Source organism: Anguilla anguilla, chromosome 2, assembly GCF_013347855.1.
Source record: "Anguilla anguilla isolate fAngAng1 chromosome 2, fAngAng1.pri, whole genome shotgun sequence".
NCBI classification, from domain to species: domain Eukaryota; kingdom Metazoa; phylum Chordata; class Actinopteri; order Anguilliformes; family Anguillidae; genus Anguilla; species Anguilla anguilla.
Genome location: NC_049202.1, coordinates 33,358,327 through 33,430,415, shown reverse-complemented (window position 1 = coordinate 33,430,415; position 72,089 = coordinate 33,358,327). Strand labels below are relative to the sequence as shown.

Here is a 72,089-nt window from a genome sequence, read left to right as displayed (position 1 = left end):
TTCGTATGGTTGGGTATTTAAGTGTGTGTGAAACAGGGCATTGCTGTAAAAGAACATACATGCTCAGTTAACCTGCCCTGTATAAATAAAGCTTAAATAAATAAGAGAATAGTAATTAGCAGCCAGCCAAGTCAGGCAGAGGAGTGAGGCTATGTATATATTGGGGCAAACAGCCACACTTTTGGGGGGAGAGTGGTAAAGTCAAGCTATGCTAACAGATACCAGCAGATTCATGTTCAAATTAAGAAACGCTATGTGGTTTGCCACATTCAAGTTTCTAAAATGGTTTCTTGACGTCAAGAAAACTGTTCACATAACAGTTTAAAATAGATATGACAACTGAGTCAATGGAAAATTAGGGCCAACAGTCACAGACAACCAGAAAGAATGAGATATAAACACTTTTTTAAAAAATTGTGTGTATTTGTGTTTTCAATTGACTAATCTGAATTGCAATGCTCAACATTTATGACTGTGCATACTCTGGCCCAGTACCACTACAAGTCGAGAAAAATATTTACCTCTTGGCGGTAGCACCATCAACCCCCGGGTATACCACAGCCAGTTTTTTGCAACTTACATGCCCACCCCATGTCCATGCTTCCGGATGAGTGTCGCCATTTATATGAGCTGTTTATCTTAATCCATTAATTAAATTACAATTAAAATCCATAGGCCTACTTCTATTTTAAAATATCAAATAAGCCTAAATGCAAAATGGGTAAACTGCCACACGTAACTTAGTCATTCAGAGCTCCACACAAACTAACCAAGAATAACCTTGTTTAACCCCTTTACACAAACAAGCGTTTTCTAATGGTCTCTTGACATTTATATGTAATAAAAATATAATCTAACATAAAAATGGCCAACTCCAGCATTAACCTCCCTTACAATGATGCACATTGCAGTAATTGATGTGTTCTAATATTTCTCAAAATTGAAGTAATATACGGTAACACAAGAGTCTTCGGGCAAGAGTGAGCTGATAGGTACAATCTGAGAGCTGGGAGCTGGGATGAGCGAGCTATGAGGTGCGAGCTCAGATCAGGAAACTGGGAGCTGGGAGCTCGGCTCTAGGTGCAAGCTGGGAGCTACAAGCTCACAGCTCACACTTGAGGATTGAACTCTTACTAAAATAATTTGTGGATTCTATTTTGTTTTCCCAACGTTCCACTGATGTAATAAAAAATAGATTCCACAAGCTCATTTAAAAGTGACAATGATCTCTTGATTATGCTGCTCTTTAATACGCTGTGCAGGTGTTCTTACCTGTGTGCTGAGCTCCTGGGCTGTTGAGTGAGGTCTGGCCCACTGTGCTGTACACATCTTGGTCTGGACAGGCCAGGTCAGAGTATATACCCTCTGAATCTTTGGAGACTAATGCTGCCATTTCTGACTGCTGCTAGTGCTCCGTCCAGTATTTCTTTTTATATATTTTCTGTCACTGTGGTCTGTGGTACTTGAGCAGAAAGAGGAAATCGCATTGAGAGATCAGGAAGCTGATCAGGGCTTGACATTAATACCCCCCCCCCCAACCCCCCCCCCCTTTCGCAAATGTGGGTAGAATTCAGCAATGGTGTGTAAATTGTTCACTTACTAGGCGCATTACCAGGTGACCTTCCAGTAGCTTTTATCCAAAGCCCTTTACAGTTGATGCCTCATATTCACCAGAGCAATTAGGGGTTAGGTGTCTTGCTCAGGGACACTTCGACATGCCCAGGGCGGGGGATTAAAACGGCAACCCTCTGACTGCCAGACAATTGCTCTTACCTCCTGAGCTATGTCGCCCCTCGCCCTAAAAAAATTAAATTTTTTAAATTTTCTATTAAAAAATTATTGTAGTTTACAAAAGCCATCTGAAATAGTTAAATCAATTTGTGGTGATACTACATGATACTACAACTCCCATGAATGATGGGTGCACTCTGTGTGCTCATTCCATTGGCCATCTACTTCACCCCTCTCTTGCTTCCTCAGTGGGAGAAGGTGAACTCAACTAAAACCAAACAGCCAAACATGGCACTGTATATCCAAATGTGTGTAGGCGATAGCTATACTCATTGCAGCTTCAAAGTATTTGTTTAGTGACACTCCACACCAGTGGAGAGCGATTCAAGTTCTCCAGTTCTCATTGGGAAACGGAGAGCTGACAATAATTGCAGCATCAGACACAGAAAACAACAATGGTTCAGTAAAGGAACATGAACGTTATGCAAATGAAAAAAATGCAAAAGATGGAAAAAAAGAAAAAAGTTCTAAAGAGATTGTGATTACAGCTGGTCTGATTATTCGTTTTACACAGGTTTATAGTCACAATATGAGAGCACTAATTAGAAATTTCCAGTTTTTCGTATTTTAGAATACACTCATGAGACATGATGAAATCACATATCAATCTGAACAATCTTTTCTGAGATTGTTTTCCATCTTGTTGATCCTGCGATAACACAGCCTTTCTCCTGCTCCAGATGTTACACATGATATAGCATAGAAAGCTATGCTACAGATCCGGGGCCAGGATTGAGTAGCAGCTTAGCATGTACAAGAAGTCGAAGTACCAGCTTTGTGAACACCAATGAACAACAAATAAAACAGCATCATGTAAACATCTGCGCATTTCTGAGAAAACAGAGTATTTCTAAAAATAAAAAAGATGTGATCTGATAATAACGAGGACCTTCTTTCAGTTGGTTTGTGTTTGCATTTTATCATGGTTTGCACTCTTCTTGAATATCTGTCTTCCATTGTTTCACATGTTTCATGATAATTTTTTAATCACACTAATCCGATCGTTGGTTTTTTCCATCTATTTTACACTCAGCCACAAGGTAGCGGTGTTACTTTTCAGTTTATGAGTACAAAAGAAAGAATGACAGAAATGGTAAAAATGATAAACATAATGGCATTTCTTCCTTTCTAAACGTGAACACTAGATGCATAAATAATATACTTTCACATATAATATTCACAATATTTTAACTAAAATTACAGTTTTTTGCAATTGCTAACAAGCGTTTAACTATACTTAAGATACTTTTTCTAAACTCTTGACACAGCAACACATCTACATCACACAATTAGCCAAATAGTTAATTTTCTGTCATGTTCTGTGGTTTGTCTGTGTTTCCCTTTTTGGGCCGCCAGATGGCGGCACTTCAGTTTTTAGTTTTGTCCTTTTACCCCGTCTAATTGTATTATTGTTTTCAATTATTCTATTATTGTTTTTGGGTTGTCTCGCTTTCCCTTCCCTCTCTGTGGCCTGATTGTTCATTGTGCCCTCCTGTGTCTCGTCAGTGTCGTGTCTATTTAAGTTCCCTTCTTCCATGACTCAGGTGCTGGATCCTTTTGTGTGTGCGTTACGGATTGTCTTTCGGTATGTGCGCCCTCGTGAACTTGTGACTCGGTGTTTTGCCCTCAGTGTTTTCTTCCCTGCCCGTGCCTGTTTTTGCATTGTTTTTGAATTTCTGCCTGAGTTCTGTTTTTTGCCTGGTTTTGTTTTTCTGGATCTTCCTTGTTTTGCGTTTCAAGAACTCTTGCTTAGTCCAGTTTTGAGACTTGCCCTGCGTGGCTGTGTTTTTTGTCTTTTGTTCTTATTAAAAGCTAAATTCTCAGTTTGGATTTTCCCCTTTGGTTTTTGAGTATTTTTCTCTGCGTTTGGGTCCATTCCCTCGCTCCCCAACCTGACAATTTTCTGCTCAAAAGCACATTATGTTCATTAAATACCAACCATACATTTAAAAATGTAAAGTAACTTTCTCTACATACACTAACACTATCAAAACACGGCAAACCCGACTCAACATCAAATCATTCTGTCAAAACACTAGCACATTTTCTATCCAAGAGGAACATCTAGTCAATCATAGCACAACGACTTTCAAAATACTAACAGTTGATGGCATTACAAAAACTGAATTACTTTTGATGTTTCAGTTGTACCTGCATACAATAGACAATATGAAATCCATTGTTTTTTATAATTTGGTTTCCTTTTACTGTGAACCACTCTACATTTTTTGGTTGAGTGTCGAATGTGTGCATTTGGCAATATACTATCTATAAAAGTGAATGAGTCCTCTTTACTTTATAGAATGTAGTAGAAAAAAATTGTAAGAGACAGAAATGCTACAGTAAAAGCTTTATTAGCAACATGAAATTGCTGCCAGTAATCAACAAAAAATCCAACATACATGGACTTTGGTTCCAAATGTGTAAAAATAAAAAACACAATTACAGTAAATCAGCCATTTCTCAATGTTTCAATGATCTGTTCATTCAAAAATGCTTACAGCTGTTTCAATATAGCTTTTGAGCTGCTGTTGTTGCAGACGTAGAGGCTTTATACTATATTTCAGGTTTTGAACATTAGGTTTTCATTTCTGGCATGCTGTGTGCAAGCATTTGTAAATAAGACAAGAAAGGTCCATAATTTTGGTATTGGGTAAGCTTGTATGTAAAGAAACTTTAAGCATTTTAGAAATGTGTTAATTGACTGCATATTCTGTGAAAGCAACATGAATTGTGTTAATGGTATGGTCCACAACAGACGGATGTTGTGCTAATTGTGTTTAGAGTTTTGAAAATGTGACTACAGATTGGACAAAAGGATGTGAGCGATTGTAAAAAACTGTAATATTACACATAAGTGTGCACCTGACATAACTATGAGGACAAAGTTAATATGTCAGAGTGGAAAAGTAATGCTGGTTAAGTGAAACAATACAAACCATCAATGAACTCATAACTTACCAGAGCATTCAGAATTTTTATCAATGTATACTGAATAAAAATTCAGTATACATTGATAAGAGAGAGAGAGAGAGTGTGTGTATGTGTGTGAATGTGTGTGTGCGTGTGTGTGTGCGCGCGTATACACACTGTGTTTAATTTATTAAATGTGTAATTTACTGTACATTTAGTAAAACTGTAACAGCATTCAAGGGGACTCACTTCTCTCGGGTTGATTTGGACTGTTTCATAACATCAAGCAACATCATGAGTTATATCACAGTTAGCCTAGGAGCCTACATAAGCATGTTTCATGCACCCTTTATAATGTTTAGCCATTAGCCAGGTGATATTGTTGGTTGTCACATTTGGCATAATGTCGTAAAAGATGTTTTGCCACCCTTTATGAAGCACAACATTTGTGTATGCATGAAGCCATTATGTCAAGTTTATGAAAGCATTATATATACTACGTAAAGCTTTTATTTTAACTTCCTTTAAAGTGTGAAAGTCACCACTTCTATGGAAAGTTGTGCTGGTTGCCAATAAAATTAGGAAACTGTAGCTGAACTGCACCACTTCTCGGATTATCCTGTAAAATCTGCTCATGTTGAAGTGATGTGGAACAAATGATTACAAAGAAAAAAAAAGCTGAAATTGAAGCAGAATATTTCAGCAGAAAACTAACATTCAGAATAACGAAAACTTTACTTGACACAGTTTAATACATTTTTAATACGTCTTCAAACATGCATGGAATATAATTTTTAGTACTTTATCAGTTTGGTATTTATGAGTATTAATGTAGCATTTACACACACTCTTAGCTTGTGGACTTGCTTCTGTGATACAGCCAGATTGAGATTAAGGTAATACAGGAACCACATAAGCCTAAATTCAATAAACATTAGTCCTTAAATTTGACTATCAATTGCAGCAAGGATTATAAAGCAAGGATATTACTTGTTAGTCAGAGTTGAGGATAAATGTTTATTGAATTTAAGCCATAGAGTCACATACCACTTGTTTACTTGTGGGTACATGTGGCTTATGTCTTTAGGACACAGCGTCTGTTTGGAGAGCCTTTATGAGATACTGAGTAAGTAGGTACTGAGAGCTCTTCCTATTAGCTCATACTTTCACACAATGAATAATTTTCACACATTTATCAAGCGACATACGAACAAAATTTCTCGTAATTCCTTCGTACCAACATTTGCACATGAAAACTGGGATTTATCAAAGTTTTCGGGAGTCCAACTTGTTCAGACGTGTGATGGAAATTTACGAAAACCTGAGACCACACGCAGAGTGTGTGTAAACTCCGCAGTTCGTCTTTTAACTTGAATTTTACACTTTTATTGATGAAATTGGTCATTAAATGGGCTTCTTTGTCCACGTATATTCTCATGAAATATTGAAATATCATAAAGAAAGATAAATTATAAAGAAACTAACATAAATTGGTTGCGAATACTATTTTAATTAAGTAAAACAAACATGTTTGAAATGAGTAATAGCATTACAAAGAGTTGCTATGATTTCATAATTGCAGTTTTGTTTTTTAAATAATTGATGAGAAATACTATTTAAATGGCCAAAATGCTGTTAAGTCCAAGCTTGCAATGGCGGACCTTGCACTATTAGAGGATTTGGCGAGAGCACTTCGGCGAGATCGCATTTTCAGAGACCGGTATGACTTTTTTGCTGAGGATGACGAGTGGCTCATGAGTCTGTTCCGATTCCCTAGAACCCTTCTAAATTGAGGCTGTGCAACGTCTTAGAGCCAGACTTAACGAGGCAAACAAGAAGATCTTATGCCATTCCAACACATGGGTTACCCGCTGAAGCAGTGGTTGATGACCCCACTGGCCGACCCCCTGTCACCGCGTGAGGTGTGCTACAATGAGGCGACCGCGAACGCGCTTCCAATTTACGACTGATTGGGATTTATCAACATACACACAGGGATACGACTGAAACTAAGTGCCTCCGAACGTTTGATAAATGCGGCGGCAGTTGTTCGTTTGTATAATTTTACGGGGAAACGTATGTGCATATTTACGAAATTATTGATAAATGAGGCCCAATGAACACATTTGCTTTTTTAGCAGTGACTGCTGTTCTCTATTTCAATTTAAATTTACAGTATCACAACAGCAAGATGAGGACCATTTCAAATGTATTGTTTTTGATTTTTTATACTTACAATATGTCCATAGAACCAATAATGTAATAGCTTAAATCTAGTCTGCATGTACAGTCATTTCAATGCATTTAATAAAGCTTAGTCTCACAGATACATTTCTAGTAAAGACAGCAGTATGTATATTCCATATATTCCCAACAAAATGGTAACATTGTGTTCTGCTTATTGGTCCTGTGTTTGACTGTCAAACCTGGCATGGTCAACGGCCTCTCACAAGATGAGAGAACCAAAAACATACAATGATAAAAAATGGTTTAGGGGAGCAGAGCATTAGTCTCACAGATGAAATAATGGTCATAAGAACAGTGAGAAGCATTCCATGCATTCACATTAGGGGCAATCATGGCACAACCAAATTAATTTTTACCATCTGACTTTCCTTTCCCCAAGGATCTGTAAAGGAAGCAAAAACACAGATGCTCTATTTCTCTGCTGTTTGCTACGGAGATACAGTGACTCCTTCTCATTCTCTGTCTATTGCCATCTATGAGAGAGTTCAGACAGCGGAAATATATCTTGTTGGAAGACAATTCTGGATTAACTGTACTCAGTAAATCAACCTCATCGTACAAACAGAACAATATTAAAGATAACCAGAAACATACCCAGTGACATATTTCACTGCAGTAACATAAACCTTAGACTGGCTACCATCAGAGGAGCATTCATATTTCTGATCTGCCAAGATGTTGTTTAAAATTATACATGATTGTACTGAGCTACAGCATGAGCCACACCCCACTGATAAATGCGATTCACCCATAGTGGTGATATTGAACACGTTAGATTGTAAGAACCAACACAAGATGAGATATTATTACATAATTACATTTACAGTGGCTTCTTATGAATGCATGTTGTCAGTTTTATCTCCACACAATCATTCACAATTATTTTACAGAGCCTTAACTGTTCCTATTCACTCTCTATAATCACCAGGTCAGCTCCCCATTTAACGCAGTCACTGCGACTGTCTTCCCAGCTCTTCATCTCATTAGAGAAGTAGTAACACTTTGAAGAGAACTGTGCCCAGCCCTGTAGACAGCGGTTAGACACATTGCCTGTACAGAATGAACAGGCAGCAGACTCTGAGAATTATCTTTTCATATGTAACAGTGTAAAAGTAAATGCTTTCCTGCAGATGGACAACAGAGTAGCACCACTCACTGTGAACTGGAGTGACAGTGCTGCTACAAAAAGAGGAGTTCCTTAATTACTTCATTGTACTTACTCTGTAGCTGGACTTTCTATGTATTCATGCTGTTGCAATTGCTTCTGAGCTCCTCCAGATCTCTCTCCAACATTGAATAGTTATCTGATAGATTTGCATCTAATACACAAGGGGAAATGCATTCCTTAGGATAAATAAGTATCGATTAAGGAGTTTTACAGAATTTCACCTCAGTATGATACAGACTACTGTGCTAACCTGTGGAAACAGAAGCTTAAGCCCATAGGTTGACCACATCATTTGTTAAGTTTGTGAACTGTGAATGAATAAATTTAGGCAAACTAGGAAAAAAGTTTTTAAAGAATTTTAATTTGTGTTGTTAAGTCAATGTATTAATTTACGCAGTTCTAGAGAATTATGGACAATCTTTTTGTTTGTTTGGGCTTTATAAGAATATTGCAGTATACATTTAACAATGTGAATGAAAATATATATATATATAGATGGGTGACAAATTCTATAAATTATGTAAGATTTTTATGTATGTAATTTTTTTCTAGGCAAATTTCAAAGTAAAAACTACAATGTTGAAAAAAAAATAATGATCAACAATGATCAGGGCATCAACATCACATATTAGCTCTTATGTAGTAACTAATTTATTACTTAAAAACATTTATTTTTCTTAAAATAGAATCTACATCAATAGCTGGGTGAAAACAGAGGGGATTGCCCAAAAGCCCAAAAGTTAATCCCATTATATGATATTCATTTGTAAAATGACAGAACAGATCTGTTTTTTACTTTAAAATGACATTTTACCAGGATCACAGTAAAGAGACACAGATAGTTACTCACAGAGGAGACACAGGACTACTGTGGCAGCCAATACGAGAGCACACAGCAGCCCCAGACTCACAGCAACCCGTCTGTAGGGATATGTGCTTTGCCCACTGTGCCCTGTGGTCAAGAAAACAGACAAGTTAAGCAGAATGTCTCATTTCTTTGATCTTTTATATTGTTGTTCTTGTCGCTAGTCTTTTTTATTTCAAACCAAACATACTGCAGTAAACTAAAGTTTTACAACAGCAAATAAAAATCCACTACTGCAATCTCTGATATTCGCCAATGTGACTAGAAAATATTCACTAAATAAAAGTACAGAGGCCCTCTCTCCTAAATAAATATAAGAGTGTTGGCCTACTCTATTTCTATCTTAATTTATGTAATGACATTATGTCAAAAAATAATCAATTCTTCAGAAGAAAAGCAAGTGTGCAGGATTAGATCCAATTTTCCAATTTTGTTGAGAGAACGTCTTTTAAGGCGTTTGCGACAGACCTGCTGAACCACAGTGGCACACAGTGTTGGAGGCGGTAGGGTTGATGGTTTTGACCTCAGAATAGATTACGTCTTCATCCGGAGTTGCTGAGAGAGGATGGGGGGTACATTTGTAACTTCAATTAATTTGGTTCATTTTTATATGCATGCAGGCACAAATATGTGGGGAGAAAGATCAAAAAAGTGCTCAAGTTGAAAACACTCAAAATCTTTCAACATTTATGGGGTGTTTATGCTGATCTGCAGAAAGAAAGGCAGATAATAGTGTGTATGGAAGGGGAAATAATGCAGGCACAATGTCCTCTGTCCATTCGGGAGGGGGCAGACAAGCACATGCAGTCAGCTACCCCTTATTTTCATTGTAGCCCAAGAGCATTTCTATGCCATGCATTTTTTGCACTGGAAGACTATGAAGCTGGCACAAACAGATTGCAAGTTCCTAACTGACCAGGGATGTCACTATTGAGCAATGAGCAGGGGGCACCTGTCCACAGAAACCCTTCCTCAGTCTGGGGGTGGCCGATTACTCATTCCCCATGGAACACACAAGCACAGTCAGAGCATTATCCAGATTGTGGGGCCCATCACTGCACTCAAAATGCCTGAGAGATTCAAACTTGTTGATGGACAGAGTCTCTTCCTCCTTTGTGTACAGATACATGATCAGGACACGCATTTAAATAATGAAATTAAAATAATATTTCAAAGGTGGTTTGTCTTCAATAAACCCAAGAATGTTTTTTAAATTTTGACATTTTTTTATTTTGGTTTCAGTAAAGCCATTTTTCAGGGCATTTTATGATTCACCACAAATGTCACTAAGCAGTGACCTTCCTGAAGTGTACAGTGCTTGTACCTGGTATTTTCTATTGCTCTAGTTTCACCCACAAACTGTTCATAAGTGTAATATGAAATTAACTTGTGATGAATGCTTAAAAAGGACCAATCACAATGGTACATTTCTGGCTCCTGGTTGGATAATGCCTGCTGTATAGGTGGAGCCCATTATTGGACGGTTGTAGTGTAGGTATAGCTCCTGATTGGAGGGCTGTAGTGTATGTATGGCCCATAATTGGAGGGCTTTAGTGTAGGTATGGCCCCTGATTGGAGGGCTATAGTGTTTATATAATGGTCTGGGAGCTGGATTATTAACCCACATGCAGAGGATTTGAGTCCTGATTGCAGTGCTGGCGTTTGAGGAAAAGACTTCAAATTAAATTATTTTAATCAAACTAGCCAGCTGCATGAATGGAATGTATGTAAAAAAAATGCAACTTGCAAGCTGCATTGGATAAGAGTGTCTGCTAAATGCCAAAATGTACATGCAAACGCTGGGAAGCTGTCACAGTTCCTGCTGGGCCTTGACAAAGGGCGGCAGCTCCTCAGCCCCAGATTCATTTTATTTTGTGTTAATTAGTACCAATTGTTGTACCAGTGATTTTTTGGTTTGAGCATGTGTTGTTTCATTTTCACAGTTTGTTTCATCTGTTAGTGTTAGGGTTTAAGTTCCTGGATTCTTGACTCTAATCAATTGGGTCATGTCGAAATCAATGTACTTGTCTACTATTGAGTATACCAGTCATACAAATTTGGATACAGCCTCAGTCTTTGAGATTGCCTTCTTGTGTTCCAGTGTTCCCCGAGCCCTGTGTTTCTAGTCCTCGTTCTCCTGCTTATGTATTTGCTCATTTGTTATTTAATATTTTTTAATATAAAAGCCCTGTGATTTTAGCTTGAAAACCTTGAGTGTTTTCTCTGCAACTCAGTACTGTGCCCCAGCTTGATAAGATGGAAATGCATTCAACGTTTCTTTGCCAGTCCTCATTTTGTCCCCCTTTAATGCTACACCTCTCAAACATAGGTATTCTGGTCTGGTCATACTGTTTTGATATTTTCAGCGCCTAAAAGCCATTGCACACCAGTTTGATGTGAAAATGCTTTGAAATAATAGCAGCTGGATTTTAACTTACTCGGAAGCTCCAGAGTTTCTGCCTCTACTACATGACCTGGCAGGCTATATCACACATTCACTACTCTCTATGTAATAAATTCTTCCTAAAGTCTGTATGAAATGTACCTTTCACTAACGTACCCTCATAGAGGGTAATGATTTCAAACAAAAGCTTGACGGACTCCGTAGTGGGTAGCAGTAATTGCTATGCACAGGAGTGCTCCAATTGGTGATTCAGTTAGCTTGTTCTGAGCCATCCTGCGGCTATCAGAAATAGTGGACCACAAAAAAAAGTGGAGAAAAAACGGGGAAAAATACAAACGAGCTGCTGATTATGCAATGAAAAGCAGTAAGCTTTAAATGTTTGGAATTAAAATCTAATTTTCAACCTGATCTTTGCATTGTTGTTTTTATGATCCCATTTTCACCACGATTTATGCATTAGACTATGTTCGCAACCAATTTTCACATGTTTTTTAATATTCAAAATAAACACAGATAAATTCTTGGATATTTATTTTTATTTAATAAAAACCGAAAACAATGAACCTTAGCTGCAAAGAGATAAGGAACAATAATACTGCCGTCCAAAGGCTAACCGCAGTAACTACATTTTTGGTCGAAATTGAGTTATAACTAAAAATGAACTTGATATCTGTTTTATCTTGTGACAAAGTTTCAGAGTTCAATTTTGCTTTGTTTTAGAGAAAAAACTGTATAAAAATTGCAGTAACTACAAAACCCGAATCAAAACCATGGCAGACCGCAGTAAGCAAAGTTACTGCGGTCTGCTTTGGGGTCCTACCGGCCGATTTCGCGCTCTACCCATTTAAAGCCGGACACCCACCGCACGCGTAGCGACCGCGAGCGCACTACGCGGGTACTACGCGCGTAACTGAAGCGTAGTTGAAGTACTGTTATTACAACGGCAGCGGGCGACGTCCTCTACACCAGATGCGAACGCATCGCAAACCGACGGCGAAACTTGTGCGACACAAGCGAACTGAAGCATAGTTTTTCGCTTTTGTTCTATTTTTCCGCTTTTCGCGCGTCATGATGACCTGTTTATACACAGAAATATGCTCTAAAATGCTAGGTATACATGCTCTGATTTATATTTCATCCTTATATTAGGCTATTGGGGGTGTGTCCCTAGTTCCCTACCATATATTTTATAAGCAGCTAAAAAATACAAGCCTTTTCGCTTTTGTAATGTCCTTGCAAGGGGAAAAAAAAGTGGAACCTGGGAAAAATGCAAACTTAGTTTCGCTATCTTATTTTAGAAAAACGTAGCCTATTGAATGATGTATAAGTGAATGCACCGAGCAGAGGTTTGTTGGCTCGAGTGTTGGAAGGTAGTTTTTAACCAACCATTGCTCAGCCTATTTGACTTCTCCGATGTCTTCGTTCGCCGTGCTTTCAAAAGGGGCTTGTTAATAAAAATCAGAGCTTTAAAAAAATCTGATTTAGTGGTCTTGCCGATGAAAATGCACCTATTTTATAAATGAAGTTGTAAGCAAGCCTTTATTGCACTTGTACTTCAAAGCTTCGAGTGTTCATGGCGTTGTGGTGTTCTTATCCCTTCAAGTTTAAACTGTTACGCTATCTTTTTGACGATTAACTGATTTTACTAAATCTGATCATATAAATGTTTTGACGTGAATAACAAGACGACATGAGAATTCCAAATCCATGATTATGGATTATTTATTATTATTATGATCATTACATATTCTTCATGAAGTTGGCAGGCTTGTTAACCAAGCAAACAAATTAATACAGTTTGAGATTGATTATTATGTAGGCTACATTGCGATTTAAGCTTACGGTAATTCTTTAAAGCGTTTACTTTCTCACGTATTTACATGAGTTAACAAAATATTACCAAATTAAGAAACTGAAAAAGGTCTCTCACCAAGTATTCACTTGACCCATAATCAACAGTCGTGAACAAACGTGAAATACACGATGTAATCCCACTGCAGACTGCGAGAGCTACTGGGAATATAGAGCTTTAAGCAAGCCTTTGCGCGACACAGACGGAACCCGTGTAGACACACGACGCGCCGCGCCGTGCTGCTTCGCCGTGCTGCTTACGCGCCGTTTACGCTACGCGTGCGGTGGGTGCCCGGCGTAAATTACCTCACGTGACTGCTTTGGGATTCTACCACCAGCCGATTTCACCCATCTAACCTCACACAATAAAGCTGTTTAAGATGGCAACTATCCAGGGGAAAGAGGATAGTGGAACTGGTGTTGAAAATAAAATACCCAGGTAGGCTAAGTAACGATGACATTAAGCGTTGAGAAACTAGCAATAACATTATAAAACACCTGTCAGCCTCGCTATATATGCTGACTGACAGGCGATGTTTAGTTAGCTAGCGTTATCTTACCTGCTCCCTGAAAGCTGTAACATTATCATCTGTAACTTCACATCATCACCGTTGCCATGTCATGAACTTCAAGATTGTTTACAATCTAGCCTACGCATTGTGGATATTCGCCATGAATACGAGTGCGGAGAAAGAAGTGCATGTATCCGCAAATAATGTTGATTAAAAATGTGCACAATTTCGTACTGCAAATTAAAACGAATGTAGGCTATAAGGCCTAGGCTACTCGCTAAAACTGCCTATTTGGGGAGAGCTGGCTATATATGATAGTATTGAGTAGCCTATTTTGTGGATTAATTGTATTGATGCTCAAGGAAAATCAGGGAAGTTTCTGCCACTGCTTAGTGATTAAAACGGATTTTTCTAAATCGCATTTATCATTTAATCTCCCTAACACAATGCGAAGAAGCTGTGTGACACTTTCCAATTGATTAGTCAGATCGTTTGCTAATCATGCTTGCTAATCACTGAAAATTAATTAAAACAGTTTGAGATCAATGATTAGTTTAAAGGAAAGTTTTGCGCATTAAAACATGTAATATAATAAACAAATTTTACTGTGATTCAGTGTAGCCTTGTATTTATTCATTGTGTGAAATAGTAAAGACAAGGATAATCAAAATTATTAATGCGATTGTCATCAAGGCAACAACAGTGGTGGCGGAAGAAATTGAAAGATGATGATGCAAAGTTTAATTGATAGGAAAATAATTATCTAGATAGGTGAATAAGTAAAAAAGTGAAATGAAATGATATTAAGACTAAAATATGACGTCTAAAATTCTCAATTTGTCCAGACTTAATTAAACATGCACAAATCCATAAGTAGAGTTGTTAAATATTGTTAAATACAATTATAACAAAATCAGTGTCAAAATAGTTTCTGTTCACTGAAAACACAAATATAAAACCTGAGAACATTGTAGTTACTGCAATTTGCCTTTGCATTGCTCTTAGAACCATTTAAAGCAGTGTAAAGGCAGAGTGCAGTAACTACATTTTTGGGGTCAAAGGTCAAATCAGCCATCATGGTTTTTGGGCATAAAAATTACCTCATGAATACATGTACAATTAGTGCAATATCACTGATATACCTATAACCCATTTGGCTGGCCAGTTAAAATACTTTAAAGCCATTTTTCTCAGTTTTACCCTTTGCGTAGTTACTGCAGTTAGGCTTTGTAGGGCAGAATAGTTATTTCTCCATGGGAATTAATTAAATATGGGATGTTAATATTTGGCAGCATGCCTGCTCTATATGTCGAGCAGCCAGAAAAACACTAAAAGGCACTAAACATAAAGAAATACACTCTAAATAAGTCATCTTTGTGATCTTCCACAAAAACGAAGTCTGTTATATTCATCCACACTCAAACAGGGCCAAGTTATTGTGTCCCTCAAGGATCTATAATTGGACCCTTGTTATTCCTTATTTATATTAATGACTTTACTGCTGTGTCTTACATACCCATTTGATTTTATCTCACAAAAACTTTGATTCACTAATTATGAGGCCAATTGTGGCGTGGTAAAATTTTCTGAATGGTCCAGACAAATAAGTTATGTTTAAATATTTTTTAAAATCAAACTTTATTATATTAATGGGTAAGAATAAAACATACTGCAGATCAAGTGCTATGGTTTAAATTGGTGGGGATTACACAATCCAGGATTCATCCACTAAATTGCTTGCAGTTTATGGCTTATGAAAACTTAACATAATTAATATTGTTAATATTAATATTGTATCTCACATCTAATGTGCTGGAGTGCTAAGCCAAAACAAAAAAAAGAAATGTGTCACTGTCCACATAATTTATATTAAACAAAAGAGTGAGAAGGAGAATGAAGGAGAGAAAGATTGAAACGTATTGATAGAACATAAAACATTAACAATAGCATTAAATAATCCAGAATTTACATTCAGAAAACAGAGTAACTCACCTGCAATCCCCTGCCTACAGTTCTTCTTGAACTTTATAGATGAATAAAGTACCTCACTCATTGCGGCTAATGAAACACTTTAACCCTTGAGAGAGAAGAAGAAGAAGAAGAAGAGACGCAGAACTAGCAGGAGAATGCAGAAATTCAGATATTTGGTTAATATTTTGTCATTTAACATGCAGATATCTGCTCCCTCTCCCTCTCTCTGTCCGTCTGTCTCTGCCTCGGTCTCTCTCTTTTTGCTCTCTTTCTTTCTATATACAGGAAGAACAGATAACCATTTCTATAAATAGCTCATACAATAGCTCATTTTGCTACAGTAGGAAAATATTATAAAATATTACAAAGGCGGGATAAATAACCATTTCTGGATTTCATGCCAGCATCTCATAATTATTTGAATGGCTCAATTATTTGTATTTATGTTTGGTTACTGAGCTACTGGATGATGAAGACTGTTCTTGTGTCTTTTTATGTCACTATATGAAGCTTTTTTATCATGGTCTAATCCAATGGTTCCCAACCTTGGTGCTGGGGTGCCTGCTTGCATACTGGTTTTCACTCAATCGCAGTTGCAATCCCAGAATTGTAACAAGCCGTAAATGTTCTTTAATTAGATGTAGTTCATGTTTAGACTGAATATTTACCCTCAAGACATATTTTGTCAGACATAGTTCTTCCTGTCATGTAGAATAAACATCTCATGTTCACATTGTGCTTATTATAGCAATTAATTACATAAAAATACACTCTCAGAAATAAAGGTACACAAGGGTACTAATTCTGGACAAGTACAAAACTGTACCTCTAAAGGTACTAGTGACAAGTGATTTTACCTTTCTAGGTACTGAATGGTACCTTCATTCTGGTAAAGGTACAGTTCTGTACCTTCAATGGGATCCAACCAGAGTCGCCTGTGTGACGTCAGTCAGTTGGCACCTGGGCCACACCAACTATAACACTTCCTATTTACTGAATAAAAAACGGTTGTTATGAAAGTAACGTTATGTACATACTCATTCATTGTCTAACATTAGGCTAACTTAAGCTGTCTTTACACTGCTGAGCCGGGTTAAAATGCTGTAGCAGACCTGGGGTAGAATTAGTGATGATCAATTTCCACAAACATTCTTTATCTACCTTTTGCCCGTTATGAACATCTTTACACTGCAGAGAAGAATCCGTGGGATTCGCTGTGGCTTGTGCAATCATGTATCTCGTGCACTGCACAATAAACATGGTCTTTCTCGTGAATGATTGTTCGTGATATTTTTGGAACAACTGCCTTGCAAAAGGTTACCCCTGGTGTTTCTGGTTTAGCTAGCTAAACTGTTCGAGAATAAAGCTGAGCTAGGTGTTAAATTAGCAATCAGAACAAGAAGAATAAAACAAAAACAAAGGAGATTTCATCAAAAAAGGGAATCAAGGCTGGAGGAACATCATATGAGGAAGCGTAATAAAATAATAACAACGCTACTCCATACTGCCGTATTTTTTTATTCAGTTTTCTCCGGCTTGACATCTTTACACAGAAATTAGACCCGGCTGTGCTCCACCAATACCCCGGGGTTAATTCTCTGTGTACAGACGGCTTTATTCCGATCATTATAATATATTGATGAACTTGATGGCAATGTAAATAACAATAATGCTAAGGCCAGTTCAGATCAATGATTCGCAACAAGACAAAGCGGTTTTAGAATGTTGCAGCAAAAACTGCAGCGGTGTGAACTGGTTAGTTGCAGAGCATCTGAAGCCTTTGCCTGGGGTCTCAAAAGACCCACTTTGTCAAATCGCCAAGTGCAGTTTTAGAACATTTACAATCAGACGTCTTGGAATTTTGCAAGTTGCATCCAGTCTTGTTGCGAATCACTGATCTGAACTGGCCTTTAGTTAGCTAAATTGCAAGGCAACAAGGTAGTGTTGCATTCGAGAGACGCTTTGCGAGGTGGGTACCGGTCGGTAGCAGTAGCTAGCATTTTTTCTAATTGTTAGCTGACATTAGATTCTGTTAATTACATTAGCTTGCTAGTTAACGCAATGTTACCTGATGTGAGAGATGGGTATGGTGCGCAATGTTGTCTAAACTAATGTTGCTTTTCTTGATATGGTCCGGCAGCAGTTAGCTGTGCAAATAGCAATGTAATTTAGTAACGTTACATTGTCATCAAATGTAATACGAAATCTACATCAACAAATAATAGGACCTCTCATGTTACACAAAACTTTTTAGGGTTCCATAACCGCCCCCCCCCCCCCCCCCCCCACAAGTGGGTTGAAGAGCGAGCATGTTGCGTTAGCTTCGCTTACCCTCTCTGGCGGACCAACCACTGATGGGTGATGGAAAACGTGTCACTAACTGTGCGCCGCTTGTGATTTTTTCCCGGGAATTTCGCCACAGACACCCAGTTCTTTAATCATTATTTATAATAATAATATAAGTTAATATAATAATAGGCTCAATCACCATTGTGTTACCTAATACGGCGATAGATAGTGACTTAACAGACATTTATTTCAATGAAAATCTTATAATTTTTCTTTAAATTTATTAACACAATGCTGGTTTGGCTTGCTATTTGCTTTGACTTTGAATTCATAATTCAATTATTTTTAGTGGCCACCTTGTCCACACTATAATATAAGGGCCTTATTTATTCAACTCAGTCCTTATTTTGATCAGTTAAATTACTTTGTTTCCTTGTTTAAATTGTTTGCAATACAGTACAAAATGCACAAAATGTAATCATGGGACATTTATTGTACACATATGCATAGCTATTTCTGACATAATGCAGCTTAAGAGGGCTAATAATCCATCTAAACATGAAAAGCACCTAATTAATAAATCAGGCTCTCCTTGTCAGTGGGACTTTAAACCTGTGGCCTAACGGCTGTAAATTCAAAGATGTTGTACTGTAGATGAGCCTTGTCTTTATATCTATGATTCAAAGACGACTGTTTAGGTATCTAGCCGTGGTCCTACACTAATGCTTTGCTTTTTTGGTTAACAATATCTTTTATAATACCGTACATGGCTCACTGTCATGCACAATCTGAATGTTAGAGTTGGTATTGTTTTGCAGCCAACAGGAAGAAAGCAGAGTGGAGGGGAACTGGGGGGCAGCCTCCCCCAGACTACACCTCTGCAGAGGAGCTGGCCCTCTCCAACCACGAAGCTCAGCCCTTAATGGAGGGGATCCAAGAGGGGGTGTGCTCCGACCCTGGTGCTGGCAGCTCCAAACAGGGTGTGACTGAGGTGATGCTCACCACCTTGGATACTGGACTGGTACATGCTAAAGTTATTCCTCCCTCATTTACAGTCCAAGGGAATACTGTGGTGTTTAAAAGCCTAGCTCAAATACCATGACATCTGCAGAAAGAGGTACCTGTTCAAGGAGATGGTTATGTACTCTCAACACACCATTGTTTTCTGGCCATATAATGAATTTACTTAATGCAGAACACTCAAATCTGTTCTCAAGTGGAGGTTAATAACAAGTGATGCAGTGTGCCAGGGAACACCACAAACGCATGAAGTAGTTCTCTAAGGCCAAATGGCAACGCAGTCTATTTGTTTGCTGATTTTTTTTTTTGAATCACCAACAGCCTACATGTGTGAGCCATATGAGCCAGTGGCAAAGAAGCACAGAGTTTTGTGGCACTGTAAGGGTGAAGTCTCTTGGCATGGGCCACATACAGGTTGAGAAGCCTGCACAGATACATGATTCTGTTTGCAGAGAATCGGTATCATTCAATTATGAAATCATTTTCATAATTTGTGTTTGAGTACTAAGGTGAAGGAGTGGGTTGTCAAGACAAGGGGATTGGTGATATCTGCACATAAGAGGACCTAGCATAATTCCAGACACAATTGAGTAGAAAGAGCCACAAAAAAAAGAAAAAAGCTAAATTCAAGAGACGTGGCACTTCCTTGACCTATGACGGAAGGCTTCTTTTTGTGGGACATTGCCTTTCACTATGCTTATTTTGGACGAAGTGCACACAGCACTGGGCAGGGCAGCAGGGTTAACACAAGCTTAAGGAATGTAATGAAAGAGCAGACAATCACCCAATCTATGTCAAAAAGCGCTGATGACAAAACCCATCTATTGAGAGGGTCTGCTCATAGGAGATTATTAGTCATGATGAAGATTCAGCGTGAATGGCTTCAAGTAGCTCAGCGATGAAGCTGTGCTCCTGGGGCTTAGCCAGCCAAGTCAGGCAGATGAGCAATTCTATTTTTGTATTGTGGTAAACAGCCACACTTTTTTGGGGGGGGGGGAAATATTCTCATGAATTGGGCTATTCTAATGCAGATACCCGCATGTTCATTGGTCAAATGCAGAAAGCCTGGGTGTTTTAGCACAGGTTTCAGAAGGGTCATTTGATGTCACGGAAATGGCACGCCCAATCGTTTGAAACAGATGTGACAGACCAGTCAGATTGTGTTAGATTGTGAACAGATAAAAGCAGTACACTTGTTTTCCCATCTGTGTTTTATTTTAGGTGTTGCTTTGTTGCCCACAAGTTGTAAAAAACAAAGTGTGAACTCTGTTTTGTTCACACTTTCTTCTGGTCAGTTTGTATACTGAAATAATGTGGCAGACAGATGGAGCAATCACACAGTTTCTACGTGACACTTAAAGCTATACATGCAAAAGTAAAGGTGAACCCTTTCAGCACAGTCAAGCACAATATTTATTTTCACAGTGTGCGTTATGCTCACATGAAATTCCTGGCTTATTTCCTAGCATTGTTCAGTAGCTGTGTTTAATCTATTGCTCTGATAGCAATGAGTTTATAAGTCTCTCATCCCCCATTAGCATAGCTGTTCCTGAGCACACAGTCTATTTTTTACATTGCAACATTATCACTAAGCAGATGTTCTTATTAAGACCTAAAACAACTACTGATGTGTAGCAGAGCATCAGTCTCACAGATAAACCAGTGGTACGAATAGCAGTGTGTGTCCATCCATGCATTCTCACCAGGCACAGTAACTGCACGATCTGCATCTTGGTACTGTGTCCGACTGTCAAACCAGAAATGATCACCTGGCTGTCCACATCTCCAGAATCTGTAAGAGAAGCAGAGAGACTCGGATCAAATCCAGATCATGCCAGTGCCAACTGTGGCCCTTTAGCTCCAAAGGGTGACACAATGGGCAACTCTGCAAAGCCCTATGGAGCTACCAATCCGGGCGAGTTCAATCACGTAGGGGTCTGTGTTTCATTGCTTTTTAGCAGCCCACTCTGATTCACTGGATGCATGTGGACTGCATGCCCAAGCAGCATATAAAAGGTCTTCCTCCAGTTGCACTACGTGAGCTAAGTAGCACTGTGGTCTACAGTGTGAGAAGCAGGCTGGTGATGCCACATGTCTCAGAGGAGAATTGTGTGTCTACACTCTGCTTAATCAGCAGAAGGGACTGTGTATGAATATAGCTGTTAATTGGACATTCCATATTAGGAAGATTAGCCATGTTCAACATTTGGTGTCTTAACTTTGATCCCTTCGCGGAAGCCCCTTGGTGGACAAGACGCTGACGTTTTGAGATTGCTCAACTCAAAGCTGTAGGTGAACTATGTGTTTACATGAGGTCCGATGGTATAATGATTGAAGTTTGTAAAGACGGTTTGTTGTTATTTCTGTGGGAAGCCCTGAAAAGCACCTAACAGTGTAGTATACATGCGGTGTACACCCCGCCAACAATTCAACTGGCAGATAACATCATCCATCCCAGCATTATTGTTCTGATTATTATTCTCATAGTTCCAGGGGAAAAGCCAAGGTTGTCAACACCATTCAAAACATTTTTAAAATAGTTTGTTAGAGGATATAATTCATCTACAGTATTTAGACCATTGTACACCTGGTACAAATAGCGTCTTTCTATGGTAAAGCTGTGAGCGAATATTTAGCTTATAGGGATCAGTAAAAATATTCAAATAGTCACTCCCATGTGCACAATAGTTAGTGTTGTGCAGCGATTTTATTTGTATTTATTTAGCATGAATGAATGTTGAAAGTGTAATAAATCTAGATGGTATGTGCTCAGTGAGTATAATTCTCATGCTGCCACCTGGCGGCCTTTTAACACCATTATTAAAACTTAGAACTTGCATGTTAATAGAGCGTCAATCTTAATAATTAAATATAGGCTACTACAAGCAATTTAACTGTATATTTGATACTTTCATTGTACTTTGATATATGTTTTCTGTCTCCAAATTGTGATTACACTGAGTGTGCATTACAAGCTATAATAATCTAACTTTTAGCTTTTCTTGAAGTGCTCCAACACCTGGAGGTCTCATAGGAATATTTTATTTTAACAGGCACAATCAATTGATTATTTTATCTTATCATTCACATCACTAATCATTGCCGGAGTCAAATGTCACAATCTCAGTACTGTAGGATGTTCCGTTTCATACAGGTTGGTGCTTTGTTTTTGCTGTAAGTGCTATTGCTGCCCCTTCAGTCAAACGCAAATGTACATTTTCATTTCTTAATGGGAAATATAAGTTAGCAGTAACAACCTCGCTTAATTTTTAAGGAAAGAATAAAGTGATGGGATAATGTAGTTGTTTGAATAAAACATTGAGACTCATGACATGAAGTATAAGTGAACAAAGACTATGTATAGTTTTCATCTTCATATTTCAGTGTATTTCATTTACACAGAATGATTTGCCAGTGTATCATACTATAAACACACAGATATTGTATTTCATACTCACAGAGGACACACACGACTAATGTGGCAGCCAATAAAAGAGCACACAGCAGCCCCAGACACACTGCAGCCAGTCTGTAGGGAAGTGAGCTTTGTCCACTTTTCTCTTTGGCCAGAAGCATTAGCAAAACAAAACAATTAAACTGTCATTATTACTGCCTGAACAAGCCACAGCAACAGAAATGTCACACAGAAGTGTTCATTTGAAGAAGTGCAGTGTTCTTATACATGCAGCTGGCCAGCAGGTATCTGTTGTAATATCTGCCCCCTTGTGTTTTAATTTGAGCACTGGATTGCTGCTTATGAACCCTATGTTCCTCGTTGTAAAATGATACACAAGCTCCATGTATTGACAGGACCGCTCTTCTCTGCTCAGGCGCCTCGCTATTGTGGAGGGGGCCTGAGGCTTGCAGCTGAGCAGCTTCCTGTCTAGCGCAGTGGTGCACAAACATGTGCTGGGTTTCATTATAACCCCAACCCTGACACTAACCCTGTGCTGGGTTTCATTACAACCCAACCCTAACCCTGAGCTGGGATTCATTATAACCCCAACCCTGACACTAACCCTGTGCTGGGTTTCATTACAACCCAACCCTAACCCTGAGCTGGGTTTCATTACAACCCAACCCCAGCCCCAGCCTGGCCCTGTTCTGGGTCTGCAAACCAGACTGGTGACATGCTTTTTTCTCAGTTGGACTTGTGTAATGTCCATTAAGCAATGATTACTCATTTTTATATTATTTTAATGTCTTCATGACAGTTATACGTGCTATGAAGAATAAATGTCCTATATTCACATTCCAGGGCTTTTAATGAGGTAGATCATCTCGTGATTTCATTGTCATTAATGTGATGCATTGGCACAATAGATGAGTAAAATCACTGTGGCCTCAACTGTTGAAAGTGTACTGATCACTGAAACATGGCCATGTGAGGAAAATGGAGATTTCAAAAGACAAAGATAGTGGAAATCAGGCAAATCTACAATTTATTGAACAGGTTTTTTTGATTCATTTATTTGAACTAAAAGAGGAAAAAGATTAAGATATGCAGTGCTTACTACTTATAATAGCCTTACTACATACTACAGCATACAAAAATGCATATTTTTCGTAACTCATTAGGCTACTATAGCTGGACAAGACTTATCCATTTTTCCCATGATTATATGCATTATCAAATAAATGATGAGATTAGAAAGTGGCTCCACTGCTTTTAAACATATTTAACCGCAGTCCATCATACTAGTCAACCTCTATCACGGCAACTGAGAGTAACAGTGCATTTTAAGCTTCACAATAAAACATTTCCGTGTATTGATTTTTTTTTAAATGAATCATCACAAAAATGTTTATGGAAGCAGAATGCCAATCTCAAGCAGGCGTCTGGTCAAAAAAAGCTATATGTATTGGTCTATGCATTCGCAGACACAGTAATTACACAGTCTGCATATAGGTGCTATATGATTCATGCAGTGGTCACCCGGCTCTCCCCTCCACCCGAACCTGTAAGATAAGCACGGAGGCTGAATGAGACACAGAAACAGCTCTACATCTCGCTTTCTGCCTACAAGTGAGTGTTGTCTCCATTCTGTGTCCCTGTTACAGCACTGCATGACTGCAGATTGTAATTAAGGAATCAGTGCATCTAGTCAGGAATTATACTGGATTGCATGGTGTTTAGACCCCTCCCACCATACTGACTACTGGACAGTCAAAGGTTAACATGTGTAATTGATAGATGTACAGGAAAGAGGGAAAAACTAAGTGCAGAGACGGATACATGTTGTGGAGATTCATATACAATGGTGGTTGATGTGGTTTCTTGCCAAGTGTTCTGTTTGCTTCATCCTCTCCATATTCTCCTGTGAATGTGTATTTATCCACTGTAATGTGTCCATTAGATTTCCCACCCCTCTGGCGGGGAGCTACAGTACATTAACCCAAAGTCGGGTCTCCTCTGGTTCTGACTGATTCGGGGGGTTGGACGCAGGCGAAGAGTAAAAAAACACGGGAGACTCCAAAAGGAAAATTCAAACAAAGACTTTACTAAATTACAAAGAGGGAACAAACAAAAGGCCACAAGGGGCAAAAACATAAACACAAAAAGATTCTTAATACACACAAGCAGGAACGCAGGCAGAAACGCACAAGCAGGACCAACGCGGGCAGATACATACAGTCAGAAACGAACACAAGGAACCAGCACCCGAGTCAAGGGGACAAAGAGACTTAAATAGACAAGACACAGGTGAACTCATTACATAATTAAACAAGCGGGAAGGGATAACGAGAGGCAGGTGGGGACGATGATTAAATAACAAGACAAATAATGGAAAACAATAATACAATTAACATGGGAAACCAATGAGGGAATGAACAGAAATACAAAAACTGAGAAGTGCCGCCACCTGGCGGCCCAAAAAGGAAAAAATAGAAACAAAAAGACAGAACCATGACACAGTGTCTCCCTTGCTGAGAGCTCAGAGAAACACAGTCCACACTAACACACTCTGGATCATGAGCCATACCCCACTGATAAATGGGCTTCAGTCAAGTGAACAAGATCCTTCATAAGAGTCAAACGGCACGAGAAAAGCAAAACGCCCTTATCTACAACCACAGCATTTCCTGGTCAGTTACAGGTTTGCAGTTCTCAGCCTGCAGTTCTTCTCACCAGGTTGAGTTTCATTTAAAGACTACAGTAAACATGTCAACGTGTCTCACCGCAGACTCAAAAGGGTGAGCAAGGTAAAATGCATGAACTCTTGTGGAGTTACATTTTACTGCTTTTCAGAATCAATACCCAGTACGTTTAGTTGTTTTTTATTGGTATTTCTATTTTTTCAATGCAATTTAAAAATTTGCTGCTCCAGATGAGTGATGTGGAAAAGTACGTTCAGGTAAGGGCTGAGAAAGATGGAGAGGCTTTGGACAAGGTGATTATGATGTAGTCACATGCTCTTTAACCCTCCTGTTATCTTCAAATTTACTAACATCTTTTATCCTGAGGGTCAATTTGACCCCAGCAATTTAAACCTCCAGAAAATGATTATAATTAAAATTGTTACCATGAGTTTGTGTCAGGTACTTTATCATCGTCTTTGTTGACTACCTAAATAGCCCTTTAAATAAAACATAACCCCCCCACCCCCCCTTATACATCCAGAATACCTATTACGCGACTATGAAAAAATATGCAAATCACCATAAAATCTCACTGATTGACCTAAAATTGGAAAGAAAGATCTTTTTGTTGTTTAAATGTTTTTTCTCACTGTCCCCAATTATGTTTACCCAGTTGTCCCCATTAAATTAGGAAAAGTCATTAAACATGAAGCAAAAAAATGATGTCAATCATTTATTTAGAGATGTTAAACATTGAATGGGGTCAAATTGGCCCCAAAGATAATAGGAGGGTTAAGACAACCAGTATCAAAATAGATGTGTTACAGAACATTATGAAATGAACCAAACAAGGTGAGAGCCAATGTTGAGAAGGCCCAGGAGAGACATAAGGAGGCCTACCAAAGGAGGACTAAGAAGGAGACCAAGTGCTTCAAGATCTCTCCAGGCATCGAGGTCCTGACGAAGGATGGTAGGAAGTGTGGAGGGCCTGCGCGCACAATGGATCCTGATTGGCCAACCAAATATAGGTGAATATTTACTGTTAGACAAAATTGAAGGAAAATGAACCGTACATAGCTGCAACACGTTTAATGATGATGTAATTGTTTTAGCCTGGAATTTTCTCTTAGACACATTAGAATATCCTTGTCATAATTTTACCCACAAAATCTCTTTGCTGTTATGTGTTTTCATAGGGTTACTGAGGTTGAGGACAACAACCTGGTGCAGCTGGAGACCATGGATGGAAAGCCACTGAAAACAAAAACATCCTATGCTTCAGTGAAACCCCTGCATATGAGTATGACAACTGCATGTTGTTTAATATGTCAACAAAAGTTTTTATTTGTTTTTTTTTTTTTTAAACACAGTGTCCAGGTTTATTAAATCATTTTGAATTGTCCATTTAGGATCACAAGCAGGCCAACCCACCGAGGAGGCTGTACCCCCTCCAGCCGAGTCAGTGCATTCAGATGACCTGTAATTGCACAGCTTTGAGTTGGAGGAGGACCCGCTTCAGGTACAATGTCAAATTGCCCACCTAATTGTCTCTTCTTTTTCATCTCTCCTTTTTATCTACACATTCACCTATTTTCATCAATCCCAGGTGAATGGAAAAGACAATCATCATATATTTTGTCATGGTCCTGTGTTCCTGTCTGCATTTTCCCTGTTGGGCCGCCAGATGGCGGCACTTCTGTTTTGTGTCCTGCTCCCCCTGTGTAATTGTATAATTGTATTCAATTGTCCTATTATTGGTTCTTGGTTGTCTCGTTTTCCCTTCCCTCTCTGTGGCCTGATTGTTCATGGTGCCCTCCTGTGTCTCGTCAGTGTCTGTTCTATTTAAGTTTCCCTCTTCCTTGATTCAGGTGCTGGATCCTTGGTTATGTTTGGTTGTGTTTGTGCGTAAGCCTCTACCCATGTACCTGCTCCATGTGTTCCTGCCCATGTTCTGGTTTCCTTGTGTTTTTGGATTTTCTGGATTTTCTTTGTTCCTGTGTTTTGAAGTTTTCCTTCGTTTGTTGAACGTTGCCCTGCGAGGCTTTTTGTTCCCTTTTGTTTCCTTGTTTCAGTAAAGTCTTGTTCTTATCATTTGGAGTTTTGTGTTTTTCCCCCTCTGCATTTGGGTCCAAACCCCCCACGCATCCTGACAATATTTCCCCTTATTACTTGTATATGCTTGTGATTTGCGTTGATGTTACAATTGATTGATTTATTATTGATCAATCTATTGAATGCATATCTATCGATCCATCCACCAGATGACATGCACTGTACTCCAGGAAATTGTGCATCCTTTCCAGCTGAGGCAGGACATTCAGATGACCCCAAAATACTGTGCTCTGGTTTGGAGGAGGGTGCACTGGAGGTAACTTCAACAACTGAAAATTCATAATCACTAACACAGTCTCAGCTTTATGAGGTTAATATATTCTATCTCAATAAATAACTTTCAGGACAGTGACGTTGTCATCACTGGTGTCCAATGAGGGAAGGCCTGTGCGGCTTTGCTGAACAGACGGGTGGAGGACTTTGGGGCCGTATTTCTCAGCCAGCACACATGGTTGGATGACAAGGTCATCGACCACGCCCAGGCTCTTACGAAGATGCTGCATCCATATATAGGAGGGTTCCATGCAACCACCCTCCCTGCCGTCCACTGTACCTACACCAGGTCAGGGGTTTGTGAAGATTCTTAATATCTCTGCAAATCACTGGATTATGGTAAGTAACGTCAGCTGCAAGGTAGGTACAGTTAATGTTTTTGATTCTCTAGGGCAGCAGAAGACAGAGGATTTCATTGCACAGGTTACATGCCTTCTTGCCTTTCCAGGGAAGAGTGTCCGGCTGCAGTGGCTTGATGTCCAACAGCAGGCGGGTGGCTCAGACTGTGGACTGTTTGCTATTGCAACAGTCTCACTCTGCAGAGTGCTCCAGTACCATCAGCCAGCTATGCAGACTCACATCTTTGCTTTTCCGGCTGGAATTCTGATATCCTTCCCCAGTACTGCAAGGTGCCCCACAGCCAAGGCAGTCCACACTATTGAGGTGAACATACACTGCCTCTGCAGACGGACCAACCAAATTGGAAAAGGATCCTCTGGTCTTCTGCAGGAGATATGCCTTTTCCTGCCTCAGCTTAAAAAACCCAGATGTGTATATATATACCCGTCATGCACTGTTATCTTCCAAGCATGTTAATTTTCATAGTGTTGAGTACTGTTTTCATTTCAAATTAAAGTTGTATTAAATGCAAATGGTAAGTATTATGACATCTTTATAATGTTTACATGTAAATGTAGTTTATAATAAAAATGTCTAAATTTTATATAGTATAGTATCAGTAATAGAAGTGTAATGTGTGTGACATTTCAGTATTGCTTGTGTGATTTTATCATTTTATTATTTATTAAGAAAATGTTTCAATTTTATGACATGTGTAAACACTTTGTGTAGTTTTCAATTGGAATTTATTGGAATTAATTGGAAATAGGCCCATTTGGTTCCTTACTGGCCCTTTTGTTCCTTCCTCTTAGCGTTCACCAACAAACTAAATGCCCAAATCCAAAGTAAATTTATTAGAATTTATAACTGTTATATGCATAGTGGTAAGTATGAAGTGCTTTTGAATTTGGCATTGTTTCCTTATTAATGTTGCGGTTCAAGTTGTTGTTGGTACAAGCAAGCCAAAAGTTACAGCATCATATTTGCAAAATTGTCAGCTTGATCTCCATGAATGAACTTTGGCAGTACCTGTGTTTGACTGCCCTGATTGTACCTCTTTGATGCTCCTGAAAGTAGCTGTCTCGGATTCCCCTTGTAGACTCTGGAAGGAATTGTGTGCCTGCTTGATTGATTTAAGTTGCGAGAGAGAGAGTGTGTGTATGTGTGTGAACGTGCGTGTGTTTCTGCGCGTGTGTTTCTGCGCGTGTGTGTGTGTGCGCGCGCGCGCGCGCGTATACACAGTTTAATTTATTAAATGTGTAATTTACTGTACATTTAGTAAAATTGTAACAGCAGTCAAGGGGACTCACTTCTCTCGGGTTGATTTGGACTGTTTCATGACATCAAGTGACATCATGAGTTATATCACAGTTAGCCTAGGATCCTACATAAGCATGTTTTATGCACCCTTTATAATGTTTAGCCATTAGCCAGGTGATATTGTTGGTTATGTCACATTTGGCATAATGTCGTAAAAGAAGATGTTTTGCCACCCTTTATGAAGCACAACATTTGCGTATGCATGAAGCCATTGTCAAGTTTATGAAAGCATTATATATACTACGTAAAGCTTTTTTTAACTTCCTTTAAAATGTGAAAGTCACCACTTCTACGGAAAGTTGTGCTGGTTGCCAATAAAATTAGGAAACTGTAGCTGAACTGCACCACTTCTCAGATTATCCTGTAAAATCTGGTCATGTTGAAGTGATGAGGAAATGATTGAAACAAATGATTACAAAGAAGAAAAAGATGAAATTGAAGCAGAATATTTCAGCAGCAAACTAACATTCAGAATAACAAAAACTTTAATGACACAGTTTAATACACTTTGAAAAGTCTTCAAAAATGCATGGAATATAATTTTTAGTGCTTTATCAGTTTGGTATTTATGAGTATTAATGTAACATTTACACACACTCTTAGCTTGTGGACTTGCTTCTGTGATACAGCCAGATTGAGATTAATGTAACACAGGAACCACATACGCCTAAATTCAATAAACATTAGTCCTTAAATTTGACTATCAATTGCAGCAAGGATTATAAAGCAAGGATATTACTTGTAAGTCAGAGTTGAGGATAAATGTTTTTTGAATTTAAGCCATAGAGTCACATGCCACTTGTTTACTTGTGGGTACATGTGGCTTATGTCTTTAGGACACAGCGTCTGTTTGGAGAGCCTTTATGAGATAGTGAGTAAGTAGGTACTAAGAGCTCTTCCTATTAGCTCATACTTTCACACAATGGGCCTCATTTATCAAGCAACATACAAACAAAATTTCTCGTAATTCCTTTGTACCAACATTTACACATGAAAACTGGGATTAATGAAAGTTTTAGGGAGTCCAACTTGTTCAGACGTGTGAAGGAAATTTATGAAAACCTGAGACCACACGCAGAGTGTGTGTAAACTCCGCAGTTCGTCTTTTAACTTGAATTTTACACTTTTATTGATGAAATTGGTCATTAAATGGGCTTCTTTGTCCATGTATTTTCTCATGAAATATTGAAATATCATAAAGAAAGATAAATTATAAAGAAACTAACATAAATTGGTTGCGAATACTATTTTAATTAAGTAAAACAAAAATATTTGAAATGAGTAATAGCATTACAAAGAGTTGCTATGATTTCATAATTGCAGTTTTGTTTTTTAAATAATTGATGAGAAATACTATTTAAATGGCCAAAATGCTGTTAAGTCCAAGCTTGCAATGGCGGACCTTGCACTATTAGAGGATTTGGCGAGAGCACTTCGGCGAGATCGCATTTTCAGGGACCGGTATGACTTTTTTGCCGAGGACGACGAGTGGCTCATGAGTCGGTTCCGATTCCCTAGAACCCTTCTAAATTGAGACTGTGCAGCATCGTAGAGCCAGACTTAACGAGGCAAACAAGAAGATCTTATGCCATTCCAACACATGGGTTACCTGCTGAAGCAGGGGTTGATGACCCCACTGGCCGACCCCCTGTCACCGCGTGAGGTGCGCTACAATGAGGCGACCGCGAACGCGCTTCCAATTTACGACTGATTTGGATTTATCAACATACACACAGGGATAAGATTGAAACTAAGTGCCTCCAAACATTTGATAAATGCGGCGGCAGTTGTTCGTTTGTATAATTTTACGGGGAAACTTATGTGCATATTTACGAAATTATTGATAAATGAGGCCCAATGAACAAATTTGCTTTTTAAGCAGTGACTGCTGTTCTCTATTTCAATTTAAATTTACAGTATCACAACAGCAAGATGAGGACCATTTCAAATGTATTGTTTTTGATTTTTTATACTTACAATATGTCCATAGAACCAATAATGTAATAGCTTAAATCTACTCTGCATGTACAGTAATTTCAATGCATTTAATAAAGCTTAGTCTCACAGATACATTTCTAGTAAAGACAGCAGTATGTATATTCCATATATTCCCAACAAAAACGGTAACATTGTGGTCTGCTTATTGGTCCTGTGTTTGACTGTCAAACCTGGCATGGTCAACGGCCTCTCACAAGATGAGAGAACCAAAAACATACAATGATAAAAAATGGTTTAGGGAAGCAGAGCATTAGTCTCACAGATGAAATAATGGTCATAAGAACAGTGAGAAGCATTCCATGCATTCACATTAGGGGCAATCATGGCACAACCAAATTTATTTTTACCATCTGACTTTCCTTTCCCCCAGGATCTGTAAACGAAGCAAAGACACAGATGCTCTATTTCTCTGCTGTTTGCTACGGAGATACAGTGACTCCTTCTCATTCTCTGTCTATTGCCATCTATGAGAGAGTTCAGACAGCGGAAATATATCTTGTTGGAAGACAATTCTGGATTAACTGTACTCAGTAAATCAACCTCATCGTACAAACAGAACAATATTAAAGATAACCAGAAACATACCCAGTGACATATTTCACTGCAGTAACATAAACCTTAGACTGGATACCATCAGAGGAGCATTCATATTTCTGATCTGCCAAGATGTTGTTTAAAATTATACATGATTGTATTGAGCTACAGCATGAGCCACACCCCACTGATAAATGCGATTCACCCATAGTGGTGATATTGAACACATTAGATTGTAAGAACCAACACAAGATGAGATATAATTACATAATTACATTTACAGTGGCTTCTTATGAATGCATGTTGTCAGTTTTATCTCCACACAATCATTCACAATTATTTTACAGAGCCTTAACTGTTCCTCTTCACTCTCTATAATCACCAGGTCAGCTCCCCATTTAACGCAGTCACTGCGACTGTCTTCCCAGCTCTTCGTCTCATTAGAGAAGTAGTAACACTTTGAAGAAAACTGCGCCCAGCCCTGTAGACAGCGGTTAGACACACTGCCGGTACAGAATGAACAGGCAGCAGACTCTGAGAATGATCTTTTCATATGTAACAGTGTAAAAGTAAATGCTTTCCTGCAGATGGACAACAGAGTAGCACCACTCACTGTGAACTGGAGGGACAGTACTGCTACAAAAAGAGGAGTTTCTTAATTACTTCATTGTACTTACTCTGTAGCTGGACTTTCTATGTATTCATGCTGCTGCAATTGCTTCTGAGCTCCTCCAGATCTCTCTCCAACATTGAATAGTTATCTGATAGACTTGCATCTAATACACAAGGGGAAATGCATTCCTCAGGAAACATAAGTATCGATTAAGGAGTTTTACAGAATTTCACCTCAGTATGATACAGACTACTGTGCTAACCTGTGGAAACAGAAGCTTAAGCCCATAGGTTGACCACATCATTTGTTAAGTTTGTGAACTGTGAATGAATAAATTTAGGCAAACTAGGAAAAAAGTTTTTAAAGAATTTTAATTTGTGTTGTTAAGTCAATGTATTAATTTACGCAGTTCTAGAGAATTATGGACAATCTTTTTGTTTGTTTGGGCTTTATAAGAATATTGCAGTATACATTTAACAATGTGAATGAAAAAATATATATATATAGATGGGTGACAAATTCTATAAATTATGTAAGATTTTTATGTATGTAATTTTTTTCTAGGCAAATTTCAAAGTAAAAACTACAATGTTGAATGGATTTTGAAAAAAAATAATGATCAACAATGATCAGGGCATCAACATCACATTATTAGCTCTTATGTAGTAACTCATTTATTACTTAAAAACATTTATTTTTCTTAAAATAGAATCTACATCAATAGTTGGGTGAAAACAGAGGGGATTGCCCAAAAGCCCAAAAGTTAATCCCATTATATGATATTCATTTGTAAAATGACAGAACAGATCTGTTTTTTACTTTAAAATGACATTTTACCAGGATCACAGTAAAGAGACACAGATAGTTACTCACAGAGGAGACACAGGACTACTGTGGCAGCCAATACGAGAGCACACAGCAGCCCCAGACTCACTGCAACCCGTCTGTAGGGATATGTGCTTTGCCCACTGTGCCCTGTGGTCAAGAAAACAGACAAGTTAAGCAGAATGTCTCATTTCTTTGATCTTTTATATTGTTGTTCTTGTCGCTAGTCTTTTTTATTTCAAACCAAACATACTGCAGTAAACTAAAGTTTTACAACAGCAAATAAAAATCCACTACTGCAATCTCTGATATTCGCCAATGTGACTAGAAAATATTCACTAAATAAAAATACAGGAGGCCCTCTCTCCTAAATAAATATAAGAGTGTTGGCCTACTCTATTTCTAACTTAATTTATGTAATGACATTCGGTCAAAAAATAATCAATTCTTCAGAAGAAAAGCAAGTGTGCAGGATTAGATCCAATTTTCCAATTTTGTTGAGAGAACGTCTTTTAAGGCGTTTGCGACAGACCTGCTGAACCACAGTGGCACACAGTGTTGGAGGCGGTAGGGTTGATGGTTTTGACCTCAGAATAGGTTACGTCTTCATCCGGAGCTGCTGAGAGAGGATGGGGGGTACATTTGTAACTTCAATTAATTTGGTTCATTTTTATATGCATACAGGCACAAATATGTGGGGAGAAAGATCAAAAAAGTGCTCAATTTGAAAACACTCAAAATCCTTCAACATTTATGGGGTGTTTATGCTGATCTGCAGAAAGAAGGCAGATGATAGTGTGTATGGAAGGGAAAATAATGCAGGCACAATGTCCTCTGTCCATTCGGGAGAGAGCAGACAAGCACATGCAGTCAGCTACCCCTTATTTTCATTGTAGCCCGAGAGCATTTCTATGCCATGCATTTTCTGCACTGGAAGACTATGAAGCTGGCACAAACAGATTGCAAGTTCCTAACTGACCAGGGGTGTCACTATTGAGTAGCGAGCAGGGGACACCTGTCCACAGAAAACCTCCTTCAATACGGGGGTGGCCGATTACTCATTCCCCATGGAACACACAAGCACAGTCAGAACATTATCCAGATTGTGGGGCCCATCACTGCGCTCAAAATGCCTGAGAGATTCAAACTTGTTAGTGGACAGATTCTCTTCCTCTTTTGTGTACAGATACATGATCAGGACACACATTTAAATAATGAAATTAAAATAATATTTCAAAGGTGGTTTGTCTCAATTAACCCAAGAATGTTTTTTAAATTTTAACATTTTTTTATTTTGGTTTCAGTAAAGCAATTTTTCAGGGTATTTTATGATTCACTACAAATGTCACTAAGCAGTGAACTTCTTGAAGTGCACAGTGCTTGTACCTGGTATTTTCTATTGCTCTAGTTTCACCCACAAACTGTTCATAAGTGTAATACGAAATTAACTTGTGATGAATGCTTAAAAAGGGCCAATCACAATGGTAAATTTCTGGCTCCTGGTTGGATAATGCCTGCTGTATAGGTGGAGCCCATTATTGGAGGGCTGTAGTGTAGGTATAGCTCCTGATTGGAGGGCTGTAGTGTAGGTATAGCTCCTGATTGGAGGGCTGTAGTGTAGGTATAACTCTTGATTGGAGGGCTGTAGTGTAGGTATGGCCCCTGATTGGAGGGCTATAGTGTTATATAATGGTCTGGGAGCTGGACTATTAACCCACATGCAGAGGATTTGAGTCCTGATTGCAGTGCTGGCGTTTGAGGAAAAGACTTCAAATTAAATTACTTTAATCAAACTAGCCAGCTGCATAAATGGAATGTATGTTAAAAAAAATGCAACCTGCAAGCTGCATTGGATAAGAGTGTCTGCTAAATGCCATAATATATGTGCAAACGCTGGGAAGCTGTCACAGTTCCTGCTGGGCCTTGACAAAGGGCGGCAGCTCCTCAGCCCCAGATTCATTTTATTTTGTGTTAATTAGTACCTATTGTTGTACCAGTGGTTTTTTGGTTTGAGCATGTGTTGTTTCATTTTCCACAGTTTGTTTCATCTGTTAGTGTTAGGGTTTAAGTTAATTAGTACCTATTGTTGTACCAGTGGTTTTTTGGTTTGAGCATGTGTTGTTTCATTTTCACAGTTTGTTTCATCTGTTAGTGTAACTAAAAATGAACTTGATATCTGTTTTATCTTGTGACAAAGTTTCAGAGTTCAATTTTGCTTTGTTTTAGAGAAAAGTTGTATAAAAATTGCAGTAACTACAAAACCCGACTCAAAACCATGGCAGACCGCAGTAAGTGAAGGTACTGGCGTCTGCTTTGGGGTCCTACCGGCCGATTTCGCACTCTACCCATCTAAAGCCGGACACCCACCGCACGCGTAGCGACCGCGAGCGCACTGCGCGCGTAACTGAAGCGTAGTTGAAGTACTGTTATTACAACACAGCGGGCGACGTCCTCTACACCAGATGCGAACGCGGCGAAACTTGTGCGACACAAGCGAACTGAAGCGTAGTTTTTCGCTTCTGTTCTATTTTTCGGCTTGTCGCGCGTCATGATGACCTGTTTACACACAGAAATATGCTCTAAAATGCTAGGTATACATTCTCTGATTTATATATCATCCTTATATTAGGCTATTGGAGGTGTGTCCCTAGTTCCCTACCATATGTTTTATAAGCAGCTAAAAAATACAAGCCTTTTCGCTTTTGTATTGTCCTTGCAGTGGGAAAAAAACTGAAACCTGGGGAAAATGCAAACTTAGTTTCGCTATCTTATTTTGCGGAGGGGGTGGGGTAAATTTGAAAATACACCACAGAAAAACGTAGCCTATTGAATGATGTATAAGTGAATGCATTACATTACATTACATTACATTACATTACAGGCATTTGGCAGACGCTCTTATCCAGAGCGACGTACAACAAAGTGTATAACCATAACCAGGAACAAGTATGACGAAACCCCTAGAGAGAAGTACCGGTCCAAGTACAGGGAACAACCGCATAGTTCAACTTGGACCCTGATGGTAAACTGATTAACACTAACAACGAGAACGGCAACAACGCAATCTATGGAAAAATAAAAATAAATAAAAATACAATATGTAAAAAAAAAAATACAAAATGCACCGAGCAGAGGTTTGTTACCTCGAGTGTTGGAAGGTAGTTTTTAACCAACCATTGCTCAGCCTATTTGACTTCTCCGATGTCTTCGTTCGCCGTGCTTTCAAAAGGGGCTTGTTAATAAAAATCAGATAATCCACAGAGCTTTAACAAAAATCTGATTTAGTGGTCTTGCCGATGAAAATGCACCTATTTTATAAATGAAGTTGTAAGCAAGCCTTTATTGCACTTGTACTTCAAAGCTTCCAGTGTTCATGGCGTTGTGGTGTTCTTATCCCTTCAAGTTTAAACTGTTACGCTATCTTTTTGACGATTAACTGATTTTACTAAATCTGATCATATAAATGTTTTGACGTGAATAACAAGACGACATGAGAATTTCCAATCCATGGTTATGGATTATTTATTATTATTATGATCATTACATATTCTTCATAAAGTTGGCACGCTTGTTAACCAAGCAAATAAATCAATACAGTTTGAGATTGATTATTATGTAGGCTACGTTGCGATTTAAGCTTATGGTAATTCTTTAAAGCGTTTACTTTCTCACGTATTTACATGAGTTAACAAAATATTACCAAATTAACTAACTGAAAAAGGTCTCTCACCAAGTATTCACTTGACTCATAATCAACAGTCGTGAACAAACGTGAAATACACGATGGAATCCCACTGCAGACTGCGAGAGCTACTGGGAATATAGAGCTTTAAGCAAGCCTTTGCGCGACGCGCGACACACGACACACGACGCGCCGCTTACGCTACGCGTGCGACTGCTTTGGGATTCTACCACCAGCCGATTTCACCCGTCTAACCTCACACAACAAAGCTGTTTAAGATGGCACTATCCAGGGGAAAGAGGATAGTGGAACTGGTGTTGAAAATAAAATACCCAGGTAGGCTATGTAACGATGACATTAAGCGTTGAGAAACTAGCAATCACATTATAAAACACCTGTCAGCCTCGCTACATATGCTGACGGACAGGCGATGTTTAGTTAGCTAGCGTTAGCTTACCTGCTCCCTGAAAGCTGTAACATTATCATCTGTAACTTCACACTTCAAGATTCTTTACAATCTAGCCTACGCATTGTGGATATTCGCCATGAATACGAGTGCGGAGAAAGAAGTGCATGTATCCACATATAATGTTGATTAAAAATGTGCACAATTTCGTACTGCAAATTAAAATGAATGTAGGCTATAAGACCTAGGCTACTCGCTAAAACTGCCTATTTGGGGAGAGCTGGCTATATATGGTAGTATTGAGTAGCCTATTTTGTGGATTAATTGTATTGATACTCAAGGAAAATAAGGGAAGTTTCTGCCACTGCAAAACGGATTTTTCTAAATCGCATTCATCATTTAATCTCCCTAACACAATGCGAAGAAGACTTTCCAATTGATTAGTCAGATCGTTTGCTAATCATGCTTGCTAATCACTGAAAATTAATTAAAACAGTTTGAGATCAATGATTAGTTTAAAGGAAAGTTTTGCGCATTAAAACATGTAATATAATAAACAAATTTTACTGTGATTCAGTGTAGCCTTGTATTTATTCATTGTGTGAAATAGTAAAGACAAGGATAATGAAAATTATTAATGCGATTGTCATCAAGGCAACAACAGTGGTGGCGGAAGAAATTGAAAGATGATGATGCAAAGTTTAATTGATAGGAAAATAATTATCTAGATAGGTGAATAAGTAAAAAAGTGAAATGAAATGATATTAAGACTAAAATATGACGTCTAAAATTCTCAATTTGTCCAGACTTAATTAAACATGCACAAATCCATAAGTAGAGTTGTTAAATATTGTTAAATACAATTATAACAAAATCAGTGTCAAAATAGTTTCTGTTCACTGAAAACACAATATAAAAGCTGAGAACATTGTAGTTACTGCACTTTGGTTTTGCATTGCTCTTAGAACCATTTAAGGCAATGCAAAGGCAGAGTGCAGTAACTACATTTTTGGGGTCAAAGGTCAAATCAGCCGTCATGGTTTTTGGGCATAAAAATTACCTCATGAATACATGTACAATTAGTGCAATATCACTGATATACCTATAACCCATTTGGCTGGCCAGTTAAAATACTTTAAAGCCATTTTTCCCAGTTTTACCCTTTGCGTAGTTACTGCAGTAGGCTTTGTAGGGCAGAATAGTTATTTCTCCATGGGAATTAATTAAATATGGGATGTTAATATTTGGCAGCATGCCTGCTCTATATGTCGAGCAGCCAGAAAAACACAAAGCACTAAACATAAAGAAATACACTCTAAATAAGTCATCTTTGTGATCTTCCACAAAAACGAACGTTATATTCATCCACACTCAAACAGGGCCAAGTTATTGTGTCCCTCAAGGATCTATAATTGGACCCTTGTTATTCCTTATTTATATTAATGACTTTACTGCTGTGTCTTACATACCCATTTGATTTTATCTCACAAAAACTTTGATTCACTAATTATGAGGTCAATTGTGGCGTGGTAAAATTTTCTGAATGGTCCAGACAAATAAGTTATGTTTAAATATTTTTAAAAATCAAACTTTATCATATTAATGGGTAAGAATAAAACATACTACAGATCAAGTGCTATGATTTAAATTGGTGGGGATTACACAATCCAGGTTTCATCCACTAAATTGCTTGCAGTTTATGGTTTATGAAAACTTGTTCTGGAAAGATCACATCCGGTTTATCAGTATTAAAGTAATGTAATCCAGTGGTATCATCAGAAAACTGAGTGGCTTAGTTAATCAGACTTGCCTCCACAATATGTACTACAGTTTAATTTGCCCATTTCTCATTTACTACAACATTATCTGGGCAAGTACATATGCTGCCAATCTACATAAATTCACTTCACTCAAAAGAAATTTGCACGGCTAGCCACCTTTTCTGATTACTCACCACCATCTGCCCCTCTGTTTAAGAAACTTGATATCTTTTTGATTTAAAACATTAACATACTTCAACCATGCAAATTTATCTACAAATACACTTAGCTTTCAAATTTGCTGCCCAAATCATTCAATGGATTCTTTGAGATTAATTCCCAAATTCACTCACACTCACTCACATACTCATGATTGTTTTTTTGTTTGTTTTTTTTTATTTTTTTTTTAAAGATTTGTTTTTTATTGTATATCGTATAATTTGACTTTCTCAGTGAGCTCATTTTATAAGCCCATTTGGGATTCAGACCTCTCTACCACCCATCATTTTGTTTAATATTGTATTCATTGTTCTTTTTTGTTTATGCAAATACATAAAACCCAACAATATTAATTATGTTATCTCACATATAATGTGCTGGAGTGCTAAGCCAAAACAAAAAAAAATTGTGTCACTGTCCAAATAATTTGTATTAAACAAAAGAGTGAGAAAGAGAATGAAGGAGAGAAAGATTGAAACATATTGATAGAACATAAAACATTAACAATAGCATTAAATAATCCAGAATTTACATTCAGAAAACAGAGTAACTCACCTGCAGTCCCCTGCCTAAAGTTCTGCTTGAACTTCATAGATGAATAAAATACCTCACTCATTGCGGCTAATGAAACACTTTAACCATTGAGAGAGAAGAAGAAGAAGAGATGCAGAACTAGCAGGAGAATGCAGAAATTCAGATATTTGGTTAATATTTTGTCATTTTTCACATGCAGATATCTGCCCCCTTCTCCCTCTCTCTGTCCGTCTGTCTCTGCCTCGGTCTCTCTCTTTTTGCTATCTTTCTTTCTATATACAGGAAGAACAGATAACCATTTCTATAAATAGCTCATACAATAGCTCAATAGCTCATTTTGCTACAGTAGGAAAATATTATAAAATATTACAAAGGCGGGATAAATAACCATATACGTTTCTGGATTTCATGCCAGCATCTCATAATTATTTGAATGGCTCAATTATTTGTATTTATGTTTGGTTACTGAGCTACTGGATGATGAAGACTGTTCTTGTGTCTTTTTATGTCACTATATGAAGCTTTTTTATCATGATCTAATCCAATGATTCCCAGCCTCGGTGCTGGGGTGCCTGCTTGCATGCTGGTTTTCACTCAATCGCAGTTGCAATCCCAGAATTGTAACAATCCGTACATTTTCTTTAATTAGATGTATTTCATGTTTAGACTGAATATTTACCCTCTTAAGACATATTTTGTCAGACATAGTTCTTCCTGTCATGTAGAATAAACATCTCATGTTCACATTGTGCTTATTATAGCAATTAATTACATAAAAATACACTCTCAGAAATAAAGGTACACAAGGGTACTAATTCTGTACAAGTACAAAACTGTACCTCTAAAGGTACTAGTGACAAGTGATTTTACCTTTCTAGGTACTGAATGGTACCTTCATTCCGGTAAAGGTACAGTTCTGTACCTTCAATGGGATCCAACCAGATCCAACCAGTGTCGCCTGTGTGACGTCAGTCAGTTGGCACCTGGGCCACACCAACTATAACACTTCCTATTTACTGAATAAAAAACGGTTGTTATGAAAGTAACGTTATGTACATACTCATTCATTGTCTAACATTAGGCTAACTTAAGCTGTCTTTACACTGCTGAGCCAGGTTAAAATGCTGTAGCAGACCTGGGGTAGAATTAGTGATGATCAATTTCCACAAACGTTCTTTATCTACCTTTTGCCCGGTATGAACATCTTTACACTGCAGAGAAGAATCGGCGGGATTCGCTGTGGCTCGTGCAATCATGTCTCGTGCACTGCACAATAAACATGGTCCTTCTCGTGAATGCTTGTTCGTGATATTTTTGAAAGAACTGCCTCGCAAAAGGTTACCCCTGGTGTTTCTGGTTTTGCTAGCTAAACTGTTCAAGAATAAAGCTGAGCTAGGTGTTAAATTAGCAATCAGAACAAGAAGAATAAAACAAAAACAAAGGAGATTTCATCAAAAAAGGGAATCAAGGCGGGAGGAACATATGAGGAAGCGTAATAAAATAATAACAACGCTACTCCATACTGCCGTATTTTTTTATTCAGTTTTCTCCGGCTTGACATCTTTACACAGAAATTAGACCTGGCTCTGCTCCACCTATACCCCGGGGTTAATTCTCTGTGTACAGACGGCTTTATTCCGATCATTATAATATATTGATGAACTTGATGGCAATGTAAATAACAATAACGCTAAGGCCAGTTCAGATCAATGATTCGCAACAAGACAAAGCGGTTTTAGAATGTTGCAGCGAAAACTGCAGTGGTGTGAACTGGTTAGTTGCAGAGAATCTGAAGCCGTTGCCTGGGGTCTCAAAAGACCCACTTTGTCAAATCGTCAAGTGCAGTTTTAGAACGTTTACAATCAGACGTCTTGGAATTTTGCAAGTTGCATCCAGTCTTGTTGCGAATCACTGATCTGAACTGGCCTTTAGTTAGCTGCATTGCAAGGCAACAAGGTAGTGTTGCATTCGAGAGACGCTTTGCGAGGTGGGTACTCGTCGGTAGCTTTAGCTAGCATTTTTTCTAATTGTTAGCTGACATTAGATTCTGTTAATTACATTAGCTAGCTAGTTAACACAATGTTACCTGATGTGAGAGATGGGTACTGTGCGCAACGTTGTCTAAACTAATGTTGCCTTTCTTGATATGGTCCGGCAGCTAGCGTTAGCTGTGCAAATAGCTATGTAATTTAGTAACGTTACATTGTCATCAAATGTAAAACGAAATCTACATCAACAAATAATAGGACCTCTCATGTTACACAAAAACGTTTTAGGGTTCCATAACCGCCGCCCCCCCACCCCCTTCTCAGACACCGGAAAAAACATTACGCCGCTCACACACAAGTGGGTTGAAGAACGAGCCTGTTGCGTTAGCTTCGTCTACCCTCTCTGGCGGACCAACCACTGATGGGTGATGGAAAACGCGTCACTAACTGTGCGCCGCTTGTGATTTTTTCCCGGGAATGTCGCCACAGACACCCAGTTCTTTAATCATAATTTATAATAATAATATAAGTTAATATAATAATAGGCTCAATCACCATTGTGTTACCTAATTCGGCGATAGATAGTGACTTAATAGACATTTATTTTAATGAAAATCTTTTATAATTTTTCTTTAAATTTATTAACACAATGCTGGTTTGGCTTGCTATTTGCTTTGACTTTGAATTCATAATTCAATTATTTTTAGTGGCCACCTTGTCCACACTTTAATATAAGGGCCTTATTTATTCAACTCAGTCCTTATTTTGATCAGTTAAATTACTTTGTTTCCTTGTTTGCAAAACGTACAAAATGCACAAAATGTAATCATGGGACATTTATTCTACACATATTCATAGCTATTTCTGACATAATGCAGCTGAAGAGGGCTAATAATCCCTCTAAACATGAAAAGCACCTAATTAAAAAAAAAAAAAAATTAACTACTTACTAAAATTCTGTGATTGCAATTGTGATTGGAATGAAAACCATCATAGACATACGGGCCCTGGGACCAAGGTTGAGAACCACTGGTCTAATCATATAAATCAGGCTCTCCTTGTCGGTGGGACTTTAAACCTGCGGCCTAAAGGCTGTAAATTCAAAGATGTTGTACTGTAGATGAGCCTTGTCTTTTTATCTATGATCCAAAGACGACTGTTTAGGTATCTAGCCATGGTCCTACACTAATGCTTTGCTTTTTTTGTTAACAATATCTTTTATAATACCGTACATGGCTCACTGTCATGCACAATCTGAATGTTAGAGTTGGTATTGTTTTGCAGCCAACAGGAAGAAAGCAGAGTGGAGGGGAACTGGGGGGGGCAGCCTCCCCCAGACTACACCTCTGCAGAGGAGCTGGCCCTCTCCAACAACGAAGCTCAGCCCTTAATGGAGGGGATCCAAGAGGGGGTGTGCTCCGACCCTGGTGCTGGCAGCTCCAAACAGGGTGTGACTGAGGTGATGCTCACCACCTTGGATACTGGACCGGTACATGCTAAAGTTATTCCTCCCTCATTTACAGTTCAAGGGAATACTGTGGTGTTTTAAAGCCTAGCTCAAATACCATGACATCTGCAGAAAGAGATACCTGTTCAAGGTTCATGGTTATGTACTCGCAACACACTATTGTTTTCTGGCCATATAATGAATTTACTTAATGCAGAACACTCAAATCTGTTCTCAAGTGGAGGTTAATAACAAGTGATGCAGTGTGCCAGGGAACACCACAAACGCATGAAGTAGTTCTCTAAGGCCAAATGGCACGGCAGTCTATTTGTTTGCTGATTTTTTTTTTATTTTTATTTTTTTTTATTTTTATTTTTTGCATCACCAACAGCATACATGTATGAGCCATATGAGCCAGTGGCGAAGAAGCACAGAGTTTTGTGACACTGTAAGGGTGAAGTCTCTTGGCATGGGCCACATACAGGTTGAGAAGCCTGCACAGATACATGATTCTGTTTGCAGAGAATCGGTATCATTCAATTGTGAAATCATTTTCATAATTTGTGTTTGAGTAGTAAGGTGAAGGAGTGGGTTGTCAAGACAAGGGGATTGGGGATATCTGCACATAAGAGGACCTAGCATAATTCCAGACACAATTGAGTAGAAAGAGCCACAAAAAAAGTGAAAAGCTAAATTCAAGAGACGTGGCACTTCCTTGACCTATGACGGAAGGCTTCTTTTTATGGGACATTGCCTTTCACTATGCTTATTTTGGACGAAGTGCACACAGCACTGGGCAGGGCAGCAGGGTTAACACAAGCTTAAGAAATGTAATGAAAGAGCAGACAATCAGCCAATCTATGTCAAAAGCGCTGATGATGAAACCCATCTATTGAGAGGGTCTGCTCATAGGAGATTATTAGTCATGATGAAGATTCAGCGTGAATGGCTTCAAGTAGCTCAGCGATGAAGCTGTGCTCCTGGGGCTTAGCCAGCCAAGTCAGGCAGATGAGCAATTCTATTTTTGTATTGTGGTAAACAGCCACACTTTTGGGGGGGGGGGAAATATTCTCATGAATTGGGCTATTCTAATGCAGATACCCGCATGTTCATTGGTCAAATGCAGAAAGCCTGGGTGTTTTAGCACAGGTTTCAGAAGGGTCATTTGATGTCACGGAAATGGCACGCCCAAGCGTTTGAAACAGATGTGACAGACCAGTCAGATTGTGTTAGATTGTGAACAGATATAAGCAGTACACTTGTTTTCCCATCTGTGTTTTATTTTAGGTGTTGCTTTGTTGCCCACAAGTTGTAAAAAAAAAGTGTGAACTCTGTTTTGTTCACACTTTCTTCTGGTCTGTTTGTATACTGTAATAATGTGGCAGACAGATGGAGCAATCACACAGTTTCTACGTGACACTTAAAGCTATACATGCAAAAGTAAAGGTGAACCCTTTCAGCACAGTCAAGCACAATATTTATTTTCACAGTGTGCGTTATGCTCACATGAAATTCCTGGCTTATTTCCTAGCATTGTTCAGTAGCTGTGTTTAATCTATTGCTCTGATAGCAATGAGTTTATAAGTCTCTCATCCTCCATTAGCATAGCTGTTACTGAGCACACGGTCTATTTTTTACATTGCAACATTATCACTAAGCAGATGTTCTTATTAAGACTTAAAACAACTACTGATGTGTAGCAGAGCATCAGTCTCACAGATAGACCAGTGGTACGAACAGCAGTGTGTGTCCATCCATGCATTCTCACCAGGCACAGTAACTGCACAGTCTGCATCTTGGTACTGTGTCCGACTGTCAAACCAGAAATGATCATCTGGCTGTCCACTTCTCCAGAATCTGTAAGAGGAGCAGAGAGCCTCGAATCAAATCCAGATCATGCCAGTGCCAACTGTGGCTCCAAAGGGTGACACAATTGGCAACTCTGCAAAGCCCTATGGAGCTACCAATCCAGGCGGGTTCAATCACGTAGGGGTCTGTGTTTCATTGCTTTTTAGCAGCCCACTCTGATTCACTGGATGCATGTGGACTGCATGCCCAAGCAGCATATAAAAGTTCTTCCTCCAGTTGCACTACATGAGCTAAGTAGCACTGTGGCCTACAGTGTGAGAAGCAGGCTGGTGATGCCACATGTCTCAGAGGAGAATTGTGTGTCTACACTCTGCTTAATCAGCAGATGGGACTGTGTATGAATATAGCAGTTAATTGGACATTCCAAATTAGGAAGATTAGCCATGTTCAACATTTGGTGTCTTAACTTTGATCCCTTCGCGGAAGCCCCTTGGTGGTCAAGATGCTGACGTTTTGAGATTGCTCAACTCAAAGCAGTAGGTGAACTATGTGTTTACATGAGGTCCGATGGTATAAAGATTAACGTTTGTAAAGACGGATAACATCGTCCATCCCAGCATTATTATTCAGATTATTATTCTCATAGTTCCAGGGGAAAAGCCAAGGCTGTCAACAGCATTCAAAACATTTTTAAAATAGTTTGTTAGAGGATATAATTCATCTACAGTATTTAGACCATTGTACAGCTGGTACAAATAGCGTCTTTCTATGGCATAACTGTGAGCAAATATTTAGCTTATAGGGATCAGTCAAAATATTCAAATATTCACCCCCATGTGCACGATAGTTAGTGTTGTGCAGCAATTTTATTTGTATTTATTTGGCATGAATGAATGTTGAAAGTCTAATTAATCTAGATGGTATGTGCTCAGTGAGTATAATTCTCATGCTGCCACCTGGCAGCCTTTTAACACCATTATTTAAACTTAGAACTTGCATGTTAATAGAGCGTCAATCTTAATAATTAAATATAGGCTACTACAAGCATTTAAACTGTATTTTTGATACTTTAATTGTACTTTGATATATGTTGTCTGTCTCCAAATTGTGATTACACTGAGTGTGCATTACAAGCTATAATAATCAAACTTTTAGCTTTTCTTGAAGTGCTCCAACACCTGGAGGTCTCATAGGAATATTTGATTGTAACAGGCACAACCAATTGATTATTTTATCTTGTCATTCACATCACTAATCATTGCAGGAGTCAAATGCCACAATCTCAGCACTGTAGGATGTTCCGTTTCATACAGGTTGGTGCTTTGTTTTTGCTGTAAGTGCTATTGCTGCCCCTTCAGTCAAACGCAAATGTACATTTTCATTTCTTAATGGGAAATATAAGTTAGCAGTAACAACCTCGCTTAATTTTTAAGGAAAGAATAAAGTGATGGGATAATGTAGTTGATTGAATAAAACATTGAGACTTATGACATGAAGTATAAGTGAACAAAGTATAGTATAGTTTTCATCTTCATATTTCAGTGTATTTCATTTACACAGAATGATTTGCCAGTGTATCATACTATAAACACACAGACATTGTATTTCATACTCACAGAGAATACACATGACTAATGTGGCAGCCAATAAAAGAGTACACAGCAGCCCCAGACACACTGCAGCCTGTCTGTAGGGAAGTGAGCTTTGTCCACTTTTCTCTTTGGCCAGAAGCATTAGCAAAACAAAACAATTAAACTGTCATTATTACTGCCTGAACAAGCCACGACAGAAATGTCACACAGAAGTGTTCGTTTGAAGTGTTCTTATACATGCAGCTGGCCAGCAGGTATCTGTTGTAATATCTGCCCCCTTGTGTTTTAATTTGAGCACTGGATTACTGCTTATGAACCCTATGTTCCTTGTTGTAAAATAATACACATGCTCTATGTATTGACAGGACTGTTCTTCTCTTCTCAAGCGCCTCCCTGTGGTGGAGGGGGCCTGAGGCTTGCAGCTGAGCAGCTTCCTGTCTAGCGCAGTGGTATACAAATATGTGCTCGGTTTCATTACAACCCCAACCCTGACACTAACCCTGTGCTGGGTTTCATTACTGCCCTACCCAACACTAACCCTGTGCTGGGTTTCATTACAACCCCAGCCCTGACACTAACCCTGAGCTGGGTTTCATTACGGCCCAACCCTGACCTTGACCCTGTGCTGGGTTTTATTACAGCCCAACCCAACACTAACCCTGACCTGGGTTTCATTACAGCCCAACCCTGACCCTGAGCTGGGTTTATTACAACCCAACCCCAGCCCTATGCTGGGTCTGCAAACCAGAATGGTGACAAGATTTTTTCTCAGTTGGACTCGTGTAATGTCTATTAAGCAATGATTACTCATTTTTATATATTATTTTAATGTGTTTATGACAGTTATACGTGCTATGAAGAATAAATGTCCCATATTCAAATTCCAGGGCTTTTAATGAGGTAGATCATCTAGTGATTTCATTGTCATTAATGTGATGCACTGGCACAATAGATGGGTAAAATCACTGTGGCCTCAACTGTTGAAAGTGTACTGATCACTGAAACATGGCCATGTGAGGAAATTGGAGATTTCAAAAGACAAAGAAAGTGGAAATCATGCAAATCTACAATTTATTGAACAGGTTTATTTGATTCATTTATTTAAACTAAAAGAGGAAAAAGATTAAGATATGCAGTGCTTACTACTTATAATAGCCTTACTACATACTACAGCATACAAAAATGCATATTTTTCGTAACTCATTAGGCTACTATAGCAGAACAAGACTTTCCATTTCCAATCCATTTTTCCCATGATTATATGCATTATCAAATAAATGATGAGATTAGAAAGTGGCTCCACTGCTTTTAAACATATTTAACCACAGTGCATCATACTAGTCAACCTCTGTCACGGTAACTGAGAGTAACAGTGCATGTTAAGCTTAACAATAAAACGTTTCTGTGTATTGATTTTTTTTAAATTAATCACCACAAAAATGTTTATGGAAGCAGAATGCCAATCTGAAGCAGGCGTCTGGTTAAAAAAAGCTATATGTATTGGTCTATGCATTCGCAGACACAGTAATTACACAGTCTGCATATAGGTGCTATATGATTCATGCAGTGGTCACCTGGCTCTCCCCTCCACCCGAACCTGTAAGATAAGCACAGAGGCTGAATGAGACACAGAAACAGCTCTACTTCTCGCTTTCTGCCTACAAGTGAGTGTTGTCTCCATTCTGTGTCCCTGTTACAGCACTGCATGACTGCAGATTGTAATTAAGGAATCAGTGCATCTAGTCAGTAATTATACTGGATTGCATGGTGTTCAGACCCCTCCCACCATACTGACTACTGGACAGTCAAAGGTTAACATGTATAATTAATAGATGTACAGGAAAGAGGGAAAAACTAAGTGCAGAGATGGATACATGTTGTGAAGATTCAAATACAATGGTGGTTTCTTGCCAAGTGTTCTGTTTGCTTCATCCTCTCCATATTCTCCTGTGAATGTGTATTTATCCACTGTAATGTGTCCGTTAGATTTCCCACCCCTCTGGCGGGGAGCTACAGTACATTAACCCAGAGTCGGGTCTCCTCTGGTTCGGAGTTACCCAGATCACTCCAGTGTCAGGGATTTCGGGGGGTTTGACCCAGGCACAGAGTGAAAAAACACAGGAGACTCCAAAAGGAAAATTCAAACAAAGACTTTACTAAATTACAAACAGGGAACAAACAAAAGGCCACGAGGGGCAAAACCATAAACACAAAAAGATTCTTAAGAACTGAAAATAACAGAACAGAACACAGGCAGGGCGGAACACAGGCAGGACTGAACACAGGCAGGACAGAATACGGGCAGGACAGAATACACACAAGAAGGAACGCAGGCAGAAACACACCAGCAGGACCAACGCGGGAGATACATACAGTCAGAAACAAACACAAGGAACCAGCACCCGAGTCAAGCGGACAAAGAACTTAAATAGACAAGACACAGGTGAACTCAATACATAATTAAACGAGAGGGAAGGGATAACAAGAGGCAGGTGGGGACGATGATTAAATAACAAGACAAATAATGGAAAACAATAATACAATTAATATGGTAAACCAATGAGGGAATGAACAGAAATACAAAAACTGAGAAGTGTCGCCACCTGGCGGCCCAACAAGGAAAAAATAGAAACAAAAAGACAGAACCATGACACAGTGTCTCCCTTGCTGAGAGCTGAGAGAAACACAGTCCACACCAACACACTCTGGATCATGAGCCATACCCCACTGATAAATGGGCTTCAGTCAAGTGAACAAGATCCTTCATAAGAGTCAAACGGCACGAGAAAAGCAAAACGCCCTTATCTACAACCACAGCATTTCTTGGTCAGTTACAGGTTTGCAGTTCTCAGCCTGCAGTTCTTCTCACCAGGTTGAGTTTCATTTAAAGACTGCAGTAAACATGTCAACGTGTCTCACCGCAGACTCAAAAGGGTAAGCAAGGTAAAACGCATGAACACTTGTGGAGTTACATTTTACTACTTTTCAGAATCAATACCCAGTACGTTTAGTTGTTTTTTATTGGTATTTCTATTTTTTCAATGCAATTTAAAAATTTGCTGCTCCAGATGAGTGATGTGGAAAAGTACGTTCAGGTAAGGGCTAAGAAAGATGGAGAGGCTTTGGACAAGGTGATTATGATGTAGTCACATGCTGTTATCCCTCTTGTTATCTTCAAATTTACTAACATCTTTTATCCTTAGGGTCAATTTGACCCCAGAAATTTAAACCTCCAGAAAATGATTATAATTAAAATTGTTACCATGAGTTTGTATCAGGTACTTTATCATAGTCTTTGTTGAGTACCTAAATAGCCCTTTAAATAAAACATAGTTTTTATTTGTTTTTTTTTTTAAACACAGTGTCCAGGTTTATTAAATCATTTTGAATTGTCCATTTAGGATCACAAGCAGGCCAGCCCACTGAGGAGGCTGTACCCCCTCCAATCGAGTCAGTGCATTCAGATGACCTGTAATTGCACAACTTTGAGTTGGAGGAGGACCCGCTTCAGGTACAATGTCAAATTGCCCACCTAATTGTCTCTTCTTTTTCACCTCTTCTTTTCATCTATCCCAAGTGAATGGAAAAGACAATCATCATATATTTTGTCATGGTCCTGTGTTCCTGTCTGCATTTTCCCTGTTGGGCCGCCAGATGGCGGCACTTCTGTTTTGTGTCCTGCTCCCCCTGTGTAATTGTATGATTGTATTCAATTGTCCTATTATTGGTTCTTGGTTGTCTCGTTTTCCCTTCCCTCTCTGTGGCCTGATTGTTCATGGTGCCCTCCTGTGTCTCGTCAGTGTCTGTTCTATTTAAGTTTCCCTCTTCCTTGATTCAGGTGCTGGATCCTTGGTTATGTTTGGTTGTGTTTGTGTGTAAGCCTCTACCCATGTACCTGCTCCATGTGTTCCTGCCCATGTTCTGGTTTCCTTGTGTTTTTGGATTTTCTGGATTTTCTTTGTTCCTGTGTTGTTTTGAAGTTTTCCTTCGTTTGTTGAACGTTGCCCTGCGAGGCTTTTTGTTCCCTTTTGTTTCCTTGTTTCAGTAAAGTCTTGTTCTTATCATTTGGAGTTTTATATTTTTCCCCCTCTGCGTTTGGGTCCAAACCCCCCACGCATCCTGACAATATTTCCCCTTATTACTTGTATATGCTTGTGATTTGCGTTGATGTTACAATTGATTGATTTATTATTGATCAATCTATTGAATGCATATCTATCGATCCATCCACCAGATGACATGCACTGTACTCCAGGAAATTGTGCATCCTTTCCAGCTGAGGCAGGACATTCAGATGACCCCAAAATACTGGCTCTGGGTTGGAGGAGGATGCACCGGAGGTAACCTTTCAATAACTGATAATCCATAATCACTAACACAGTCTCAGCTTTATGAGGTTAATATATTCTATCTCAATAAATAACTTTTAGGACAGTGACGTTGTCATCACTGGTGTCCAATGAGGGAAGGCCTGTGCAGCTTTGCTGAACAGACGGGTGGAGGACTTTAGGGCCGTATTTCTCAGCCAGCACACATGGTTGGATGACAAGGTCATCGACCACGCCCAGGCTCTTACAAAGATGCTGCATCCATATATAGGAGGGTTCCATGCAACCACCCTCCCTGCCGTCCACTGTACCTACACCAGCTCAGGGGTTTGTGAAGATTCTTAATATCTCTGCAAATCACTGGATTATGGTAAGTAACGTCAGCTGTAAGGTAGGTACAGTTAATGTTTTTGATTCTCTAGGGCAGCATAAGACGGAGGATTTCATTGCACAGGTTACATGCCTTCTTGCCTTTCCAGGGAAGAGTGTCCGGCTGCAGTGGCCTGATGTCCAACAGCAGGCGGGTGGCTCAGACTGTGGACTGTTTGCTATTGCAAACAGTCTCACTCTCTGCAGAGGTGAGGATCCCTCCGTGCTCCAGTACCATCAGCCTATGCAGACTCACATCTTTGCCTCTTTTCCGGCTGGAATTCTGATATCCTTCCCCAGTACTGCAAGGTGCCCCATAGCCAAGGCAGTCCACGCTATTGAGGTGAACATACACTGCCTCTGCAGACGGACCAACCAAATTGGAAAAGGATCCTCTGGTCTTCTGCAGGAGATATGCCTTTTCCTGGCTCAACTTAAAAGACCCAGATGTATATATATACCCGTCATGCACTGTTATCTTTCATGCATGTTAATTTTCATAGTGTTGAGTTCTGTTTTCATTTCAAATTAAAGTTGTATTAAATGTAAATGGTAAGTATTATGACATCTTTATAATGTTTACATGTTAATGTAGTTATAATAAAAATGTCTGAATTTTATATAGTATAGTATCAGAGAAATGTAATGTGTAATGTGTGCGACATTTCAGTATTGCTTATGTGTGATTTTATACTTTTATTATTTATTATTAAGAAAATATGTTTAATTTTATGACAAATGTGCAAACACGTTATGTGTAGTTTTCAATTGGAATTAATTGGAAATAGGCCCTTACTGGCCCTTCGTACTTTCCTCTTAGCATTCAACAACAAACTAAATGCCAAAATCCAAAGTAAATTTATTAGAATTTATAACCATTATTTGCATAGTGGTAAGTATGAAGTGCTTTTGAATTTGGCATTGTTTCCTTATTAATGTTGCGGTTCAAGTTGTTGGTGCAAGCAAGCCAACCGTTAAAGTATCGTACTTGCAAAATTGTCAGCTTGATCTCCATGAATGAATGAACTTTGGCAGCACCTGTGTTTGACTGCCCTGATTGTACCTCTTTGATTCTCCTGAAAGTAGCTGTCTCTGATTCCTCTCATAGACTCTGGAAGGAATTGTGTGCCTGCTTGATTGATTTGAGTTGCGAGAGAGAAAGTGTGTGTATGTGTGTGAATGCGTGGGTGTGTGTGTTTGTGTGCGTGTGTGTGTGTGTGTTCGCATGTACACTCTATGTTTAATTTGTTAAATGTATAATTTACTGCATATTTAGTAAAATTGTAACAGCATTCAAGGGGACATCAAGTGACATCATGAGTTATATCACAGTTAGCCTTGGATTCTACATAAGCAGGTTTTATGCACCCTTTATAATGTTTAGCCATTAGCCAGGTGATATTGTTGGTTATGTCACATTTTGCATAATGTTGTAAAAGATGTTTTGCCACCCTTTATGAAGCACAACATTTGCGTATGCATGAAGCCATTATGTCAAGTTTATGAAAGCATTATATATACTACGTAAAGCTTTTATTTTAACTTCCTTTAAAGTGCACCACTTCTCAGATTATCCTGTAAGATCTGGTCATGTTGAAGTGATGAGGAAATGATTTAAACAAATGATTACAAAGAAAAAAAAGATGAAATTGAAGCAGAATATTTCAGCAGCAAACTAACATTCAGAATAACGAAAACTTTAATGACACAGTTTAATACATTTTGAAACGTCTTCAAAAATGGATGGAATATAATTTTTAGTAATTTATCAGTTTGGTATTTATGTATTCATGTAACATTTACACTCTTAGCTTGTGGACTTGCTTCTGTGATACAGCCAGATTGAGATTAAGGTAACACAGGAACCACATAAGACTAAATTCAATAAACATTAGTCCTTAAATTTGACTATCAATTGCAGCAAGGATTATAAAGCAAGGATATTACTTGAAAGTCAGAGTTGAGGATAAATGTTTATTGAATTTAAGTCATAGAGTCACATACCACTTGTTTACTTGTGGGTACATGTGGTTTATGTCTTTAGGACACAGCGTCTGTTTGGAGAGCCTTTATGAGATAGTGAGTAAGTAGGTACTGAGAGCACTTTCTATTAGCTCATACTTTCACACAATGGGCCTCATTTATCAAGCAACACACAAACAAAATTTCTCGTAATTCCTTTGTACCAACATTTACACATGAAAACTGGGATTTATCAACGTTTTTGGGAGTCCAACTTGATCGGACGTGCAAAGGAAATTTATGAAAACCTGAGACCACACGCAGTGTGAAAGAAAGATAAATTATAAAGAAACTAACAAATTGCTTGCAAATACTATTTTAATTAAGTAAAACAAAAATGTTTGAAATAAGCATTACAAAGAGTTGCTATGATTTCATAATTGCAGTTTTGTTTTTTAAATAATTGATGAGAAATACTATTTAAATGGCCAAAATGCTGTTAAGTCCAAGTTTGCAATGGCGGACCTTGCACTATTAGAGGATTTGGCGAGAGCACTTCGGCGAGATCGCATTTTCAGGGACCGGTATGACTTTTTTGCCGAGGATGACGAGTGGCTCATGAGTTGGTTCCAATTCCCTAGAACCCTTCTAAATTGAGACTGTGCAGCATCTTAGAGCCAGACTTAATGAGGCAAACAAGAAGATCTTATGCCATTCCAACACATGAGTTACCCGCTGAAGCAGGGGTTGATGACCCCACTGGCCGACCCCCTGTCACCGCGTGAGGTGCGCTACAATGAGGCGACCGTGAATGCGCTTCCAATTTATGACTGATTGGGATTCATCAACATACATACGGGTATACCTTTGAAACTAAGTGCCTCCGAACGTTCGATAAATGCGGCGGCAGTTGCTAGTTTGTATAATTTTACGGGGAAACTTATGTGCATATTTACAAAATTATTGATAAATGAGGCCCAATGAACACATTTGTTTTTTTAGCAGTTCTCGATTTCAATTTAAATTTACGGTATCACAACAGCAAGATGAGGACCATTTAAAATGTATGGTTTTTGATTTTTTATACTTACTATATGTCCATAGAACCAATAATGTAATAGCTTAAATCTACTCTGCATGTACAGTCATTTCAATGCATTTAATAAAGCTTAGTCTCACAGATACATTTCTAGTAAAGACAGCAGTATGTATATTCCATATATTCCCAACAGAAACGGTAAAATTGTGGTCTGCTTATTGGTCCTGTGTTTGACTGTCAAAGCTGGCATGGTCAACGGCCTCTTACAAGATGAGAGAACCAAAAACATACAATGATAAAAAATGGTTTAGGGGAGCAGAGCATTAGTCTCACAGATGAAATTAATCTTATGAGAACAGTAAATAGTAATCCATGCATTCAATGTAGTGCTAATCAGGGCACAATGATATCGATTCTCATCATCTGGCCCTCCACTCCACCAGAATCTGTAAAGGAAGCAAAGACTGAGACACAGAAGCTCTACTTCTCTGCTGTTTCCTACGGAGATACAGTGACTCCTTCTCACTCTCTGTCTATTGCCATCTATGAGAGAGTTCAGACAGCGGAAATATATCTTGTTGGAAGATAATTCTGGATTAGCTGTACTCATTAAATCAACCTCATTGTACAAACAGAACAATATTAAAGATAAAAAGGGTCAAGTACACATATGCACTATCATAACCAGAAACATACCCAGTGACATATTTCCCTGCAGTAACACAAACCTTAGACTGGCTACCATCAGAGGAACATTCATATTTCTGATCTGCCAAGATGTTGTTTAAAATTATACATGATTGTGTCTGTCTATATTTTTACGTCCTGTGCTGTTTCTGTAAGAATTCTTACCCTTTCTGCAAAGGGGTTCCATTCACCCAGAGCCAGTTACCCTTAGCTGCTGAGTAACTCAGTCCAATCCAGGTGAAGTTTTTTATTTTTTTGTTGATGAACCGCTGAAAACAAACACAGAATGACCCTCACTGCTTACTCTGTAGATGTAGACACTGAAAGACAAACAGTCCACACTGACACTTTCTGGATCTGTGAGATACTGAGCTACAGCATGAGCCACACCCCACTGATAAATGCGATTCACCCATAGTGGTAATATTGAACACGTTAGATTGTAAGAACCAACACAAGATGAGAAACATAATTACATTTACAGTGGCTTCTTGTGAATGCATGTTGTCAGTTTTATCTCCATCCACTCATTCACAATGATTTTACAGAGCCTTACCTGTTCCTCTTCACTCTCTATAATCACCAGGTCAGCTCCTCTTTTAATGCAGTCACTGCGACTGTCTGTCCAGCTCTTCATCTCATTAGAGAAGTAGTAACACTTTGAAGAGAACTGTGCCCAGCCCTGTGGACAGGGGTTAGGCACACTGCCTGTACAGAAAGAACAAGCAGCAGACTCTAAGAATGATCTTTTCATATGTAACAGTGTAAAAGTAAATGCTTTCCTGCAGATGGACAACAGAGTAGCACCACTCACTGTGAACTGGAGGGACAGTACTGCTACAAAAAGTGGAGTTTCTTAATTCATTGTATTTACCCTGTAGCTGGACTTTCTCTGTATTCATGGTGCTGTAGTTGCTTCTGAGCTCCTCCAGATCTCTCTCCAACATTGAATAGTTCTCTGATAGACTTGTATCTAATACACAAGGGGAAATGCATTCCTTAGGAAAAATAAGTATCGATTAAGGAGTTTTACAGAATTTCACCTCAGTATGATACAGACTACTGTGCTAACCTGTGGAAACAGAAGCTTAAGCCCATAGGTTGACCACATCATTTGTTAAGTTTGTGAACTGTGAATGAATAAATTTAGGCAAACTCAGAAAAAAAGTTTTAAAGAAATGTTTAATTTGTGTTTTTATGTCAATGTATTAATTTACACTGTTTTAGAGAATTATGAACAATCTTTTTCATAAGAATATTGCAGTATACATTTAACAATGTGAATGAATATATATATATATATATATATATACAGATGGGTGACAAATTATAAAATTTATGATTTTTTATATATATATAATTTTTTTCTAGGCAAATTTCAAAGCAAAAACTACAATGTTGAATGGATTTTGGAAAAAAATAATGACCAACAATGATCAAGGCATCAACATCACATATTAGCTCTTATGTAGTAACTAATTTATTACTTAAAACATTTATTCTTCTTAAAATTGAATCTACATCAATAGCTGGGTGAAAACAGAGGGGATTGCCCAAAAGCCCAAAAGTTAATCCCACTATGTGATATTCATTTGTAAAATGACAGAACAGATCTGTTTTTTATTTTAAAATGACATTTTACCAGGATCACAGTAAAGAGACACAGACAGTTACTCACAGAGGACACACAGGACTACTGTGGCAGCCAATAAGAGAGCACACAGCAGCCCCAGACTCACTGTAGCCCGTCTGTAGGGAAGTGAGCTTTGCCCACTGTGCTCTGCGGTCAAGAAAACAGACAAGTTAAGCAGAATGTCTCATTTCTTTGATGTTTTATATAGTTGTTCTTGTCGCTAGTCTTTTTTATTTCAAACAAAACATACTGCAGTAAACTAAAGTTTTACAACAGCAAATAAAAATCCACTACTGCAATCTCTGATATTCACCTACGCAACTACCAAATATTCACTAAATATAAATACAGGAGGCCTACACTCCTAAATGAATATAAGAGTGTCGGCCTACTCTATTTCTATCTTAATTTATGTAATGACATTAGGTCAAAAACTATCAACTTTTCACAAGAAAAGCAAGTGTGCAGGACTACATCCAATTTTCCAATTTCTCTGAGAGAACGTCTTTTAAGATGTTTGCGACAGACCTGCTGAACCACAGTGGCACACTGTGTTGGAGGCGGTAGGGTTGATGGTTTTGACCTCAGAATAGGTTACGTCTTCATCCGGAGTTGCTGAGAGAGGATGGGGGGTACATTTGTAACTTCAATTAATTTGGTTCATTTTTATATGCATGCAGGCACAAATATGTGGGGAGAAAGATCAAAAAAGTGCTCAATTTGAAAACACTCAAAATCTTTCAACATTTATGGGGTGTTTATGCTGATCTGCAGAAAGAAAGGCAGATAATAGTGTGTATGGAAGGGGAAATAATGCAGGAACAATGTCCTCTGACCATTCAGGAGGGAGCAGACAAGCACATGCAGTCAGCTACCCCTTATTTTCATTGTAGCCCGAGAGCATTTCTATGCCATGCATTTTCTGCACTGGAAGACTATGAAGCTGGCACAAACAGATTGCAAGTTCCTAACTGACCAGGGGTGTCACTATTGAGCAATGAGCAGGGGGCACCTGTCCACAGAAACCCTCCCTCAATCCGGGGGTGGCTGATTACTCATTCCCCATGGAACACACAAGCACAGTCAGAACATTATCCAGATTGTGGGGCCCATCACTGCGCTCAAAATGCCTGAGAGATTCAAACTTGTTAGTGGACAGATTCTCTTCCTCTTTTGTGTACGGATACATCAGGACACACATTTAAATAATGAAATTAAAATAATATTTCAAAGGTGGTTTGTCTTCAATAAACCCAAGAATGTTTTGTAAATTCAAAAAAAAATTATTTTGGTTTCAGTAAAGCCATTTTTCAGGGCATTTTATGATTCACTACAAATGCCACTAAGCAGTGACCTTCCTGAAGTGCACAGTGCTTGTACCTGGTATTTTCTATTGCTCTAGTTTCACCCACAAACTGTTCATAAGTGTTATATGAAATTAACTTGTGATGAATGCTTAAAAAGGGCCAATCACAATGGTACATTTCTGGCTCCTGGTTGGATAATGCCTGCTGTATAGGTGGAGCCCATTATTGGAGGGCTGTAGTGTAGGTATAGCTCCTGATTGGAGGGCTGTAGTGTAGGTATAGCTCCTGATTGGAGGGCTGTAGTGTAGGTATGGCCCCTGATTGGAGGGCTGTAGTGTAGGTATGGCCCCTAATTGGAGGGCTGTAGTGTAGGCATGGCCCCTGATTGGAGGGCTGTAGTGTAGGCATGGCCCCTGATTGGAGGGCTGTAGTGTAGGCATGGCCCCTGATTGGAGGGCTGTAGTGTTATATAATGGTCTGGGAGCTGGACTATAAACCCACTTGCAGAGGATTTGAGTCCTGATTGCGGTGCTGGCGTTGTACTCTTGAGGAAAAGTTAAATTAAATTGCTTTAATCAAACTAGCCAGCTGCATAAATGGATTGTATGTATAAAAAAAAAAATGCAACCTGCAAGCTGCATTGGATAAGAGTGTCTGCTAAATGCCAAAATGTATGTGCAAACGCTGGGAAGGTGTCACAGTTCCTGCTGGGCCTTGACAAAGGGCGGCAGCTCCTCAGCCCTAGATTCATTTTATTTTTAGTACTTATTGTTGTACCAGTGGTTTTTTGGTTTGAGCACGTGTTGTTTCATTTTCACAGTTTGTTTCATCTGTTAGTGTTAGGGTTTAAGTTCCTGGATTCTTGACTCTAATCAATTGGGTCATGTCGAAATCAATGTACTTGTCTACTATTGAGTATACTAGTCATATACAAATTTGGATACGGCCTCAGTCTTTGAGATTGCCTTCTTGTGTTCCAGTGTTCCCCTAGCCCTGTGTTTCTAGTCCTCATTCTCCTGCTTACGTACTTGCTCATTTGTTATTTAATATTTTTTTATATAAAAGCCCTGTGATTTTAGCTTGAAAACCTCTCGAGTGTTTTCTCTGCAACTCGGTACTGTGCACCAGCTTGATAAGATGGAAATGCATTCAACGTTTCTGTGCCAGTCCTCATTTTGTCCCCCTTTAATGCTACACCTCTCAAACATAGTTATTCTGGTCTGGTCATACTGTTTTGATATTTTCAGTGCCTAAAAGCCATTGCACACCAGTGTGATGTGAAAATGCCTTGAAATAATAGATAAAAATTTGCAGCTGGATTTTAACTTACTCGGAAGCTCCAGAGTTTCTGCCTCTACTACATGACCTGGCAGGCTATATCACACATTCACTACTCTCTATGTGATAAATTCTTCCTAAAGTCTGTATGAAATGTACCTTTCACTAACGTACCCTCATAGAGGGTAATGATTTCAAACAAAAGCTTGACGGACTACGTAGTGGGTAGCAGTAATCGCTATGCACAGGGGTGCTCCAATTGGTGATTTAGTTAGCTTGTTCTGAGCCATCCTGCGGCTATCAGAAATAGTGGACCACAAAAAAAAAGTGGAGAAAAAACGGGGAAAAATACAAACGAGCTGCTGATTATGCAATGAAAAGCAGTAAGCTTTAAATGTTTGGAATTAAAATCTAATTTTCAACCTGATCTTTGCATTGTTGTTTTTATGATCCCATTTTCACCACGATTTATGCATTAGGCTATGTTTGCAACCAATTTTCACATGTTTTTTAATATTCAAAATAAACACAGATACATTCTTGGATATTTATTTTTATTTAATAAAAACCGAAAACAATGAACCTTAGCTGCAAAGAGATAAGGAACAATAATACTGCCGTCCAAAGGCTAACCGCAGTAACTAGATTTTTGTTTGAAATTGAGTTATAACTAAAAATGAACTTGATATCTGTTTTATCTTGTGACAAAGTTTCAGAGTTCAATTTTGCTTTGTTTTAGAGAAAAAACTGTATAAAAATTGCAGTAACTACAAAACCCGACTCAAAACCATGGCAGACCGCAGTAAGTGAAGGTACTGCCGTCTGCTTTGGGGTCCTACCGGCCGATTTCGCGCTCTACCCATCTGGACACCCACCGCACGCGTAGCAACCGCGAGCGCACTACGCGCGTATTACGCGCGTAACTGAAGCGTAGTTGAAGTACTGTTATTACAACGGCAGCGGGCGACGTCGTCTCCACCAGATGCGAACGCGTCGCGTACCGGCTGCGAAGCTCGCGCGACACAAGCGAACTGTTCTATTTTTTCGGCTTGTCGCGCGTCACGACGGCCTGTTTATACACAGAAATATGCTCTAAAATGCTAGGTATACATGCCCTGATTTATATTTCAACCTTATGTTACTGGGGGTGTGTCCCTAGTTACCTCCCAGATATTTTATAAGCAGCTAAAAAAAATACAAACCTTTTCGTTTTGTAAAAATAAATAAATAAATAACTGGAACCTGGGGAAAAGGCAAACTTAGTTTCGCTGTCTTATTTTGCGGAGGGGGTGGGGTAAATTTGAAAATACAGCACAGAAAAACGTAGCCTATTGAATGATGTATAAGTGAATGCACCGAGCAGAGGTTTGTTAGCTCGAGTGTTGGAAGGTAGTTTTTAACCAACCATTGCTCAGCCTATTTGACTTCTCCGATGTCTTCGTTCGCCGCGCTTTCAAAAGGGGCTTGTTAATAAAAATCCGATAATCCACAGAGCTTTAAAAAAATCTGATTTAGTGGTCTTGCCGATGAAAATGCACCTATTTTATAAATGAAGTTGTAAGCAAGCCTTTATTGCACTTGTACTTCAAAGCTTCCAGTGTTCATGGCGTTGTGGTGTTCTTATCCCTTCAAGTTTACACTGTTACGCTATCTTTTTGACGATTAACTGATTTTACTAAATCTGATCATATAAATGTTTTGACGTGGATAACAAGACGACATGGGAATTCCCAATCCATGATTATGGATTATTTATTATTATTATGATCATTACATATTCTTCATAAAGTTGGCACGCTTGTTAACCAAGCAAATAAATTAATACAGTTTGAGATTGATTATTATGTAGGCTACGTTGCGATTTAAGCTTATGGTAATTCTTTAAAGCGTTTACTTTCTCACGTATTTACACGAGTTAACAAAATATTACCAAATTAACAAACTGAAAAAGGTCTCTCACCAAGTATTCACTTGACCCATAATCAACAGTCGTGAACAAACGTGAAATACACGATGTAATCCCACTGCAGACTGCGAGAGCTACTAGGAATATAGAGCTTTAAGCAAGGCTTTGCGCGACACACGACACACGACGCGCCGCGCTGCTACGCGCCGTTTACGCTATGCGTGCGGTGGGTGCCCTTCGTAAATTACCTCACGCGACTGCTTTGGGATTCTACCACCAGCCGATTTCACACGTCTAACCTCACACAACAAAGCTGTTTAAGATGGCACTATCCAGGGGAAAGAGGATAGTGGAACTGGTTTTGAAAATAAAATACCCAGGTAGGCTAAGTAACGATGACATTAAGCGTTGAGAAACTAGCAATCACATTATAAAACACCTATCAGCCTCGCTACATATGCTGACTGACAGGCGATGTTTAGTTAGCTAGCGTTAGCTTACCTGCTCCCTGAAAGCTGTAACATTCTCATCTGTAATTTCACATCATCACCGATGCCATGTCATGCACTTCAAGATTGTTTACAATCTAGCCTACGCATTGTGGATATTCGCCATGAATACGAGTGGGGAGACAGAAGTGCATGTATCCGCAAATAATGTTGATTAAAATGTGCACAATTTCGTACTGAAAATTAAAATGAATGTAGGCTATAAGGCCTAGGCTACTCACTAAAACTGCCTATTTGGGGAGAGCTGGCTATATATGATAGTATTGAGTAGCCTATTTTGTGGATTAATTGTATTGATACTCAAGGAAAATCAGGGAAGTTTCTGCCACTGCAAAACGGATTTTTCTAAATCGCATTTATCATTTAATCTCCCTAACACAAGAAGACTTTCCAATTGATTAGTCAGATCGTTTGCTAATCATGCTTGCTAATCACTGAAAATTAATTAAAACAGTTTGAGATCAATGATTAGTTTGCGCCCCACCAATTTTCAGCTCATCAGTCGCCGCTGTTTAAAACATGTAATATAATAAACAAATTTTACTGTGATTCAGTGTAGCCTTGTATTTATTCATTGTGTGAAATAGTAAAGACGTAAGGATAATGAAAATTGATTGTCATCAAGGCAACAACAGTGGTGGCGGAAGAAATTGAAAGATGATGATGCAAAGTTTAATTGATAGGAAAATAATTATCTAGATAGGTGAATAAGTAAAAAAGTGAAATGAAATTATATTAAGACTAAAATATGACGTCTAAAATTCTCAATTTGTCCAGACTTAATTAAACATGCACAAATCCATAAGTAGAGTTGTTAAATATTGTTAAATACAATTAGCCTATAACAAAATCAGTGTCAAAATAGTTTCTGTTCACTGAAAACACAATATAAAAGCTGAGAACATTGTAGTTACTGCAATTTGCTTTTGCATTGCTCTTAGAACCATTTAAGGCAGTGCAAAGGCAGAGTGCAGTAACTACATTTTTGGGGTCAAAGGTCAAATCAGCGTCATGGTTTTTGGGCATAAAAATTACCTCATGAATACATGTACGATTAGTGCAATATCACTGATATACCTATAACCCATTTGGCTGGCCAGTTAAAATACTTTAAAGCCATTTTTCTCAGTTTTACCCTTTGCGTAGTTACTGCAGTTAGGCTTTGTAGGGCAGAATAGTTATTTCTCCATGGGAATTAATTAAATATGGGATGTTAATATTTGGCAGCATGCCTGCTCTATATGTCGAGCAGCCAGAAAAACACAAGGCACTAAACATAAAGAAATACACTCTAAATAAGTCATTTTTGTGATCTTCCACAAAAACGAAGTCTATTATATTCTTCCACACTCAAACAGGGCCAAGTTTTTGTGTCCCTCAAGGATCTATAATTGGACCCTTGTTATTCCTTATTTATATTAATGACTTTACTGCTGTGTCTTACATACCCATTTGATTTTATCTCACAAAAACTTTGATTCACTAATTATGAGGCCAATTGTGGCGTGGTAAAATTTTCTGAATGGTCCAGACAAACTATTTATGTTTAAATATTAAACTTTATTATATTAATGGGTAAGAATAAAACATACTGCAGATCAAGTGCTATGATTTAAATTGGTGGGGATTACACAATCCAGGTTTCATCCACTAAATTGATTGCAGTTTATGGTTTATGAAAACTTGTTCTGGAAAGATCACATCCAATTTATCAGTAATAAAGTAATGTAATCCAGTGGTATCATCAGAAAACTGAGTGGCTTAGTTAATCAGACTTGCCTCCACAATATGTACTACAACTTAATTTACCCATTTCTCATTTACGGCAACATTATCTGGGCAAGTACGTATGCTGCCAATCTACATAAATTCACTTCACTCAAAAGAAATTTGCACGGCTAGCCATCTTTTCTGATTACTCGCCACCATCTGCCCCTCTGTTTAAGAAACTCGACATCTTTTTGATTTAAAACATTAACATACTTCAACCATGCACATGCATCTACAAATACACTTAGCTTTCAAATTTGCTGCCCAAATCATTCAATGGATTCTTTGAGATTAATTCCCAAATTCACTCACACTCACTCACATACTCATGATTGTTTTTTTGTTTGTTTTTGTTTTGTTTTTTTTTTAAAGATTTTTTTTATTGTATATCGTATAAATTGACTTTCTCAGTGAGGTCATTTTATAAGCCCACTTGGGATTCAGACCTCTCTACCACACATCATTTTGTTTAATATTGTATTCATTGTTCTTTTTTGTTTATGCAAATACATAAAACCCAACAATATTAATTATGTTATCTCAAATCTAATGTGCTGGAGTGCTAAGCCAAAACAAAAAAAATTGTGTCACTGTCCAAATAATTTATATTAAACAAAAGAGTGAGAAAGAGAATGAAGGAGAGAAAGATTGAAACGTATTGATAGAACATAAAACATTAACAATAGCATTAAATAATCCAGAATTTACATTCAGAAAACAGAGTAACTCACCTGCAGTCCCCTGCCTAAAGTTCTGCTTGAACTTCATAGATGAATAAAATACCTCACTCATTGCGGCTAATGAAACACTTTAACTATTGAGAGAGAAGAAGAAGAAGAGATGCAGAACTAGCAGGAGAATGCAGAAATTCAGATATTTGGTTAATATGTTGTCATTTAACATGCAGATATCTGCTCCCTCTCCCTCTCTCTGTCCGTCTGTCTCTGCCTCGGTCTCTCTCTTTTTGCTATCTTTCTTTCTATATACAGGAAGAACAGATAACCATTTCTATAAATAGCTCATACAATAGCTCAATAGCTCATTTTGCTACAGTAGGAAAATATTATAAAATATTACAAAGGCGGGATAAATAACCATATACGTTTCTGGATTTCATGCCAGCATCTCATAATTATTTGAATGGCTCAATTATTTGTATTTATGTTTGGTTACTGAGCTACTGGATGATGAAGACTGTTCTTGTGTCTTTTTATGTCACTATATGAAGCTTTTTTATCATGGTCTAATCCAATGATTCCCAGCCTCGGTGCTGGCGTGCCTGCTTGCATGCTGGTTTTCACTCAATCGCAGTTGCAATCCCAGAATTGTAACAAGCCGTACATTTTCTTTAATTAGATGTATTTCATGTTTAGACTGAATATTTACCCTCTTAAGACATATTTTGTCATACATAGTTCTTCCTGTCATGTAGAATAAACATCTCATGTTCACATTGTGCTTATTATAGCAATTAATTACATAAAAATACACTCTCAGAAATTAAGGTACACAAGGGTACTAATTCTGTACAAGTACAAAACTGTACCTCTAAAGGTACTAGTGACAAGTGATTTTACCTTTCTAGGTACTGAATGGTACCTTCATTCTGGTAAAGGTACAGTTCTGTACCTTCAATGGGATCCAACCAGATCCAACCACTGTCGCCTGTGTGACGTCAGTCAGTTGAAACCTGGGCCACACCAACTATAACACTTCCTATTTACTGAATAAAAAACGGTTGTTATGAAAGTAACGTTATGTACATACTCATTCATTGTCTAACATTAGGCTAACTTAAGCTGTCTTTACACTGCTGAGCCAGGTTAAAATGCTGTAGCAGACCTGGGGTAGATTTAGTGATGATCAATTTCCACAAACGTTCTTTATCTACCTTTTGCCCGGTATGAACATCTTTACACTGCAGAGAAGAATCGGCGGGATTCGCTGTGGCTTGTGCAATCATGTATCTCGTGCACTGCACAATAAACATGGTCTTTCTCGTGAATGATTGTTCGTGATATTTTTGAAACAACTGCCTCGCAAAAGGTTACCCCTGGTGTTTCTGGTTTTGCTAGCTAAACTGTTCAAGAATAAAGCTGAGCTAGGTGTTAAATTAGCAATCAGAACAAGAAGAATAAAACAAAAACAAAGGAGATTTCATCAAAAAAGGGAATCAAGGCTGGAGGAACATATGAGGAAGCGTAATAAAATAATAACAACGCTACTCCATACTGCCGTATTTTTTTATTCAGTTTTCTCCGGCTTGACATCTTTACACAGAAATTAGACCCGGCTCTGCTCCACCTATACCCCGGGGTTAATTCTCTGTGTACAGACGGCTTTATTCCGATCATTATAATATATTGATGAACTTGATGGCAATGTAAATAACAATAACGCTAAGGCCAGTTCAGATCAATGATTCGCAACAAGACAAAGCGGTTTTAGAATGTTGCAGCGAAAACTGCAGCGGTGTGAACTGGTTAGTTGCAGAGAATCTGAAGCCGTTGCCTGGGGTCTCAAAAGACCCACTTTGTCAAATCGTCAAGTGCAGTTTTAGAACGTTTACAATCAGACGTCTTGGAATTTTGCAAGTTGCATCCAGTCTTGTTGCGAATCACTGATCTGAACTGGCCTTTAGTTAGCTACATTGCAAGGCAACAAGGTAGTGTTGCATTCGAGAGACGCTTTGCGAGGTGGGTACTCGTCGGTAGCTTTAGCTAGCATTTTTTCTAATTGTTAGCTGACATTAGATTCTGTTAATTACATTAGCTAGCTAGTTAACACAATGTTACCTGATGTGAGAGATGGGTACTGTGCGCAACGTTGTCTAAACTAATGTTGCCTTTCTTGATATGGTCCGGCAGCTAGCGTTAGCTGTGCAAATATCTATGTAATTTAGTAACGTTACATTGTCATCAAATGTAAAACGAAATCTACATCAACAAATAATAGGACCTCTCATGTTACACAAAAACGTTTTAGGGTTCCATAACCGCCGCCCCCCCACCCCCTTCTCAGACACCGGAAAAAACATTACGCCGCTCACACACAAGTGGGTTGAAGAGCGAGCCTGTTGCGTTAGCTTCGCCTACCCTCTCTGGCGGACCAACCACTGATGGGTGATGGAAAACGCGTCACTAACTGTGCGCCGCTTGTGATTTTTTCCCGGGAATGTCGCCACAGACACCCAGTTCTTTAATCATAATTTATATAAGTTAATATAATAATAGGCTCAATCATCATTGTGTTACCTAATTCGGCGATAGATAGTGACTTAACAGACATTTATTTTAATGAAAATCTTTTATAATTTTTCTTTAAATTTATTAACACAATGCTGGTTTGGCTTGCTATTTGCTTTGACTTTGAATTCATAATTCAATTATTTTTAGTGGCCACCTTGTCCACACTTTAATATAAGGGCCTAATTTATTCAACTCAGTCCTTATTTTTATCAGTTAAATTACTTTGTTTCCTTGTTTAAATTGTTTGCAAAACAGTACAAAATGCACAAAATGTAATCATGGGACATTTATTGTACACATATTCATAGCTATTTCTGACATAATGCAGCTGAAGAGGGCTAATAATCCCTCTAAACATGAAAAGCACCTAATTAAAAAAAAAAAAAAATTAACTACTTACTAAAATTCTGTGATTGCAATTGTGATTGGAATGAAAACCAGCATAGACATACGGGCCCTGGGACCAAGGTTGAGAACCACTGGTCTAATCATATAAATCAGGCTCTCCTTGTCAGTGGGACTTTAAACCTGCGGCCTAAAGGCTGTAAATTCAAAGATGTTGTACTGTAGATGAGTCTTGTCTTTTTATCTATGATCCAAAGATGACTGTTTAAGTATCTAGCCGTGGTCCTACACTAATGCTTTGCTTTTTTGGTTAACAATATCTTTTATAATACCGTACATGGCTCACTGTCATGCACAATCTGAACGTTAGAGTTGGTATTGTTTTGCAGCCAACAGGAAGAAAGCAGAGTGGAGGGGAACTGGGGGGGCAGCCTCCCCCAGACTACACCTCTGCAGAGGAGCTGGCCCTCTCCAACCACAAAGCTCAGCCCTTAATGGAGGGGATCCAAGAGGGGGTGTGCTCCGACCCTGGTGCTGGCAGCTCCAAACAGGGTGTGACTGAGGTGATGCTCACCACCTTGGATACTGGACCGGTACATGCTAAAGTTATTCCTCCCTCATTTACAGTCCAAGGGAATACTGTGGTGTTTTAAAGCCTAGCTCAAATACCATGACATCTGCAGAAAGAGGTACCTGTTCAAGGAGATGGTTATGTACTCTCAACACACCATTGTTTTCTGGCCATATAATGAATTTACTTAATGCAGAACACTCAAATCTGTTCTCAAGTGGAGGTTAATAACAAGTGATGCAGTGTGCCAGGGAACACCACAAACGCATGAAGTAGTTCTCTAAGGCCAAATGGCAACGCAGTCTATTTGTTTGCTGATTTTTTTTTTTGAATCACCAACAGCCTACATGTGTGAGCCATATAAGCCAGTGGCAAAGAAGCACAGAGTTTTGTGGCACTGTAAGGGTGAAGTCTCTTGGCATGGGCCACATACAGGTTGAGAAGCCTGCACAGATACATGATTCTGTTTGCAGAGAATCGGTATCATTCAATTATGAAATCATTTTCATAATTTGTGTTTGAGTACTAAGGTGAAGGAGTGGGTTGTCAAGACAAGGGGATTGGTGATATCTGCACATAAGAGGACCTAGCATAATTCCAGACACAATTGAGTAGAAAGAGCCACAAAAAAAAGAAAAAAGCTAAATTCAAGAGACGTGGCACTTCCTTGACCTATGACGGAAGGCTTCTTTTTGTGGGACATTGCCTTTCACTATGCTTATTTTGGACGAAGTGCACACAGCACTGGGCAGGGCAGCAGGGTTAACACAAGCTTAAGAAATGTAATGAAAGAGCAGACAATCACCCAATCTATGTCAAAAAGCGCTGATGATGAAACCCATCTATTGAGAGGGTCTGCTCATAGGAGATTATTAGTCATGATGAAGATTCAGCGTGAATGGCTTCAAGTAGCTCAGCGATGAAGCTGTGCTCCTGGGGCTTAGCCAGCCAAGTCAGGCAGATGAGCAATTCTATTTTTGTATTGTGGTAAACAGCCACACTTTTTTTGGGGGGGGGGAAATATTCTCATGAATTGGGCTATTCTAATGCAGATACCCGCATGTTCATTGGTCAAATGCAGAAAGCCTGGGTGTTTTAGCACAGGTTTCAGAAGGGTCATTTGATGTCACGGAAATGGCACGCCCAAGCATTTGAAACAGATGTGACAGACCAGTCAGATTGTGTTAGATTGTGAACAGATGAAGGCAGTACACTTGTTTTCCCATCTGTGTTTTATTTTAGGTGTTGCTTTGTTGCCCACAAGTTGTAAAAAACAAAGTGTGTACTCTGTTTTGTTCACACTTTCTTCTGGTCAGTTTGTATACTGAAATAATGTGGCAGACAGATGGACCAATCACACAGTTTCTACGTGACACTTAAAGCTATACATGCAAAAGTAAAGGTGAACCCTTTCAGCACAGTCAAGCACAATATTTATTTTCACAGTGTGCGTTATGCTCACATGAAATTCCTGGCTTATTTCCTAGCATTGTTCAGTAGCTGTGTTTAATCTATTGCTCTGATAGCAATGAGTTTATAAGTCTCTCATCCCCCATTAGCATAGCTGTTCCTGAGCACACAGTCTATTTTTTACATTGCAACATTATCACTAAGCAGATGTTCTTATTAAGACTTAAAACAACTACTGATGTGTAGCAGAGCATCAGTCTCACAGATAAACCAGTGGTACGAATAGCAGTGTGTGTCCATCCATGCATTCTCACCAGGCACAGTAACTGCACGATCTGCATCTTGGTACTGTGTCCGACTGTCGAACCAGAAATGATCACCTGGCTGTCCACTTCTCCAGAATCTGTAAGAGAAGCAGAGAGACTCGGATCAAATCCAGATCATGCCAGTGCCAACTGTGGCCCTTTAGCTCCAAAGGGTGACACAATGGGCAACTCTGCAAAGCCCTATGGAGCTACCAATCCGGGCGAGTTCAATCACGTAGGGGTCTGTGTTTCATTGCTTTTTAGCAGCCCACTGATTCACTGGATGCATGTGGACTGCATGCCCAAGCAACATATAAAAGGTCTTCCTCCAATTGCACTACGTGAGCTAAGTAGCACTGTGGCCTACAGTGTGAGAAGCAGGCGGTGATGCCGCATGTCTCAGAGGAGAATTGTGTGTCTACACTCTGCTTAATCAGCAGAAGGGACTGTGTATGAATATAGCTGTTAATTGGACATTCCAAATTAGGAAGATTAGCCATGTTCAACATTTGGTGTCTTAACTTCGATCCCTTCGCGGAAGCCCCTTGGTGGACAAGACGCTGACGTTTTGAGATTGCTCAACTCAAAGCTGTAGGTGAACTATGTGTTTACATGAGGTCCGATGGTACAAAGATTAAAGTTTGTAAAGACGGTTTGTTGTTATTTATGTGGGAAGCCCTGAAAAGCACCTAACAGTGTAGTATACATGCGGTGTACACCCCGCCAACAATTCAACTGGCAGATAACATTGTCCATCCCAGCATTATTATTCAGATTATTATTCTCATAGTTCCAGGGGAAAAGCCAAGTCTGCCAACAGCATTCAAAACATTTTTAAAATAGTTTGTTAGAGGATATAATGCATCTACAGTATTTAGACCATTGTACACCTGGTACAAATAGCGTCTTTCTATGGCAAAACTGTGAGCGAATATTTAGCTTATAGGGATCAGTCAAAATATTCAAATAGTCACCCCCATGTGCACAATAGTTAGTGTTGTGCAGCGATTTTATTTGTATTTATCTGGCATGAATGAATGTTGAAAGTGTAATTAATCTAGATGGCATGTGCTCAGTGAGTATAATTCTCATGCTGCCACCTGGCGGCCTTTTAACACCATTATTTAAACTTAGAACTTGCATGTTAATAGAGCGTCAATCTTAATAATTAAATATAGGCTACTACAAGCAATTTAACTGTATTTTTGATAGTTTAATTGTACTTTGATATATGTTGTCTGTCTCCAAATTGTGATTACACTGAATGTGCATTACAAGCTATAATAATCTAACTTTTAGCTTTTCTTGAAGTGCTCCAACACCTGGAGGTCTCATAGGAATATTTGATTTTAACAGGCACAACCAATTGATTATTTTATCTTGTCATTCACATCACTAATCATTGCAGGAGTCAAATGTCACAATCTCAGCACTGTAGGATGTTCTGTTTCATACAGGTTGGTACTTTGTTTTTGCTGTAAGTGCTATTGCTGCCCCTTCAGTCAAACGCAAATGTACATTTTCATTTCTTAATGGGAAATATAAGTTAGCAGTGACAACCTCGCTTAATTTTTAAGGAAAGAATAAAGTGATGGGATAATGTAGTTGTTTGAATAAAACATTGAGACTCATGACATTAAGTATAAGTGAACAAAGACTATGTATAGTTTTCATCTTCATATTTCAGTGTATTTCATTTACACAGAATGATTTGCCAGTGTATCATACTATAAACACACAGATATTGTATTTCATACTCACAGAGGTCACACACGACTAATGTGGCAGCCAATAAAAGAGCACACAGCAGCCCCAGACACACTGCAGCCAGTCTGTAGGGAAGTGAGCTTTGTCCACTTTTCTCTTTGGCCAGAAGCATTAGCAAAACAAAACAATTAAACTGTCATTATTACTGCCTGAACAAGCCACAGCGACAGAAATGTCACACAGAAGTGTTCATTTGAAGAAGTGCAGTGTTCTTATACATGCAGCTGGCCAGCAGGTATCTGTTGTAATATCTGCCCCCTTGTGTTTTAATTTGAGCACTGGATTACTCCTTATGAACCCTATGTTCCTCGTTGTAAAATAATACACAAGCTCCATCTATTGACAGGACTGTTCTTCTCTGCTCAGGCGCTTCGCTGTTGTTCAGGGGGCCTGAGGCTTGCAGCTGAGCAGCTTCCTGTCTAGCGCAGTGGTGCACAAACATGTGCTCGGTTTCATTATAACCCCAAACCTGACACTAACCCTGTGCTGGGTTTCACTACAACCCCAACCCTGACACTAACCCTGTGCTCGGTTTCATTATAACCCCAGCCCTGACACTAACCCTGTGCTGGGTTTCATTACAACCCAACCCTGACACTAACCATGAGCTGGGTTTCATTACAACCCAACACTAACCCTGTGCTGGGCTTCATTATAACCCCAACTTTGACACTAACCCTGTGCTGGGTTTCATTACAACCCAACCCTAACCCTGAGCTGGGATTCATTATAACCCCAACCCTGACACTAACCCTGTGCTGGGGTTCATTATAACCCCAACCCTGACACTAACCCTGTGCTGGGTTTCATTACAACCCCAACCCTGACACTAACCCTGTGCTAGGTTTCATTACAAGCCAACCCTAACCTTGATTTGAGTTTCATTACAACCCAACCCCAAACCCTAACCCTGAGCTAAGTTTCATTAGACCCCAACCCCAGCCCCAGCCCTAGCCCTGTTCTGGGTCTGCAAACCAGAATGGTGACAATGATTCTCAGCTGGACTCGTGTAATGTCTATTAAGCAATGATTACTCATTTTTATATTATTTTAATGTCTTCGTGACAGTTATACGTGCTATGAAAAATAAAT

At 38.8% G+C, this 72,089-nt stretch overlaps 1 protein-coding gene and 5 long non-coding RNA genes across 9 annotated transcripts; 3 read left to right on the top strand and 3 right to left on the bottom strand.

Annotated features, from left to right (window-relative positions):
• Window positions 1-6,138: 6,138 nt before the first annotated feature.
• Window positions 6,139-8,258, bottom strand: LOC118221898. The gene is made up of 2 exons (XR_004764207.1): window positions 8,172-8,258; window positions 6,139-8,001 (listed from the first exon to the last, which is right to left on the bottom strand). It is a non-coding gene; the product is annotated as an uncharacterized LOC118221898 (long non-coding RNA).
• A 16,294-nt stretch (window positions 8,259-24,552) lies between these two features.
• LOC118221895 lies at window positions 24,553-28,244 on the top strand. Its single transcript, XR_004764204.1, has 5 exons — window positions 24,553-26,140; window positions 26,309-26,412; window positions 26,522-26,631; window positions 27,374-27,480; window positions 27,569-28,244. It is a non-coding gene; the product is annotated as an uncharacterized LOC118221895 (long non-coding RNA).
• A 1,342-nt stretch (window positions 28,245-29,586) lies between these two features.
• On the bottom strand, window positions 29,587-33,841 carry LOC118221901. 3 transcript variants are annotated; one of them, XR_004764212.1, is made up of 4 exons: window positions 33,659-33,841; window positions 33,175-33,276; window positions 32,366-32,464; window positions 29,587-31,527 (listed from the first exon to the last, which is right to left on the bottom strand). It is a non-coding gene; the product is annotated as an uncharacterized LOC118221901 (long non-coding RNA). The 3 variants fall into 3 exon arrangements; XR_004764211.1 differs by lacking the exon at window positions 29,587-31,527 and adding an exon at window positions 31,974-32,191 and having other exon boundaries at window positions 32,362-32,464; XR_004764210.1 differs by lacking the exon at window positions 29,587-31,527 and having other exon boundaries at window positions 32,267-32,464.
• A 3,176-nt stretch (window positions 33,842-37,017) lies between these two features.
• LOC118221902 lies at window positions 37,018-43,504 on the top strand. Its single transcript, XR_004764213.1, has 2 exons — window positions 37,018-37,144; window positions 43,000-43,504. It is a non-coding gene; the product is annotated as an uncharacterized LOC118221902 (long non-coding RNA).
• Window positions 43,505-49,964: 6,460 nt separating this feature from the next.
• Window positions 49,965-51,810, top strand: LOC118221893. Its single transcript, XR_004764202.1, has 3 exons — window positions 49,965-50,074; window positions 50,798-50,903; window positions 50,994-51,810. It is a non-coding gene; the product is annotated as an uncharacterized LOC118221893 (long non-coding RNA).
• Window positions 51,811-54,232: 2,422 nt separating this feature from the next.
• On the bottom strand, window positions 54,233-65,144 carry LOC118221889 (C-type lectin domain family 12 member B-like). 2 transcript variants are annotated; one of them, XM_035407329.1, is made up of 7 exons: window positions 64,929-65,144; window positions 64,083-64,159; window positions 57,110-57,196; window positions 56,627-56,728; window positions 55,823-55,921; window positions 55,505-55,656; window positions 54,233-55,217 (listed from the first exon to the last, which is right to left on the bottom strand). In XM_035407329.1, the coding sequence occupies exons 2-7, from the start codon at window positions 64,141-64,143 to the stop codon at window positions 55,110-55,112; spliced, it is 609 nt and encodes a 202-aa protein (XP_035263220.1). In that variant the 5' UTR covers window positions 64,144-64,159; window positions 64,929-65,144; the 3' UTR covers window positions 54,233-55,109. The 2 variants fall into 2 exon arrangements, with proteins under 2 accessions (XP_035263220.1, XP_035263221.1); XM_035407330.1 differs by lacking the exon at window positions 64,929-65,144 and having other exon boundaries at window positions 64,083-64,749.
• Window positions 65,145-72,089: the final 6,945 nt, after the last annotated feature.

Excerpts from the sequence above, each read along its gene's own strand:
- LOC118221889 (XM_035407329.1), bottom strand. The coding sequence starts at position 64,143 with ATGAGTGAGGTATTTTATTCATCTATGAAGTTCAAGCAGAACTTTAGG. Across the intron at positions 55,922-56,626 it reads AGTAGTCCTGTGTGTCCTCT|ATACAAGTCTATCAGAGAAC; the intron begins GTGAGTAACTGT and ends CTTGTGTATTAG. Across the intron at positions 55,218-55,504 it reads TAGAGAGTGAAGAGGAACAG|CGGTTCATCAACAAAAAAAT; the intron begins GTAAGGCTCTGT and ends GTTTGTTTTCAG.